This window comes from Sceloporus occidentalis, unplaced genomic scaffold, assembly GCF_023333645.1.
Source record: "Sceloporus occidentalis isolate IW3139 unplaced genomic scaffold, rSceOcc1.0.p SCAF_3, whole genome shotgun sequence".
Lineage (NCBI taxonomy): Eukaryota > Metazoa > Chordata > Lepidosauria > Squamata > Phrynosomatidae > Sceloporus > Sceloporus occidentalis.
Window position 1 is genome coordinate 103,211,918 of NW_028316983.1, and position 72,089 is coordinate 103,284,006.

Below are 72,089 nucleotides of genomic sequence, written 5' to 3' on the forward strand. Positions count from 1 at the left end.
GGTAGTTCCTTGACATGAATGTCTAGTGTAAGGGGTGGTGCTCATCTCCACTACTAAGCCGAAGAGCTACCGTTGTCCATGGACTGCTCTGGTGGGCATGTGGCCAGCATGACTGCACCAAATGCTGTTACCTTCTCACCAAAGTGTTACCTATTTATCTACTTGTATTTGCATGCTTTCAAACTGCTAGTTTGGCAGAAGCTGGGACTAGTGACAGGAGCTCACTCCATCATGCAGCACTCAGGCCTCAAACTGCCAACCTTCCGATCTTGCAATCAACAGAGTCAGTGTCTTAACCACTTGAGCCACCACATCCTAGATATGCAGTACATGTAAGATATTCTCAGCTTTTGTATTTTTTTATTTCATTACTGTCTATATCATGGTCACCAAATGATCCCACTGCAACCCTAGGCTTTGCCTTATAATATTACAGTGCACCCTTGGCGTACGCGGGGGATCCGTTCTGGACCCCTCTCCATGTAACCCAAATACCGTGCATGCTCAAGCCCCATTCAAGTGAATGGGGCTTGTGCATGCAGCGGCACAGCAGCGCACACACGCCACGGGCGCGCGCCCCATTAATCTTAATGGGACGCATTGCCCCACACGCCCCATGTGCTCCCGCACGGCTTTCAGCATATGCTGAAAGCTGCATATGAAGCGGGCACACTGTACTGGATTATTAAGACCATTGTATCATTATCTACTTATACACCAGAGGCCTGACATCTGCCTTGCAACTTTAATTATTGTTTTAAGGCAAGGGATGTTTCTAAACAGTTCCTTCCACTATCAATATAGTATGATAAAGGTACATTTTGTTGTTCTGTTCTGCCATTCTAAACTACTCAAGCAAGTCAACTTATTTAAGCAGTGCATCCAATTCTATTATGTGTCAAAGGATTTTCAAGACAGTTAGCAACTGAGGTTCAAATAATTTAACTTTACTCCCCTTCCCTGCAATACGGAAAATACAGCCATCATGTATCCACTCATCTTTGAAAACAGTTTCTAGGTGGCATGGTAGGCTTTTAAGGGCCAAACTATACATTAACATTAAACATAAAACATGTGGCTATGTTTCATTTTTTAAAAATGACTAAATAGGGGGAGATGATTATTGGGACTACTGTATGTACAGAAGGGATATTAAATCCTAGGATTGTGGCTATTTTTTTCCCTGGGAACATAATTTTGGGGAATTACTCCTATTTATTTTATTTTTTGTATTATACTTTTTAACTTGCAGTTATTTCTCCAAATATTTGAGGTAATGACATCAGAATGAGTCAACAGAAAAGTTCACAATCATGGAGATCAAATCATGTCAACAGCTACATATAGACTTATTATCACACTGCAGTCATCCATGACCTATATTATTAACAGTTAATTTCCTGAACTTCACATTACAAAATTCATTTGATTCAAAATACATGTTTCAAAGAGGAAGACAGCATTACAGAAGAAACTACTTATGCAGTACAAATGCTTCCAAAAAGTGGTCTTCATTGTTTTAGGAACTCAACTCCTTCATGAGTTACCAATTGTATAAAAAGACCTTACATTTAAATAAAGAAACGCTTTTATTTACAAATTAAATAAACAAATAAATAAAACCAAGCAGGCTACAGACGTGTGTATCTTACACTTTCTGGTTAATACGATATAATAATACATTCTACAACCTTCCAAAATAAAGTTATTTTAAACTCTTAAAATATGCAAAAAAAGACAAACTACATATATAAAGTGCAATCCTATGCATACCTACTCAGATGTAAACCTCATTGAGTTCAACAATTCTTATGCACAGGTGCATAACAACCTTAATGGAGTAGAAAATATGCATGAGCACACTGTGGACATTTACTATTACCTGTCGATTTAATACCCATGATTGCAATAGCTTCAATAATAAGATCATCCCTTTTGTCTCAGGCAAATGAAAGGATGAGAGAAGGAAGGGAGACACAAATTGCTTAGATGAATCTCAATATTAGAGAGAATCTAAATCTCTTGTGAATGAAATCCATGTAGCCCATATTATTTTGAAAGCTCGAAGAGGTCAGAGAACAAAAACTATGAGAGGACTTTCTAAGGAACTTCTTCAGAAGCCAGTCCCCTCCACTATAGAGGGGGGACTTGTGGCTGCTGAAGAAACTTGGTTTATAACCAGAATGTACATAAAAATAGCTTGATTTGTAAGGTATTATTGCAAAAGACACTGCTAACATATTCTGAAGGGTACTTCCCCTCCCACCCAGAAAAAAACAACAACACTTAGTTAAAAGTGACCCACCAAACAAGTTTGGATAGTGATTAGGTTACCTAGATGCCAACTGCTAAGGTATAGATCCTTCATGTTTTAGTGTAGCTTGCTACTTCCCTATGAAATACACAAGTACTTTAGCTTGTAACCTGGCCATTCTTTCTTAAAAAGTAACTAAAGGTACCCAAATTTTAGCTTCCTCTGTGGAAAAGGGAAAAAAATTACATTTAACTTTTTAATAAGTAACTCCCCAAATTCTGATGTTGCTCCTTAAAGTGATCTCAGGGCAAACACATATTGAATCAGTGCTGCAAGAGATGCAAGAACAGTTTTCAGAGGGATGTCTATTATTTTGCATTGGTAACAGCAGCTTTAACATTAGATCACTATGCTAGGATCATAAAAAAATGTTCAGTTCTATCTCTATGATGAAATAAGAAGTTAATGGATAACAAATGTATCAGAAGTTGAAACAAGGCACTTTGCAATCAAAAGGGACAAATCAAATTAAAGAGGACTAAACAGCACCTAAGCCTAGACTATAAAATTATTGTTTGTTAGGCAATTTCCCCATTTCCAGCTTTTAAAAAATGCAGTTTAGTTGTAATTTGTATTTCTAGGCTTTTCTATACACACAAAGTCCCAAAAAGAAAGAAAAATGACTTATCACTAAACAAACAAACCTCAAAACAAAACTATGGTTTGGTTCACACATGTACATATATCACTTGATCTCTCATCATTTAAAGACTCATAGCTAAGTGTATGAAGGACCATCACTGGCAAACACTTTATCTAAAGTGATAAGAAACCCATTATCTGTGATGTTTAAAATATGATGATCCTCCATACATTCTAGACAATACATAATATGCTACAGTCATCAAGTGATGCACATGCATCTATGAACATAGTCAATGCTACTGTAATAATATACAAGACACAAGAATACTAATGTATGGGAAACTGAATTGTCATGACAATATATGTAGTTTTAATGAACTGATAGCAGCCACTCTAGTCTGTTGAATTTGATATTATTCAGCAAGCTATAATGATATACAAATACTGTGAGAAAGGGGGAAATGTTCAGTTCACAGTAACTTCTTTAAACCCCTATTATCTAGAAGCCATAGACATGTGTCCTAGAAAAAGAAACGCTAAATGGGAACAGTAAGGAAAATTACAGAACAGAAGCATGACATTATTTCTAGGATGAACAAAGAAAACCAGCCTGTTCTCTACAATGTTACTGCCTATTTTCACAGAAATGTGAAAATTAACATATTAGCAGCAAGTTATGAAACAGGGTATTTAAAACATTAAGACAAATGGCACATTAGGTAAATATCTGATTCAAGACAAGATTCAAGAATAGAATATACTATAAAATAAGCTGGAGACCATAAATGTAGAGAACATGTATAAAATTAGTGTAAACAAATAGGACTTCAGTAGTCTGTTTTCCTTATAAATATTCTTTTCACTTAGGATTGTATTCAATGGTGTTGCTATTAGCACAAACCTCTGTCCCTTCCTAAAACCTCATTTTCATCCTTCTTCAAGTGTTAGAGCCAATGCTTTGGATCTGCCAGGTACAAGATGTTAGGGCATCAGGCCAAGTTATTGTTTGTACTACTTGTGTTAACAGAACAATGCAGCCTCTTGTACTTTTCCTATTAGCATAAGATTGGATACAAAACGTCCATCAAAAAAAAAGGAAAAAATGATTTTATAGGTATCTGTCAAGAGCTGAATGCCTTTAATGTTTTTCTCTAATGATCAAAACCATCATCAGTGTATCAGTTTTGCAAAGTCGCTCTAGTCTGAAATTAATAAAATAAAATGCATCTATTGCACTTATGATTTTATTAAGGATTTTTCAATTTGATGTGGCAATCTGTTATTTCCCCCCAACTTGCTTTATACGAGGGAGAGAGAGGAGAATGGCAATGGAAATAAACATTTCTTAAATTTAGTGGCCTTTGTGACAACCCACATATTCCAAACAGATGAATGTCCTCTCTCCTTCAGCAATTTACACTCCACAAAACACATAAGGTCCCAATAACCACGACAGGGAAAAAACACTGATACAAGAAACTGCTAATTTCTATACTGTTTGTTTACTATGCCAACATATGGTAGAATTCAGATACTAGGGGGCACAGGGAGCTGAAAACAACTCCAGTTATCCTTTATGTATAGCAAGAGTCAGTAGAAGTAACTGGTTTTAAAAAAAGAAAAGAAATCCCAAAGGCTACATATTAATGTAAAATGTACATGTTTATGTAAATCCTAATAGGCCATGTGCATGCACATAAGGCAGCAGAAAATGCAGTAAAAGATTATAGATTAAAAGCAAAATACTTGCAAAAATGTAAAAAAGGTGACAAAAGATGACGCCTCAGTTATGAATACCAAACATTAATAAAGCGGAGGAACATGCCAGGAAAGTTGCTGTATTAGCAGAACGTAAACCAAAGATCCTGACATTCACAGGCTTTAAAAACACGCCAGTCTAAGAAACCTGAGTGAAAATCCCTAGGAACAGTTTGTGAGAAGAGTTTGTTCCTTCACAGGTTCATTTGTCTATTAAGTGCTTAGAATACACTGTTGAGATCAGTGTATGCAGCATGTTATTCTTTCCCATTCCACATAATGCAAGTCTTCAAATGAAGTGGCCCTAGATGCCCAGGCAGTGGGGTCAAGGGGAAGGCTAAATTCAAAAGAGGTAATACCTTATGTCCTTAAGAGGAGGTTTTCATGGCAAAAATGCCCATTGTTCTCTCAATGAATCCAAAGGTGCTGTGATATATAAATAGATACAGATAATGAAGCCTTCTAGTCAGATCTGCCATTCTTTAGAGCTTTGGCGTCTCTTTGTCCAATAAGACGCAGAACTTTGCAACAGCCCTTGGTAATTTTGACCATCCACATTAAGTTCATGGCATCCAAGACAATGCAGGAGGAAAACCAGGCGCATTGAGCTGCTAATCCCAATTTGTGGAAAGCTTCTGTTCCCAACTCAGCAAAAACATTGGCATAATAAATTGGCATGACTATAATTCTCGCCAGGAAGAACGCGATTGTCATTAGCAGTCCATTGATGATGTTGGCTTTCGAATCCTTGGCGTAGCCCAGAACTTCAAGGAACCACCTACCAAACAGGAAAGATTAACAGGAATCAAATCAATTAAAAAAAAAGTTTCATCTATAAATCATATATATATATATATATATATATATATATATATATATATATATGGGGGTGGGGGTGGGGAATCACCTGCTCCACAGCAATCTTATTTCCGAATCCCTGCAGTTTCCTATAGATTATTTTGAAGCACATTCAGACAGCTAAAAAGCTTCAAAGATTATTTCTATTAACACATTCAGACCTGCACATTTGAATCATTTTCTTTATAATGAATTGTAATTAGATCTACAGCGAGTGAGCAGTCTTATTTCCCCCGACAGTAGTACATTTTGTAAATTTATTCTCAACAACTGCGTCAAATAAGTGCGGCTTTTTTATTACTGCAATGTGATCTCAATCTTAATAGGTCCAAACTAAGGGAACCTGAGTAATGAGGAGTTGTCTTTGAATGAAATCTCTAGAAGAGAGATGAGGAAAGTGTGGCTTTCCATTAGTTCTAGCCACTGTAGCCAATGGTGATATATGATGGGAGTTGCAGTCTGTGATCATCTGGAAGGGCCACAACTTTCCCATCCTAAGCAAATCAAGAGTACAAACAGTAGCGTGCAAGAGCAGGTAGGGCTTAGAAAAAGAGAATGACCCATCCTAATAAATCCTATACAATATGGTAGCTCCTTCATGAGTCCATCCCATGCAGTTATGTTGAAAAGGAGAAACAATGAAAGAGTGTAGCATAACATTGGGAATGTCATGTTGGAGTTAAAAACTGAAATGAGATGAAGTGATGGAAAGGAATATATTCCTACTTTACCAAACTGTAGTGGAATAATTGGGTGGGGGGATAAGACAAACTCCCATAATATAAAAACCTGCAATACAGAATTTGTTTTCCCAGCTTGCGTGTGGGAAGACGACAGAAGTCCAGTTTTTCACACCAACATGACATTCTCCATGGTACGCTATACTCTCACAGCTTCTCCTAACTAGAGTTGCATGGGATGGGACCACAGGATGAGCTGCAGCAACCATGCTACTCCACAGTGTACTCTACATTGGCCCTGAGGTAAAGCAGGGTAGTAGCAAAATTTTCAGAAGGACTACGGGGTCTCTGGATTAAATATGCATATCTCATTTACATACAGGCAAGGCTCCCTAGGAAAGAGCAAGTAACGCACAGTAAAAATCTCTTGCTCTTCATATAAGCATGCCATCTGTTTAAACATTCATCCTAAGCACCAAAATTCCTATGAAATGATCCTCCTGTTAAAATTACCCAACATTCACGAAGGAAGGAAGGAAGCTTACATTGGGGTTAGGCTTACATGTCATGCTTTTTATAATTTCTGTTGACAATTTGAGAAGGATACTTGGGTTGTTTACAGAGGTCACTGAGTTAAGAAGTTAAAAATACAACTGAACAGGATAGATTGAGCGTTTTCCTTTTGTTAATGATACAAACAGGCACATAAATGTAAGCTAGTGTTATCAACAATTTACATTAGTGGTAATCTGGTTCTTCTCAAATTTAATGAATTTATACATTCAACTGATGGGACATCAAATCCTTCAGTCTAATAACGTGACCATATTCTGCATGCATTTGTCAAATAAAGGAGCAAGCCACTTATTTTTGTAACATTTTGATTCAAAAAAGAAACCTGTCCTTTTCCTTCTTATGGCAATCTAAAATACCTTGATCTGAAAAGTAATTTGCATTCAATAGAACCTGCATAAGATCAGAGCTGAACCTCTCTTTCAAGATCTTTCTGCACATGAGGATGTGGATTTGCTGACTATTCATGTATGTCGGTGTAGCCCTGGGGGTTCTTTTATCATGATAAAATTATAAAATGCGGCTCCTATTTCAAAGAAGCCATTGTCCACAGGATATAGGCTTTATCTACTGAGCTGTTTCATTAATTTATGTCTACTGCTACTGTACGACCTTCTTCTGACATTAAATTCATAGCATGAGGGCTTTTCCTTGTAATTTCTTCCCACACTGTGTCAGAGAACACCACTACCGCCTCATGAGAAGATCCAGCTGCATGGCTGCTTTCCTCTAGTATTGTTCCAACTTCAGGAAGATGTGATAGTGCAAAACTAATCCAGAATAGTTTAGGCATTATGATGTTACCTTTGTAATACTATCACATGAAAATGCCATACAGGTTGAGGCTCCCTTTATATGAAATGCTGGGGACCAGAAGAGTTTTTGATTTTGGATGGGGGGGGGGGGGGTTGGAATACCTGTATTTGCATATATGTACATAATGAGGTATCTTGGAAACAGGACCCAAATCTAAACACAAAATTCATTTACATTTCATATATACCTTATACACATAGCCTGAATGTAATTTTATGCAATATTTTAAAAAAAATAATTGTGTACATAAAACAAATTTGTGTACACAGAATCATCCAAAAGAAAAGTATCAGCCTTCCATGAAAAAAGTTTTGGTTTTTAGAACATTTCAGATAAGGGCGACTTTACTTGAATTACATTTGTAACATGGGAATCACTGCCACATGGAATCCATTTCAATGCTTTCCAAGGGTCAGTTGCAGTGGCAATGGTTTCCATGTGGCAATGTAACAAATAATAGGCCACAATGTCAGCAGAAACAGTTAAATTGTCTGTGTTATTATCATTCACTTGTACCAAAGCAAGGAAACACAAATAGTACAAACTGAATGTAGCAGGGGACAAAGCTCTTTTGTCCTTCACTCAAAGACAATAAAAAATTTGTTTTATCTTTCAGTGCCTACACCACAGAAGATGACTACATCAGGAATGCTAAAAGAATTAGCTTCTTAAAGCTTAAAAAGAAATATAAAAGCTGCTGCATCTAAAAATATCTACAGTTAAAAGAGACTGAAGTCATAAATTATTCACAGTAATTAAAAGAAAGATGATGAGTTAGCACCTTCATATTCTAAGTAGCAGGAGCAAAGCTTAACATAAAAAATCTAACTGTCCATTTAAGTTCTAAAATATCATCTATTACTATTTATAGTTACTATGTATAGTAAATTAATTAAGAGTCAAGCTACAGAGTATGGTCATAAGCATACTCTTTCTTTTATGGAACACACAGAAACTAAAATCTGGCTAAATTCTGGTAACCTAACATTTTAAGAAAGTTTTTAGGCTTTACTGATATGAAGAAAAGCAGCCATGCCCAAACTTTATTTGGCCGTTATTTGGACATATTTTACTTGAAAGCTTTGATGCATTTCAGAGGTTATTGTAGCGATAGAGTGTTTAGAACAAAACACCCCTTGGGAAGGAATCAGAGATTAGGATATATGCAAAAAAATTAGGATAGAAATATGCAATTCTTGAAAATAAATGGCAAAGATGCAGAATGTCATCAAGTGAAAGACAGATTTTAAGTATCACACGACAAGGAAATTTCAACTTTGTATTTAAGTAAAAAGCCTTGTCTGTATTTTCAACATTTCTGATGTGGACTTAGGGAGGAAGAATATTTGTCTTTATCTTATTATTTTACTTTGTCTTTATCTTATACTATACTTTCTGTCTTTCCCAATCTTTTCTCAAATTACAGAAAGCCCAACTTTCTCCCAGGAGAATGGAAATGTACAGTATATCACACAATATCCCCAAATGTTGAAGTCTGATCTCTGAAGAAGTGTAGGATTTTGCCACAGACAGTGTGACAGGTAAGTGAAGACACCACAGCACAGATTTCACTGGAAGTTTACGGGAAGAGCAGATCCCCTGAGATCAGTTAGAACTAAGTTAGTCATGACTAACCTAAGTCTTATTAACATAATGAGCTAAATATAACTCAATCTGACTCATCATCTTAAATCCTACATTGGGAGAAAGGTGGGATCTAATAAATAAATATGCTGAGGGAACCACTTCATGACCATTAAAATAACAACGCTGATTGTTAAGTGTTAAAACGCTTTCCCAGATTTTTAAAATGAGTGTCACACTGCAGTGTTGAAATGTGCTATGATTTTACTTATTTTTCAAGATCAGCCTTATTATATAATGCTATAAATATTATATAATGCTATAACAGGTATGCTTATGTTGTGCTTCTTTATTGATATAGCACCATAATTGCTATAACAACATGATGATAATTTTAAAAAATATTTTTAAACCTTTTCTGGCCACTAACATTTAATCAATATGGTTAGCGGCAGAGCCCCCATATTTATTATTATTATTATTATTATTATTATTATTATTATTATTATATTTTAAAAAATGTCCCACAGCATTATGATGTTCTTCTACCGTGACACTCTTTGTTTAAAAACAATATCGAGAACCCTGTTTCAGAATAACTTAAATAATCAGTCTTTAAAAAGTATAGTGTCATAACATTGTCACAAAGGTTGTTGTGAATGCATGCTGAACTTCCTTTCTTCACCCACAACAGCTATGCTGCTCTGACAGAAACGTAGACAACATAGTAAGATGGACATACACAAAAATGCGCTCTACATGGGGCTACCCTTGTGCCTAGTCTGGAAACTCCAATTAGTACAAAACATGGCAGCCAGGTTAGTCAACGGAAAATCTAGGAGTGACCAGATAACACCAATCCTAAAGTCACTCCACTGGCTGCCTATTAGTTTTCAGGTGCAGTACACTACAAGGCTTGGGACCAACCTATTTAAGGCCTTCTATACAATCCATTCTGCACACTCTGATCCTCTGGGAGGAATTTATTGCAGCCTTTAAAGACCAGATTAACTGCAATCTCCCAGAGGGCCTTCTCTGCAATTGCTCCCATACTATGGAACGGTCTACTGGATGAGATCTGTTAAATTACCAACTTAGACAGCTTCAAAAAAATATCTTCCGGCAGACCTTTCCTGGATGAATTCCCTGGCCACAGAATGATTACTCGCTCACACCATGTATTTACTACCACCCCTGCCTATGTCATGTTTATTATTTATTATAAATTGATTTTAAAACTCTTTTAATTGTAATATATTTAATTTTTTTAAGAGGGGGATATTGTAATTTTATGTATTATATTGTATGTGGACGTTTTAGTGTGAGTCACTCTGACTGTCTTGCTACAGAAGAGTGGGATATAAATAAAAGTTTTATTTATTATTTATTTTAAAAAGTACGTTTCCAGTAGAGTGGAACATCATTTGAAATTCGACTTGCCATTTACAACAACAACTGAAGCACTGATTGGGTATGCAAGGAGCTATCTTGCTAGAACCAATCAAAGTCACTTGCAAAGCAAAAGGAAACTTAGGAGCCACTAATGAATATAAGAAAATGTCACTTACCGCTGATTCACAAAAGGGGTAGAAAATTCTGCAAGCAGACGAAAATTGGCAAAATATGCCAACAATCCCCTACTCTAGATAATAAAATAAGCATGGACAAGGATCAGAAAGTTTGATTTTAAATCTCAAGAAAGCAATCAAAATATGAAACAGTTGCCAACATGCCTTAATATGATACAGGATGAAATATTATATTATTTAAAATATGCAATTGAGTATTTTTATCAAATAAAAAATTAAGTGTACAAAAGCATACAGAATATTATTCTGAAACATTTATCAACCCTTTCCCCAAATCTCTCCCATCATCCTACGTTTGTGCATTGAAAAGTAAGTTATACAGTACATCCTTTAAATATATCCAAGATCTCCAAATGCAGTCCCTGCTTTCATACTGATTCAAGTGTTTTTACAGGACTCAACTGCAGCAGTCTGACACCACTTTAGCTGCAATGGATGTACCTATAGAATCCTAGAATTTGTAGTTTGGTGAGATGCTAGAGCTCTCTGGCAAAGAAGCCATTTTGGGTCTCAGGGAAATGGAACTTAAAGTGGTGTCAGAGTGCTATAACTGGGTAGTGTGAAAGATTACTGGATTTAGGGGGATGGTTTACATTATTCATCCCATTAGTACATGTTAATGGGCAAAATGAGAATGACATAAACTGAACATCACTTTAAAAACTTTAATCAGCTGGGAGGCTTTATTAGCCCAGAATATAAAAGCTAGATTGTAACCTACAGTGAGAACACAATGACAACTTTACAGAAACACCACTGGATTCCAGTTGTGTCCAGGAACACATGCACATGTGTTTTTATACCTCTCTCTCTCATATTCGGAGCCATATGACAGGTTTTTGTGATAACCTCCTAATCTCATGATAAACAAATTTTATATCCATTTACAATATAAATTTGAAAAAGTGGTCCTGGGAAATTATTGCTTGACCCAATGGCATTTATGCTACAGGTCATGCAACACTGACTGCGCTACCTGTCCCTTGTTTCAGAATACTCTCTCCCAGGAAATTTTGGCTGTAGTTTAATCGCACATCTTTTCAGTATTTTCATTTTCTCAAGATCTAAAAATCTTGATTGGTTCTATTCCACTACTTTGAGTTTGTTTGTGTTCTTCATGTATGGCTGTTTTATTGTCTATATGTCTAGTACATACAATCCCCATATCCATAGGGGATGCATCTCAGGAATTACCATGGAAGCACAAAGCTGCAAATAGTATCAAACCCTACTGAAATGAATGACTTCCAAGAGAAGCATGCCACAGAAGCACACCGAAAGATCTAGAAATGCCTGGAGACAAAATATTTCTAGGAATCTCTAGATCCCTCGGTATAGCTCTATGGTCAACCTCTGGCAGGAGCATACTACAGTTTTGCACTGCAGGACCTAGAAAATATCTAGAGAGAACATATTTTTCAGACATGGGTAAGTGAACCTATGAGTACCAGTCCTGCAGATATGGGGGTTGTATTGTATTGTGTTTATTCATTATCCACCCTATACCATTAAAACAAACAAAGCACAGGCAAGGCAGTACTAGTAATTGTATGTGGTTCTAAAGTTCCTGGAAGGTGATATATGGTTAGAGATTCTATTTCCAGCTACTGACAACATAATTGCAATATTCAATGGAACTATTCTTGGAAAACAAACCCCTTTATTCTGTTGCTTAAGAACCAAAAATATCCATTTAATAAAATATTTCAGAGCCGTTGTGAGACTGATCAGTTCATTTATCACATCTCGTTCAAAAGTGAAATGCAAGAACTCCACATGAGTTCAGTGTCTAGAAATTGCTATATTTATACTGACTCCTTTGAATGAAGGAAATGTGGTCTGAAAGAAGTTCATAAGACTATGGGTCTCCAAAATGTTGGATCCCCCCCCCCCCCCCCGCAACAACACAAGCAAAGAGAACAGGCATTTGCTTATCAGTAATGAAAGCTGCATAGATGGAATATTTTTTGCCTGTCCAGTACTATCTGAAAACAAGACATGAATTGACTTTCATCCAAGAGCCATAAAAGTTCACTATAATGGGGACATAATGTCAAGAAGTGATGATATGCACTGTTTCAGCTGGAGAAAAACTACATATATAAACAAAATGTAACAGGGACATAATGTCAAGAAGTGATGATGGAGACAAACTACTTTTTATAGAAACAAAATCCCTCTTCAGGCATTCACAACACATTTAACAAGAACACATGAGGGATGAATATTAGTCCCTCTCCTTTCCTCTGTCTCTCTCTTCATGTGGATAGAAACATTGTGAAAAAGTGAACCTCTGGTATTTTTGAAGTCTTTCCATATGATTGGGAACCCTGAAAAATCAAGATAGAGTGGGCCCTTAGGACTAGAGCGTGGCTTTGGCGTGGCTTCTGGACTCTTAGGATGCATGTATCATTTAAACAGCATACCTCCAAAGTGACCCAAAGCAGCTTTATTTTGGCCTGTCTGTATGGGGTAATTGTTAGGAAAATCTGGCATGTAGTCAGGATGATGAGGTGCACCAGCTTCAAAGTGGGGACAGATGGAATTGAGATTCCTGAGACTGGTTAGGATCAACGAACATTCATTTCAATACGGTTTGCTATTATCCATGGCTTTGCGTTTCCACCCTCCACCCCCAAATGATGACTGTGTATCTAAGAATGAGATTATGAGTTCCTAACTTATCCCTTCTGCTTAAGTGAGAATTTTGAGCCTGTTTGAATATGACAATCTTTTTCTTTCGTTCTTAAGTACGCCTATACTCTTTGAACTGATATACGTTGGAGAGTCTGTTTGCTTCTTAACTCTAAACCATTTACAAGTGATGTGCATTATGATGATACACAATTGGGGTTAAAATATAGTTCAGCTACATGAGTTCTGATGGTATAGTTTTGCAGAATAGTACTAATGGGGTTTAATGTGTGTTCTACTGTGGTAAGTATCGGTAACAGCTGTAACAACTCTATTTGTGCAATATTCTTAGTTACCGTATATGCATGAGGAATCAAGGGAGAACAGAAATCTAAAAATAGGTTACACCGTCAGCATGAACACAATAAATCTATTAAAACATATAGCTGTGGCACCGATTATTAGTTATATTTCTGCTTAATGAAAATGTCTCAGTATATTATTTGAACTATATTGCAGGCATGTTGATGTGTTCCCATATTAATATTCCCATAAGAAAACTATTGTCATGAGAGATATTACAATGAAAACATTAAAATGTATCCTTGAGAGAATAAGCCTTTGAATAGTTTACTGTATGTATATGCTACTCTGTGTGTGCCTATGCCTACCTATGGTACATACATTTTCATTTAAAATATTTTAAAGAGAAAAGATCTGTCAACATTTTCACACAAGACTTATACAAATCATTTCACTGTAATGGAATTTCATCTAAGTACAATAGAAGAAGAACAAAGATACCTTCCCCGCTGCTGTTTCCTTAAACATAGTGGTGGAGAGAACTTTTCAAGAAAACCAACCATTTGTCATAAGGGGTATCAATTGCCGACAGATTGGCTCCACAGTATGCAAACATCTTTGTCTCCTCTACCTACCATTTCTTGATAACATCTTTATAATTTGTCCACATGAAAAGCAGTCACTTGACAGGTTTCACCAGGATTTCAACAACTTCCTACTAACAACCTAAGCCTGAAACAATCCACAAAACAAATTTACTTTCTTGACACCACTGTGCAACTGCACATTGGACTTCTTAGCACCACATTCTATCAAACCCCCACTGATTGCTACACATACATTATTTACATGCCTCCAGTTTCCATCCAGAACACAATACCACATCTATTGTTTGCAACCAAGCCGTCTGATACAATCACACCTGCTCAGACCCACAGGACAGAGATTCAAAACTCTTGGATTTACAACTGGAATTTGTCTTAAACTCCAATACTGGAGTACTGGAAGTACTGGAAACAAAACCAGGTAAGACTAATACCAAGAAAACCATCTACTACAGGACAGACCCAAAACACAAAATGAAAGAACACCCCTAGCTGTCACCCAGCAGGCCATTCAAATGCATAATCAATGAGGTAGAACTGATTCTGGATAATAACACAGCCTGCTCACACCCCTTTATTGGCCTACAGACAGCCTCCAAATCATAAACAACTACTCACTTATAAACAGGATATATAACTTGGACAGACATTCAGGGACAAGACCCTGCAATGAACTCAGATGCCAACTCTGTCCCCACATCTATTATTACAGGAGCCAATAACATCATTCATAACATCAAAGGTACATTTACTTGCTCTTACTCCAATGCGATATATGCCATCCTTTGCCAGCAATGCTCCTGTGTACACTCCACACTGGACAAACCTGACAGTCTCTACACAAGAGGATTAATGGACACAAATCTGACATTAAAAATGGCAGTACCCCAAAATCAACTGCAGAACTTTAATGTTCCTGGACACACAGTAAGCGATTTACAAGTTGTGGCCCTTGAAGAAAGAAATTAGAAAGGAAGACTAGAAAGAGAAACTGCTGAATTGAATTATGTTGGCAAAGTCTAATCTATTAGCAGAATTAATATATTAATATATGTAACTGATATATTATGAGTTATATTAATATAACAGTCCTCACTAATGTACATATAACAAAATGAATCTCCTCAGAATGAGTTTGAACCCAGAGAAACTTTCTGTAAGCAGATTTATTGTTTTCACACGTCAACACTAACTGGGCACTAAAAACACATGAAAGACCCATATCGCCTTGCCCTGCCCTTTGAAAATTTCTGGCAAGGAACATGATTTGCATCTTTCTGGATCCTATTACATTTTGTCCCATTTTTACAACTGTATAAATATACCTTGCACCTGAGACCTTAATACCACTCAGCACTGCATCTGAAGAAATGGGATTGTATCCACGAAAGTTCATGCTAAAATAAAAATCATTTAGTCTTAAAAATGCTGCCACACTTAATTTTTTTCTTCCCATCCCTTCCTAGTCTTTAACAGCTTTCTGTTTATACTGTTGATTTAAATCTTTTTGAAAAATCAGAGACAGCTTACAGAGAAACAGATGAGTTATCAAATGAAATTAAAATACAAAGCAAGTAGACTTGCAGCAAAACTGTCATTTTGCCAGTTTACTCTCAGAAAGAGAAACAAAATAGAAAAAAGAAGACATCATCTCTTTTCCTTTGTTAAATAGACTGCAAAAAAGCCATCACTTCTCCTATTCCTTCTTAAGCACCATATATAGGTATGGTGGCATATTCAGCAATAATAATATTCAACATCAATCATTAAGCCTAGTTATTTACCTGCTATTCTATTACAAAATTAACAAGAAACTTACCAATACAAAATAGTAAGCATACAGAGCTACGAAATGGTGAATTATAAAATATATGTCTCCAATTGCCTTCCAGTTGAATATAAGAAGCAACAAATCTAAAAAAGAAAAAAAAGAGAGAAAAGTTCAGTGAATTTCTGCAATCATATTTTACCTCAAAGCTTTTAACAGTCTGGGTGAGGGTGGTGGTGTGCAAAGGTAAATAGAAATTAAATCAGGCAAAGAGTTAAAAGTGACAAAACAACACTTCTCTTTATCTATCATTAAAGCTGTTATTGCTGCAGATGTTAACTGCCCTCAAATTGGCCCTGACTCATGGCAACGCTGTGGACAAGACATCTCCAAGACCGTGTGACCCCAATGCTCTGCTTAAACTACACGCATCAATAACATTTGAGGTGAACATGATATGTTCTTCATTCAAAGAATAAAACTGAAAGCTTCTATGCACAGAGCAACTGGATCTAGGTATAAACTCAAACATGTACATTACATTAATAAAATAAACTTTTATATTTTATAAAGTATACAATATGATAATGATAATATGATAAAAAAGATTTTATAATGATAAAATAACAAATAGTTTACTTTCTAGTTCTTTTAGAGTTCTTTTAATGCAATCAATTCAGCAAACCAAAGTCAAAAACATTTCATTGTGATATGCCCTCCACAGAGAGGACACATCAAACTATTGACAAGAAAGGTAGCAAAAGACTGGTAAGGGGAACTTTAAAAATACCCTCCCTTTTCATGCCATCACAAATAAGACTTCCCAAGTGCCCTCACAAAAACAGTATGTCATTGGGAATGAGAGGCACAGGGCTTGGATTGTGGCACTATTACCATAAAACAGTATGTAGAGAGATTTTGTAGCACCTTTGAGACTAACTAAAGAAAAAATTGGCAGCATGACCGTCTGTAGACTTAAGTCATATAGAATGCATCTGAGGAAGTAGACTTAAGACTACGAAAGCTCACGCTGCTGAATTCTTTCTTTAGTTAGTCTCAAAGGCGCTACAAAATCTCTCTACATACTAACACAGCTGTATCTTTGAAAAATCTCTCAGTTACTGTGCTGGTATGTATTTGCTTGGTTGAAGTTTACCCGTGCTGTGCCACTATGCTGGCTTGGCACTGTGCTTATTTTGTGTAGGGCAGGGGTAGGCAACCTGCGGCCCGGGGGCCAGATGTGGCCCGGCAAGGCCTTGAGAGTGGCCCCAGCCTGGTCCTGCCGCTGACTGCCGCCAGAGCCTTTGGCCTCTTGCGTGAGGGCGTGGGGCCTTTGGCCTATCAGGAGGAGGCGGGCAAGGGGGGGCAAGCGGCGGGCAAGGGGGGCAATTGTCTATAGAAGCCTCCGAAACATGCATTTATATTAACTTTTTTTAAATCAGCAATTTTTTTGCGTGTCCTCCATTTTTAAAAGTGTCCTCCATTTGAAAATTTTGTCCTACATTTGTCCCAGTTTATTTATTTAATTTTTTAAAAAAAAAAAATATTTAATTATTTATTTTTTGGCTTCGGACCCCCAGTTGTCTGAGGGACAGCAACCCAGCCGCCGGCTCAAAAAGGTTGCCTACCCCTGTGTTAGGGTGTTATAATTGTGAAGGTAAAATTTACCTTCACAATGGTAAGAGGTTCAAATAATAATAAAATAATAAATGCTTTATTTATATACCGCCTTTCTTCCAATCAGGGCGGTGTACAACATAATAATAACAAATACAATGTACAAAAGCAATAAAAACACATTAAAATATACATTAAAATCACATACTATCAGCTCATCATTGGCCATCGGCGGGGGGGGGGGATAACTGGGACATATCGGGGAATGCTCGCTTAAACAGGAAGGTTTTTAGGTCCTTCCTGAACTGGGCTAGGGAGGTAGCCGAGCGAAGCTCTATGGGCAGCGTGTTCCAGAGGGATGGGGCCGAGATGGTAAACGTCCTCTTTGCTGTAGAGGCTAATCTAGCCCCAGGTACCCTCAGTAGCTGCTGCCCAGATGTTCTGAGTGTGCGGGGCGGATTGTATGGGGAGAGGCGGTCCTCAAGGTATCCTGGGCCCAAGCCATGTAGGGCTTTATAGGTTATAACCAACACCTTGTATTGCGCCCGGAAGCGAATAGGCAGCCAGTGCAGATCTTTAAGTACAGGTGTAATATGACTGGCCCTGGATGTACCAGTGACCAGTCTGGCTGCCATGTTCTGTACCATTTGTAGCTTCCGGGTGTGGTACAAGGGTTGCCCCATGTAGAGCGCATTGCAGAAATCCAATCGAGAGGTTACCAGAGCATGTACTACTGTTTCAAGGTCCCTCTGGCCCAGGTATGGGCACAGCTGGCGGATAAGCCGAAGCTGATAACAGGTGCTCCTGACCGTCGCGTCCACCTGAGATGTAAGGTGAAGCGACGAGTCAAAGAGCACCCCCAAGCTGCGTACAGAGTCCTTCACAGGAAGCGTGATCCCGTTCAGGACAGGTGGAACCACCGCCATTCCTGGACCAGGGGAACCTATCACGAGCACCTCCGTTTTCTCTGGATTCAGACTGAGTCGGTTTTCCCTCATCCAGCCCATTACTGACTCCAGACAGGCCACGAGAGGAGAGACGCCATCCCCAGTCACTGCATCAGTCGGAGACATAGAGAAGACTATTTGGGTGTCATCAGCGTACTGATAACCCCGCGCCCCATATCTCCGGATGATCTCTCCCAGCGGTTTCATGTAAATGTTAAATAGCATGGGAGACAGAATGGCTCCTTGAGGGACCCCAGATGTAAGGGCCCTCTTATCGGAGCACACGTCTCCCAGCTGCACCATCTGGAACCTCCCAGAGAGGTAGGACCGGAACCGCTGGAGCGCAGTGCCCCCGATTCCCACCTCTGCCAGGCGCTCCAGAAGGATACCATGGTCTATGGTATCGAAAGCCGCTGAGATGTCCAAGAGCACCAACAGGGACACGCTTCCCCTGTCGATGCCCAGACGGAGATCATCGACCAAGGCGACCATGGCCGTCTCAACCCCGTAGCCCGCCCGAAAGCCAGTTTGAAATGGGTCTAGATAATCCGTTTCACCAAGATCGATTGAAGCTGGATTGCAACCGCCTTCTCGATCACCTTCCCCAAAAATGGCAGTAGCGATACTGGCCGGTAATTATTATGCATCAGGGGGTCGAGGGAGGGCTTTTTTAACAGCGGTTTTACAGTGGCCAATTTCAAGCTGGATGGAAATTGCCCGTCCCTCAAAGATGTATTTATAATCCGGTGTAACAACGAGGTTACCACCGGTCCCCCCTGAGCCGCTAGCCATGAGGGACAGGGATCGAGGGAGCAGGTTGTTTTCCGAACACTTCCAAGGATCTTGTCCACATCATCGGTACTAACCAACTCAAACTGATCCAGTTTAATAGAATCCACGGAGACTCTGGACGCCTCTATCCTAGGTTCTGCCCTAATGCCGGCATTAAGACCCTCGCTTATCCGAGAGGTTTTATCCGCGAAGAAGTTGTTAAATTGGTCGCAGCAGGCCTTTGAAGGTTCAAGGATCTGGTTCAGGGTAGGAGGGAGCTGAGTTAGCTCGCTGACCACTCTGAACAACTCTGCTGGACGCGACTCCGCGGACGCGACACGAGCACCATAGAATGAGTTCTTAGCTGCTCGTATCGCCTCTCCATAGTCCTCCAAAAGGCGGTCTAGGAGAGCCTTGTCGGCTAAGCGCAGGTGTTTCCGCCAGCGGTGCTCTAGCCGTCGCAGGACCCGCTTCCTCGCCCGGAGATCTTCCGTATACCAGGGCTTACGTTTGGAAGCGGGCCTGAGAGGACGCTTGGGAGCGATACTGTGTATAGCCCTAGAGAGACCGGTATTCCAGATACCAGTCAGGGCATCAACAGAGTCGCCGTCATTTCCAACCATGAGCCCCTCTAAGGCTTCTTGGAACCTCTCAGGTTCCATCAGCCTTTGAGGGTGGACCATCCTAATAGGTCCACCACCCCCGGGGGGGATCTGGGTAAAAGCCTTGATTTTTGCCTCTACAAGGAAGTGATCCGTCCATGGCAGGGGGGAAATATTAGTTATTTCCGCCCACGGATTTTCTGCATCCGTACAAAAAACCAAATCCAGTGTATTACCCGCAAAATGCGTTGGACCCGTAATCAGCTGGGAGAGGCCCATGGCTGCCATGGTGTCCATGAATTCCCGAGCCGCACCAGATGGAACATAGTTGGCCGCGAAGGGGATGTTGAAGTCGCCCAGGACTAACAGTCTGGGCGTCTCACCAATCAGCTCCGCAACCAGCTGTGTCAGCTCGTTAAGGGAGTCCGTTAGCGCACGGGGTGGCCGATACACCAACAGAATCCCTAGACTGTCCCTAGCCTTCAGGGTCAGGTAAATACACTCGATAAGAGAAGTTTGTCGGATGTGGTTCCTGGTGAGAGACAAGGTGTTCTTATGTACCAAGGCAACACCCCCCCCGCCCACCTAACCTGGGCTGGTCCTTCACCGAAAACCCGGCAGGGAGGGCCTGCGCCCACACAGCATCTCCCTCAGGCCCAAGCCAAGTTTCGGTAATGCAAGCCAGGTCGCAATTACTATCTTCCACTAGATCGTGGATAATGTGGATCTTGGAAAACCGACTCAGTCTGAATCCAGAGAAAACGGAGGTACTTGTGATAGGTTCCCCTGGTCCAGGAATGGCGGTGGTTCCACCTGTCCTGAACGGGATCACGCTTCCTGTGAAGGACTCCGTGCGCAGTCTGGGGGTGCTTCTTGACTCGTCGCTCCACCTTACAGCTCAGGTGGACGCGACGGTCAGGAGCACCTGTTATCAGCTTCGGCTTATTCGCCAGCTGCGCCCATACCTGGCCCAGAGAGACCTTGAAACGGTAGTACATGCTCTGGTAACCTCTCGATTGGATTTCTGCAACGCGCTCTACATGGGGCAACCCTTGTACCAAACCCGGAAGCTACAGATGGTACAGAATATGGCAGCCAGACTGGTCACTGGTACCTCCAGGACCAGACATATTACACCTGTACTTAAAGATCTACATTGGCTGCCCATCCGCTTCCGGGCACAATACAAGGTGTTGGTGATAACCTATAAAGCCGTACATGGCTTGGGCCCAGGATACCTGGAGGACCGCCTCTCCCCATACAATCCGCCCTGCACCCTCAGAACATCTGGGCAGCAACTTTTGAGAGTCCCAGGGGCTAGACTGGCCTCCACAACAAGGAGGTCATATACTATCGTCACCCCGACCCTCTGGAATACGCTGCCCTTAGAGCTCCGCTCAGCCACCTCCCTGGCCCAGTTCAGGAGGGAGCTAAAAACCTTCCTGTTCAGGTTGGCGTTCCCTGAAATAAATCCCAGCTAGTCTCCCCCTACCCTTCGACAGCGATGGCAGCTGGCTGTTGGGGTTTTAAAGTTGATGATTTATTTTAATATTGTTATTGATATATGTATTAGTATTTTATTGTATTAGCTGTTGTACACCGCCCTGATCGTTGGAAGGGCGGTATATAAATAAAACTTTATTATTATTATTATTATTATTATTATTATTATTATTATTATTGATCGACTTGGCATTGCACAGGAGCAGCGACAGGGTTTGTGGCATGGTTGGAGTGACCCTCAGGTCCTTTTGGTTAGGAAGGGGACCAGAAGGGGAGATAGATATAACGCATCGATCTCGCCTTCCTCTGTAACGCAAGTCCACCTTCCTACCGCCATACCTCCCCCTGCCCCACACCACCTCAATAGGAGCTCCGCTCACACAGATGTTACCCTCTTCCTCCCCAGCCGAAGCACTCCCCACGTCCATGCCCTCTCCCTTCCCCTTGCAGACCACAGGAAGAGCAGAGGTGTGACACAACAGTCATCCTCTGTTCTAAAGCTGACTTGGGCACAGCCCTCTCGCCCCTTGTGCCGCTATAAAAATGCGCAACTGCGCAGTTGCGGAGCTGCGGAGTCCTAGCAAAGCAGTCCGTGGGCGGCCTCCCCGGGCCGGTGCGCAGCTGCGCACCTCTGACAACCCGAGGAGAGCCACCCGGCAGCAAAAGCAGCTCCTGGAGCGGTCTGGTGGCAAAAGGAGGCGTGGCGGAGGAGGAGACCGGACAAGCCGGCTTTAAGCGTGCCGCTGCCCCGACACGCCCCTCTCCCCGCCTTCCCCCCAGATGTTCCAAATTTGGCTCCCAGAGCCGCCGCTGGGATGCTGGAGTGGCAAGGAGTCCTAGCAAAGCAGTCCGTGGGCGGCCTCCCCGGGCCAGTGCGCAGCTGCGCACCTCCGACAACCCAAGGAGAGCCACCCGGCAGCAAAAGCAGCTCCTGGCACAGTCCGGTGGCAAAAGGAGGCTTTTATCAAGATTAACATCAGCAAACCAATAACGTCAGTTAAAGCTGAATGATGTTTTGTCATTTGCTTTTCTTCATCAGCCTAAATAGCATCTCACCAGAATGGCCAACAATATTTCTGAAGCTATTTTTACTTTTTTATTTGTTCAGACATAAAAGAAGAGATGCACATTCACAAATTCACAAACATTGATATACACCTATAAAACAATGTGAGGAGAGGTTCAGTTCTCCGAAGAATTGATACTCAATAGACATCAAGATGCTTGTTATCTAATTTGGTCAGTTTCACTTCTCCAGTGAACCAAGAACAGTGGATGCATTTAGAAAAACCAAGCACACCTTCTTGAACTAAAGACCTTTATTTTCCTTCTCCTTCATTACAAGCCTTGTTCTCAAATAACAGATGCTAGATCAAGGTTACTGCCATGGAAGCAGAAGGGAAGTTAGTAATAACTGTTGCTTCAGTCTGAGAATACTTCAGCTGGCAACTGAGTGTTGGAAACTAAATCTAATTGCAAAGTCCCCCTCCATAAAAAAACCCAACAAAAAGCTTATATACTTATAGTGTAATAATGTCAATAATCAAATAATCCTTTTCTCCTTAAGCACCATCCCTCTTTACTCATTATGCAAAATGCAAGTGAAATAGCAGTGACGTTTCTCCTTTCCAGAGCCTAAATTTCCCAAAGGCTAATACGTTTTGTAATTACATGTTGTGTAACATGTTAGTTTGTACACATGCGAGCTGCAACCAATTTTACACATACAGTTCTATGCATTACCTGAAATGAGGTAGCCTGTAGTAATAGAAAGGTTTAGTTGCACTATAGAAGCATCACCCCTATAAAAAAGATAAAAGAAAGGTGTAACATTTACTTAACACCATACATAGATACCAGACATACCAGAATATTTTCTTATCTTCTGTCCCTCACTGTGATCCCATTACCCTCAAATCTATGACAGTGCTGTTGTACCTGGGACCTGAATATAGCACTCCATCATTGTATCTGAGGGTGTGACTGAAATCCACAAAAGCTTATGCTGTAAGAAATGAATTAGTCTTAAAAGAGCTGCAACACAAGATTGCCCTCTCTGTCATACTATCATTTCCCTTATTATTTCAGACTTTGCTGCCATTTGCCCATATTTATTTATTAAAAATGTATTTTTTGCTGCTGTTGTGTGCCTTCAAGTTGTTTCTGACCTATGATGACCCTAAGGAGAATCTATTACGGGGTTTTCTTGGCATGTTTTTTTGGAGGTCTGCCATTGCCAGTCTGAGGCTGAAAGTGTACCTTTCCTTAATGATCCCATAGCCCTCAAATGGTGGTTTAGACCCGATTTCTTGCTTCTTTGGAGCAGCAGACTACAAGGCTTCAGCTGCATCCAATAGAATACAAAGCTGTAAAAAAGACTGACCAGAGCCTCCATAATGATAATGATAAATATATAAAAAACCTTCAATGTATTTTACAGACTCAACAACCATGTTGTCACAGTGGTGTGTGCCTTTGCCCCCATAAAATGTATGAAGAGTGTGTGGTATTCTTAATACCTGCTTTTATTATGGCATAAACCAAGGATGGGAGTCATATGACCCTCCAGGTGTTGTTGGATTGAAACTCCCATCATTGCTCACCACTGGATATGCTGGCCAAGGCTGCTGGGATTTGCAGTCCAACAACATCTGGAGACCCATATGATTCCTCAACTTTTGCAGGCCAGAGTTAAAGTACAACACAATCAAAGGTGACATCTGAGCAACTATTGATCACAGGTACATTAAAATAAAGCAGCAAGTTAACATCAAGTTGTGGTGATACTGTTTATATAGCTGTTTGCAAAGAAACCAAGTAATGTTTGAAGTGTTACTCAGCTACAGGTTGAGTCTCCCTTATCTGGAATTCCAAAATACTCCAAAATCTAAAATTGCCCACATGGGTGGCTGAGTTAGTGACACCTTTGCTTTCTGATGGTTTAGTGTGCACAAACCTGTTTCAAAAATTATTTAAAATATTGTGTAAAAAATTAGTTTCAAAATACATTATCAGGCGCATATGAAGCATAAATGAAACCAATTATATATATATGGGACACTCCTTCTGTGTCTACAAAAATATGAAGCTTCATAATGAAAGTGAAGTCTTCTAATTAAACATTATCTTCAGCCACTAGAGCCGAATCTTACATTTTATTTGCTAATCTTGCCATTAGAAACCTCATTGGAAAGACAAAGATACAGCTATATTTTTACTCCATTAGACATCTTGCTGGAAATGCAATTTCTTATGGTCTTTAAACCTTCTCTTTATTCCATTAGAAACTTGCTGAATCACAGCTAACCACAGGTTAAAGCTATTTCAGAACCCACAGAAACAAGCCCTTCCATTCTAGCAATCGAAGGTAGCTTTACCTTTCAAGTTTTCTATTATATCAGCATTCAGTAAGCTTATTTCTCAGCTTTAACAAGTTGATTAGCCTTTTCTTCCCTGCTCACAGAAATATTTTTACCGTATGACTGAACAGAAAATCACTGAGCTGCTTCAAATAGTTAGTAGCCACATTTTTTTTATGTTGCCTTCAGTAAAAATCAATAATACGTTTAATAGCAACATTCATTTTCCGAGACAGACCTCCCCTCTGTTCAAAGATTTCATGTCACCTTTATAGAATTTAAGGGGGAATCAGATGGCCTTAGGTCGTTTCAACCACAGATTCTGAAAAGGGGACTAAAATGTAAAATAACTCATGGATCTTATATAAGCTTCCTGCACCAATAACTTTTCTGGGGAGAAAGAATATATACTGTACTATTGGTTTTGATAAACTTTCAGTGCTTCAAATAGAGGTTTTCTTTGCACGTACTTTTATTTGTGGGACTACTTGTTGTTAACTGCTTTTGAGCCAACCTTGACTCATGGCGACCTGTGGATGAGACATCTCCAAGACTCCCTGTCTTCCACTGCTTTCATAGCATCATTGTCTTTTCCAATGATTCTTACCTTCTCATATGGCTAAAATATGGCAGCCCCAATTTCCTGGCTCTCACAGAGAGTTCGGCCTTGATCTGTTCTAGAACCCATTTGTCTGTCTGTAGGACTACACAACTAAAACATTTCTTTAGATTGGCGTTGCTGGTGCTGAAGCTGTTTAATGATATTTAGAGTTGTGAAGTAATTTTAAAACACTGTGCTAGAAATCCATGACCTCAAAATATTCTTCCCAGTTGCAATCAAAACAAAGATGAAAGCCTCTAAAACACTGCTTCATAAATGTCAGGGATTTTTGTACAATAAGTAGCCATAAATTTTTAATTATGCCTGAAGAGATCATTTCTCCAGCAGAACAAATAACAATGTGATGGGGCAAGGAAAGGAGATGGAGAAGAGGGATTTATGAGCAAGAAGATGCCTTACCAAACATGGTCAGCATTAACAGCTTCATCGAATAATAAAATATACATGCAAAATGCTCCAACCACCAAGGCATGGAATGAAGAAACTGTCCTAAAAAGAGACAAAAATAATCTTCATTAGGAATGTACTGTTCTACAACTCTAGAAAGAAAGATAAAGAACTTTCTGGTGTTATAGAGAAAGAGTGCAACAGATACCAGAAGTTTTGGAAATTCTTAAGGAGATAATATTTTTAGCCACAGTTGACAAAACCATTAACATAGGCCACAAAGTTTTTAATAAATAAATATATACATAGCAGGGATGGACAAATGTGCCGGCTGAAGTATCCCTAAAAACCTAACCAAATAAATAAATAATCTGGAGATGGTTTTAGGGCAGAATAGAAAAATGTACTGGGGAAAAGGAACATCTAATTCCTGGTTCTACTCGTTTCTATTGTTCTGCCAGCATTCACCTTCAGATTCTCTCTATGGTGTTTAGATTTTATCTTAACAGAAACAGATTACACTGAAGAAGTGGGCTTGAGGGCAGGGGGTTGCCTTGGTCTCTAAGGTTCACACACACCTAAAAACTAATGCTCCAGAAAGAATCTGTGCTTCTTCATTCAGTTCAGCAATGGTAGTGACAGTAGCTCTGTGGGGATCCCAAAAAAACTACTCCCATAACCAAAGTGAACGAAAAACTACCTGTGTATACAGGAGCTGTATGCATTCATCAGAGAGGCTTGGGATTTCTGTGGAGCCAGTGGTTATGGTGCAAAAACCATAGCCAGTGGATATGGTGCCTGAAGACTAACATCCAACATTTATTTTTTGGGATTTATGGCATTTTAAAATAGTTCTGCTTGTTCAGTGTTTTGTTTTCTAACTTTCTGATTTCAGTTAAGAAATGCTTTTAAACTTTACATTTTGTATTGCTGTCCTTGTTATGCTTTAATTTGGCATCACTCCAAGAAAAAAGAAAGACAGAGACCATTTAGTATAACCTCTTAGAAATGTGGATCAATAGTTCTCTTTGAACCACCAATAAGTCCAATAACTAAATGAAATAGTTTCAGAAAGGAAGCTAAACAGCATTTTAATACCATCTTTCCACTAAAAAAAAAATACCGATCAGGATAGCTAATTAAAAGTGCTGAGAATAAATAACATTATACCGTTAAATTAATTTCCATTATCAATGAATAACAAATAGCTTGGGTCTACGTATCTACATAAGCCTGGCCAAGTTTTAAGGTCTTGGGAAAAGGGCTTTTTCTTGTCTAACCATCATCTCAGGTACACTTGGTGAGGACATAGGTAAGGAATTCTCTTCCATAGGAAGTTTGGTTAGCCCTCTCTTTGCTCTCTTTTCACTATCTCTTTAGTTAGACAGGCTAATAACTTTTAATCAGCTGTACAAATGTGTGTGTGTGTTTAAATGGGGTATGTTATTGTTATTTTCCTTATGTTTTAAATCTTTTAAAATTATTTTTATAAGATAATTTAAATTGGTTTTGTTTTTAAGTATGCATTATATTTTGTTGTATTTTGTTTTAAGCTATCCTATAAATTACCTTGGATCCCATATTAGGAGAAAGACTGGAAATATAAGTAAATTAAACAAAGAGAAAAAAGTTTAAAAAGGCCAAATTGAATATATGGATTTGTTCATGTTTAAGAATAACACGCTGGACCTTAGTAGTCTATTAACAGCAGACAAGAAGAGACAAGGTACAATGTAATGTTTTTGCAGAAGTCTTTCAAAATACCTTCTTATGGGGTGTGGAACTTTTGATCCTCAGATGTTTTGACTTAACATCTTCCATCAGCCTCATCCGGCATGGCAAACGACAAGAAACTGTGGAAGTTGTAGTCTAAAACATCTGGATGTTTTGCTACAAAATATACTTCTTTGAAATAAGGTAGACAATGATTCATCAATTGGTTTTCAACAGAAAACACTGCTTCGTCTTTATCCTGTTCTTGTGTTTTGTAATGTTTGGCGAACTAAGCTTTCTAGTCAGAAGCTGATGTTCTGGAGAAAAACTTTGGCTGAAAAGTTTACATGTACCAAGCTGCTATCAAAAAAGAGGGCACCCTTAGTTAATTGGATACGCCTCTCCACAAATGGAAACATATACACATTACATACACAGTGTTTTAAGATAAAATATTTAAAAAGGTAACGATGGTTCAACTATTATTCAACTCCACATAAACTAATCTAAAATGTATTTCAATGCTTATTTTACTTATTTACTGTCTGGTTAAAAATAATAATAAATGTAAGCCGCCCTGATAGCCATTAGGGCTGAAGGGCAGGATATAAATACCTAAATAAATAAAAAAAATATTTAAATACACTTCCATCTTTATATATATGCAACCAAGGTGATTTCGCTATGAAAAAATGATTCATTTAACAAAATTCCTAAACACATTTTCTTGGAAGCAAGAATTCCCATTTTAGAATTTACAATTTTGGCAAGTGCACTTGGAATCACATTTTAATTATTGTGAAGTTGTCCGATTTTATTTTGGTGTGTGTGTGGTTTTTTTAAATACGGTTATTTAGAAACATTTACCTTGAATTCCATTCAATCTTCTTCTTTTGGTCAAGATTGTTAAAACCAGAGGTTAGACGTGCAGAAATCCAAGAACTTAGCGAGTGGAAGCCAAATTGAAATATAGCAAAACTGCTAATGATAACAGCCAGATTAAGTTTACTGAAGGTAGCCATCATTTTTCAGCCTGTTGAAAAACACAAAGTGCCTTAGTTCAGACATGTATTGAAACTTTAGTATGTGTAAAGGAACGACAGTGCTAGTTTTAAAATGAAAAATTGCATTAATACAGATACTGCAGTTCTCAACAGCTATATTGTGAATTGTGGTAAAGCACCCATGCAATTGCAAGTGTCCTGTGCCTGTATAAATATTTGTCCCCTATAGTTTTCTTGAGTTCAAAAGAATGTTTTGTACCCATTATTCTCATCAAAGTTTTCCAAACAGTGTACGTTATCACTCTAAATAAACCTGCTGCATCATCCTGTCCTCAAATTATGTCAGTTGGACAAGAAAAAGATTTCCACAAAATTCAATGTACAGTCTACCCTTGCGATATACAGACTTCCCTTATGCAGCTTTGAACGTAGGAGTATGGGAAATGGCAAGGCTGAGCACCCTTTGCGTTTGGCTGGTCAACCAATTGCAAATCCACCTAATAGTTGCATTGTATATCATCATCATCATCATCATCATCATCATCATCATCAAGATTCAGCCCCAAACTGTTCAGAGCACTGTGTATTTGTCATGTCACACACTAGTAACAGCACCAGGAAGCACAAATACAGTTCCCAGTGAACATATGTAATCCAAGGACATAGCACAGAAGAGAAATGAGAGGCACAATACCACTATATCTCTATACTGACTCCATTGGTGAATTTTGTCACACTAAGAAATGTTATATAGCTGCTGTGAACCAACAGACACTGGGAAACAACCAATGGGATCTAGCCTCATTGAACAGACAGACACTGCCATAATTGGTGGGGGGGGGGGGGGGCGGGCTGCACATGCCTTTAAGTCACTAGTTGACTCATGAAGACCTCATGAATTTCAAAGGGTCTTCTTAGGCAACCAATACTCAAGTGGTTTTGGCACTTCCTTCTCCAAAATATAGCCTACAGCACCTGGTATTCCTTTGCAATCTTCCATCCAAATACTGACCAGGGTTGACTCTTAGCTTTGAAGATCAGACAGGATCTGATGCCTTTAGGGTATTTAGGCCCACTGCTGTATAACTGCTGTTTCTCAAATATTCACTCCTTTGCTTCTAATAAGAACATATGCACAGGGTCTGTTGGAGCTGCTATTCATTCTCAGCACAATTTTCATGTCTTCCACCTCCCCAGAGACCTTTACTCATCTCTAGTGTCATGCAACCTGTTAGTGACCCCCTACCTCAACAGGAAAGATCATGGAAGAGCCAACTGATCCTCAGTGGTACGGGCATCATTTTTGCTCTAGTAGGGAACCAGAGCCTTTCCAGAATGTTTGAGACAGCAATGCCAGAGACTCACTCATATGCAGCATGGAGAAGCATTAACAGGAAAATGATCTTCTTTGGCTTTAGTCTGTCACATGGTTTTCTCAGGCACAGGGGCTCTAAAGGGAAATACAGGCTGGCAGACGTCTTCCTCTGCACTAAGGGCAGAACTCCCTCTATCACCATTCAATAAATCTGTGATTCTGTCAGCTGCCTGTGATAATGATGGTTGAAACAGATGGCCTCTCCCACACTTGTTACTCACCCCAAGTGCCTTCACCATGAGCTCACAATAAGAGGGGGCACAGCACAATCCATGCCAAGGCTACATAGGACTATTTTACCCACACAGCTTCATCACTAGAGTGCCAGAAAGAAGTCTTTAGGGCAAGGTCAAGCTATTTAAATTCTTTCCAGCATTACTACTGAGTGAACCCAAGCACTGCTCATGCCATGAAACAAATATGCGAGGAAGGTGACAAACCAAGTTTGTTGGGAAGGCAGAGATGCCTTCTGGAAATGCTTTCAGATTTGGGATGGTAGGGATATGGACAGCCAGCATGGTATAGTAGTCTGAGTGTTGGACTATGGAGATGAGGCTTTGATTCCCTGCTTGAGCATAAAAACCCACCAGGTGATCCTGGGCAGCCACAATCTCTCAGCCTTAGAAGATGGCAATGGCAAACCCCCTCTGAAGAAACTTGCCTATCAAACCCTATGATAGGTTTGCCTATAGGGTTACCATAAGTCAAAAATGATTTGGAAGCACACAACAACAAGGGATATGGGCAGATTTGGTAATATCATACTGTCTCCATGATTAAAAATAATAATAATAATTTATTTATTTATATTCCACTGAATTGTGCAGGAAAGGTTATCCTATAGGAGAGAAAGGGCAGGGATGGTGATTTCGGTACCAATGTCAATATCAATGTTAGGAGCAGTAGAAATAACAGCAACAGTAATAGTAGTAGCAGGGGGAGGCAGGTCAAGGAGGCTGATCTGGGAAGGCCTGCCGGAAGAGATCTGTCTTGATTGCCTTTTTAAAGGCTTCCAAGGTGGTAAGATGACAGATCTAGTCTGCAGGTCAATCCAGAGTCTGGGAGCAGCAAATGAAAAAGTCCTCTGGGTCACCGCAGACAACCTAGTTTTCCTAGGTTGTGAGGAGACTGATACCATTGACGCCTGAGTAATATAGCAGTGGTAGGGAACATGTGGGTCCCCAGATGTTGCTTAACTGAGCCATCATAGCCAACAGTAAGGGATGGTAGGAGAAGCAGTCAACCACCTCTAGAGAGACAGCCACAGATTCTCCACCACTGAGAACACTGCATGTGACAGACCAAAATCATGTCTCCCTTCTCCTGGCTTTAGTTTATCACAGCCCTTGGGATGTTGTGATATGGGTTGTGGGTGGAAAGAAGGGGAAGGAATTGCAAAACAGTTTGACAATTGAACAGGTATTTAATTTGAGTTCTATCCAGCTAGAACAAGGAAAGTAAGAGGGGAGTGAAGCAGAGTTCAGGGGAAGGTCAGGAAGGATATAACTCAGCCTAGGGAGATAGCTTTGTATTGTTCATGTTTAACCAGAAATCTTGAAAATAAAACTTTTAATGTTTAGTATATAAGCACTGCCTCCAGAGCACAAAAGAGACACACACTTGTCTCTTTTAAGAATTATTTTAATTCTCTTATGAGTGGATCATGGAGAAGTGGTAAGCTGGGCAACAGGGGAAGAAAAGGTTGTGTGGGAAATGAGATCTGTCTCAGAGTTGGTCACCATCGTCTACCTACGATGGATGTATTCAGTTCACAACAAAGAAAAACTATTCTGTGCTCACCAATCCTGTTGGTTACACACCCTCCAAACCTCCCCAAATTTCTATGCACTGAGTGGAACTTTAGCAAATATGTACTAAGCTTGGAAACGTTATTTTTTGGACTACAACTCTCATGGTGTAATGGTTTGAGCATTAGACTACAACTCTGCAGAACAGGGCTCAAATCCCTGCTCAGCTATGGAAACCCACTGGTTGACTTTGGGCTAGTCACACTCTCTCAGCCTAAGAGGAAGGAAAAGGCAAACCTCCTTTGAACAAATCTTGCCAAGAAAAAGACCTAATTGGTTCAGCTTAAGATCACCATAAGTCGGAAATGACTTGAAGGGACGCAACAACAACAATATTATAAATGGTAAGGGCACATTTACCACATTTATTCTATGGAATGACTGTCACTGCTACTGTCTAATGCCCCATTTCCTACTATCCCTCTTGGACATTTCATTTTGCTGCTGACAATCACAATTAATTATCCCAGGATTAAAAATTCTTGCAAAGCTGTAGCCATTTTACCTGGATCATGGGATTACTCTGCCCATTTCACTGACTTAGGCAGGACTTGCATGTTGTTATATTCATATAACTGATATAATTACATTTCAAAATTGCTTACAATCAAAAAGGAAATGTTTTAAAAATTCTACAGACAGCCTTAACAAAACAAGAGAACTAAATGTAATAAAAGCAACAGATAAAACAATAGCAGCAGCAGGAGAGTATACAATAAAAGTCTGAGCAAACAAAGCAGGCCCAGCCTGGCGCCTAAAGCTCGCTAAACTGGATGATAAACTGGACTTGAGTCAGGGCCCCTTTTAAAATAATTATAAAAGAGGACCTTTATCTGGTTGTCACTTTCCTAAATACTATCCCAACAGGCACTTGAAAAGGGGCCTCTGATGACATTCCTAACAAGTGCATTACTTAAAGGCAAATTACACAGAACTCAAGATAGTATCTCTAATGTTTTAAGAAGTGATTTGAGCAGAGTGTCACCTGTTAGACCAGCGCGCCATAGCCAACAAATACCTGCATTAAAAAAATGTATTGGATAGCCAGGAGCATTTCAGACTCTAGTGCTGGTCTGCAGGTTACAACCATCTTTATTCCCCAGAATACATCTGAGCAGCATCTGTACCCAGAGGCATTCTTTAGTAGTAAAGATGGTGACTGGCTAAAGAATAGGCACTTTCCCTCGAAGCAACTCTGCGTGCCTGGAGAAAACAAAAAGAAGAAATCAAAGATATAGCTGTGTTAGTCTGTAGAATCAGTACGTAGAGAGATCTTGTAATACCTTTGAGACTAACTGAAAGAAAGAAGTTGGTAGCATGAGCTTTCATAGACTTAAGATTACTTCCTTAGATGCAAGTAAAATAATGACCAAATGCATCTGAGGAAGGAGACAAGTCTAGGAAAGCTCGTGCTGCCTTCTTTCTTTCAGTTAATCTCAAAGGTACTACAAGATATCTCTACAAAAAGACAAAAGTAACTCAAATACCACCAGTACTGCCTTGTAAAAGGCAAGGGTTGGGAATATCAAAGAAGAAATTGGGGATGTCAAAGAGGAAACTCTCTCTACAAAGAGAGAGGAGGAAGGAGACAGGAGAAGAGGAGAAGAGGATGCTCAATGAAGAGAGAAAATGAAGAATCAAACTAACAAGATTTGGAAAGCAAGAGGTGGTGGTGGGAAAGGTCTATGGTGTGACTCAGTAGTAGAGTAGGAGCTGTAGGGAGTGTGTACATCAGAGAGAAGAAGAGAGACATGCCACACCTGACTTATGTTCAGGTCCCTTGACAACTTAATTGTCTTTTAAGTTTTACCATCCACTCTGTGAGATATGTGTTTTCTGAATTTTATTTATTTATTTGATATTTCATCTTTCCCCCAATATGGGGGAAATGACCACCCCACCATGACAACCATTTTGTGACTGCATCCTCTCAAAATTTTGAAAGTGTCCAAGCAGCTCCAGAACATGAGTGACTCCTAATTTAGGACCATGATTTATACACAGCCTTTTCGTGTATTAATCCAAACTTCTGTGTTGAAAGATTAAGATCCCTTATGCTTCCTCGGTTACTGCAATAAAAAGCAAAGCTGTGATTCGACTATGGAATAAATAAATGATACTTAGATTAGATAAAATGAAGAGGTAGTCTTAAAATAGAGAGGAAAGCCATTTCTGGTGCATAGCATTCAACTGGCTACATACCAGTTAGGGAAGCTAAATTTTGCAGACGCTTTTAAAACAAGATTTGTCTAATCTGAACTGCAACTCAATTGTCATGCCATACTTCAGCTTCGCCAAACAATAAGGTTTTGACAACCTTGAAATATTTCACACAAAAGTGATCATAGTAATAGATGTAAAGAAAAGTTATTTGGATACCAGATAAAGGAAATGGATACTTTTACAAAAAAGAAATATGGAGCCAGTTAACATATTGTTGCCATGCTTTGAAGACTGTGTGGCAAAAGACAAACTCCATCACTATGCCTGTGAATATCCGTGTGTGCCTTCACGTTGAACATCAACCTATGATGACCCAATGAATTTCATAAAGTTTTCTTAAGTAAGGAATACTCAGAGGTAGTTTTGCCAGTTCTTTCCTCTGAAATATGACCCAGTATCTGGTGTTTGTTGGCAGTCTCCCATCCAAGTAGTAACCAGAGCTGACCCTTCTCAGTTTCCAAGATCAGATGGGATCTGGTGGCTTTAGGTTATTTAAAACATTATATTACCATGACTAGGAAGGAACATTTGAATCATTGGTATGCCCTCATTACATACCCATAACTCCTGCCATTACACAGCAACCTGCCTTGTTTAAAAAAAAGAAAAGAAAAAAAAAAGGTGGGAGCAATGATAACTTCAAAAAATAAGCACACCATAGTATATGTATACATTATTTAACATACTCCTTCCTACACATACTGGCAGAACAGAAATGTCCTTGCTGGTGAATGGGGGAGCCAGCACTGAAGAAGCTATCAGTTTGGAAATAGTCTAAAGAAGCAGCATGGAAACATTTGCTTATTTATGCACAATGATCAAGTAAGCAGCAGCAGAAAACTGGGGAAGGGAAGTCTGCTTGAGTTTTTATAAAGGAGACACATTTCACTGGCCTGAAATCTGGCTAGAAGTGGAGACACAGAACATGATTATATTACAAACCTCTCTGATGACACACATACAAAAGTTTGGAAACAAAATGGACCCACTGCAAAATATCTATACATACTGCCTTAGCTATTTGTTTTAGATCCTACCTTTCACCCAGCAGAGGATCCAAGGTGGCTTATAATTTTAATTAAAACAAAATACAGCTAAAAAAAAATTCAATTAGTAATAATGAAGAACAAATAAAAACAATTTAGTAAAACAATGCACAAAATTAAAACAGGTTTTAAAAAAAAAAGACAAAAAAGAGGGGGAAGTAAAATACCCTCATGAAAACACCCTTTTATCGTAGCTAGTTAATGGCCCAACATGTTTCTAAATAAAAAGGTCTCTGCTGGTCAAAGGAATTAAAAAGGGGTCAAGTCTGGCTTGTCATAGAAGAATTTTTCATGGCAAGGCATCTCTTTATCATGCCTTCACTGTTTGGGTAGGGAGGCTGAAAGAAAGCCTTTCCTCAAAGTTTTTAAAAATCAGACAGCCTCATATAGGGCCTGAACAAACAGGCTAAAATAAAGCTGCTTCGGGTCACTTTGGAAGTATGCTGTTTAAATGATGCATGTGTCCTAAGAAGTTGGAAGCTGCGCCAAAGCCATGCTCCAGTCCTAAGGACTGCAGCATAGCTTTGGTGCAGCTTCTGGCCTCTTAAATGCACATGTCATTTAAACAGCATACCTACAAAGTGACCCAAAGCAGCTTTATTTTGGCCGGTCTGTTTGGGCCCATAGTCTTTCAAACAGTCTGGATCTGAGCCTAACCAGCTGTGTGACCAGTGATCACACACAGGACTTAATCAGATGGGGAAAAGCAGGGGTTTAAACAGACATTATCCCGTGAAAATTATGTGATCATGTGAAGATTTTCACATGACATCACAATTAGAGAGAACTTGTCCCAGCAATAACCAGGTAATAACCAGCAACAAATCATTCACAGGGAAATCTCATGGGAATATCCTGGAAGCTGACAGATCCTTTTTGGATCTATTGTGGGGAGGCAAAAAAAACCAACAACACTCAACTGATCTGCTCAAATCGCTAGTGGCTTTATCATGAGGAGTGAAGATTTTGGGGGAGAGGGTTCTAAGTTTAAAAAACTCTCATCCCTGTATCATAAAAGTGAGCTTGTCTGCCACAATTCAGCACAGCAGCAGAAAGCTTGGAGGTCTTTCCTCCACTTTCTCCTTACTTGGATGCTTGTTGATGTCCTTCAGAAGGCTCCTGGAAAATTAAAAGGCTCCTATTGTAGGTTGTGTGACATCCTAAAGAGGAACTGGAATTGACTGCAATATTGTCCCGCAAGCCCCATTTGTACATTTAATTAATAAACTCATGTTTTCAGCAGCTGCTTCTTTTGACTCTTTGCCTGGACTCCTCTCTACAGCTCAGCTGCCATCACTATTCCCTAAATTCACAGATTTTTGTCAGGCTGTCTGTGGTTCTTACAAGTACATATGTGTTTTCATTTACACATTTCTGCCTACCAGGGACTTTCATGAACCAAGTATAATTCCCATAGTTTTAGTTGTTCATTGCCCTCAAATCAACCCCAACTCATGGTGACCCTGTGGACATCCATAAGACCCCCTTGACCTCCACTGCTCTGCTCAGATCCTGTAAATTGAGGCCAGTGACCTCCCTGATTGAGTCTCTCCATCTGGCATGTCATCTTCCTCTCTTTCTTCTGCTTTCTACTTTCCCTAGATTATTCTCTTTTCTAGTGAGTTATGGATTTTCATGATGTGGCAACAGTTTCATCATCTTGGCTTCAATGGAGAGTTCAGGCTACAATCTATTCTAAGACCCGTTTGTTTTGTCTTTTTGACCATCCATGGTATCCTCAGCAATCTTCTCCAGCACCACATCTCAAATAAGTTGGGGAGTTTTCTATTTCCTTTTTTCATTCTCTAGTTCTCACATCCACACATGGTAATATGGAATCACTTGGAAGATTCTAACTTTTAGTACCCAGTTGTATATCTTTACACTTTAGGATCTTGTCTAGTTATTTCATGGCTGCCCTTCCCATTCTTTTTATTTCCTGACTACACTCTCCATTCTGATTATTGATTGATCCAATGTATGGAAAATCTTTTAACTATTTTGATTTCCTCAGTGTCTAGGTAGATCTTCCATGGTTACTATTTTTGTTTTCTTTATGTTCAGCAGTAAGCCTACCTTTGCACTTTCTTCTTTTACCTTCCTTAGTAATTATTCCAAGTCGGTGATGCCTTTAGGTGGCCCATTTAATTGCTAAACTAATAGTAATACCATGTACATTTCTATACCACTTATCAGTGCACTCAGCACTCCCTAAGCGGTTTACAATGTGTAAGCCAATTGCCCCCAACAAGCTGGGCACTCATTTTACCAACCTACAAAAGGATGGAAGTCTGAGTAGACCCTGGAGCCTTGCAGGATCAAACTCACAACCTTGTGATTGTAGTACTGGCATTTAATCCCTGCGCCACCAGGTCTCCTTTATAGTAAACTAATTACTAAACAGAAACTAAGGCGGGTTACAGACTGGCCATTTGGGGCAAGCTGTACCCGCCCCTTCCCCCGGTGTATTGGGGCCTCAGTGGCCAGAACGGCAGCTGCTGAGGCCCCGATCCGCCGCTTTTCACGCTGCAGGAAAACACCGCTTCCCCACAGCCTGTAAAGGGGTGTCCCTGGGGCTTCAAGCCCCAAGGACACCCCGCGGCGGCGGGGAGGAGGAGAAAGGGGCCACTTGGCCCCTGTCTCCTTTGGTCCGCTGGGCACAGCCGTCTGAAGGCTGCGCCCAGCGGACCAAACCAGGAAGGAGCTCCGAAACGGAGCTCCTTCCTGCTCCGCGCAAAGGGCGCACTAGATATTGCCTGATCATGTTTCCTAGATTTCATCCATGAAATGCTGGAGTGCCTGCATTTATCTACCAGAACTAGCAAGGCCAGAGTACATGTGCATACCACGCAACATTTCATACATGCACCAAGACATCAGAGCTTAAAATTTGGGAAGCCTGAATGACTACAATTAATGAGGGAAAGAGAGAAAATGAAAATTAAAGGTAAATAATTAATATCACACAGATGAAATAATGAAAGCCCCAATGTCAACCCAATCTCTAGCTAAATAGGAGCTAAATGATAAATTCTAAATAAACAAAAGGGCGAGGCTCAAGTCAGTCTTAGCAGAGCTTAGGAAAGAAGGGGTCAATATTCCGTCATTCCATTACGGAAATTCCAGTAAGTTCTTTTATATATATTTATTTTCACAGTAAACTGATCTAAGTAGCAAAAACTTAATTTAGTTAGGATCACTAATAGGTCAGAAAAATAGGCCTCACCTTGTGGAAGCAAGTGCCTGAAAAAGGTTTGTTGGCTTCCCTATAAGCCATTAAATTCTCAGTCAATTAAAATAGCACTGTTTACTAGCTCTGACTGTGAATTTAAATCCCATTTGGTTTGGATTAGAGGAACTCCTATGCACAGAAACTTCTACGTGGGTTTAAGAAGGTAAAGTTGATTTGTCCAAAGTGCAGACTATGCCTCTTGGGTCTAACTGCTGTCCTGCTTAAACCAGAAGTGCATCGTAGAATAATGTGTACTCTCCTGTTGTTATGTATTGCAAGAGAAGATTAGTAGTGATGGGAAAGCTGTCATCTGAACTAGGAAGCTACTGCTCCATTACTGCTCTTTTCCTTGAAGCTTGGTAGACTTCCAAGAAAATGGAGGGACCCACAGAACAACTATTTTAAAATCCCAAGTGTGGATTAAAAGTACTTATTTAAGAATTAAAGCTAGATGTATAAGAAGAGATTCCATATAACAGTATTAATACTTAGGCTTCACATTAAATAGGCTCAGCAATGGAGCTTCCTATGTCTCTGGAAAATAGCATCTTGTTAATTAGCCTCCAGGGGCAAGATTACAACACTTGAATATACCAGCTATAATTTCAACAGAAAATCAATTGAGAGTTTACTCTTCCACAGGGTGCAATGTTCAGCTCTTAATAGTAGGAAATTATTAAGAAATAATTTTCAGAGTGTGTTGAGAAAAATATTTTTTCAAAATGCATTGATTTCATTTGTTCAGCAAAGAACAACATATTTGATTAAATTTAGCTTTTAGTACACTTTTCAAAATAATACAGTATTTCAAAATTCAGGATGAGGGTAAGAATGATCTCTTCACCAACTCTGTACTGTTAGTACCAGTTTTAACATCTGTTTCTATCACTTGTCATTTCCTTGTGAAAGTCTAGTGGTGAGATTTAACTAAAATTGAATTACAACTAAAATTATCTACATATTGCATGAATCAACACATATTCTTAGTTCTAAAGAAGGGTTGATTTAAGAAAAAACAAAATCCATTTCAGCTGTAGCAAGTGGCAAAGTTCTTACAACAATAAATCATGATTGCTTGTTTAACACATTTGTTTTTCAATGTAAAGGACTGCTGATCTACACCCGATCAATTCAGCTGGAACAATAAATACGCAGAAGCAAGCTTCTGTGCCCAATTTTCAAGTCTCCCATATGCAAAATGATATTGCATAAATAGTTCTTGTTGGGCTCCTGATTAACATACACATTTATTGTTTTAATTTGGATAAATGGTACCTATCCTTTTATGTTTCATTGTATCTAGCAACATGATCCAACATCAATAGAGCTGTAGACAAACTATGTAATGCCCTTAGATAACTTTGTGGGCCAGGATCTTTAATGAACATAAGTTCTGGCCAGCTATAAAAGCTGGCTAAAACTGTGCATCCCTGAACTGCAAGACCCACAGTCCTATAAACGGAGAGTAAATCCCAATAAACTCCCCTGGGCTTCTAAGAAAACATTACAGAACTGCATTGTCCCAAAAACACCCCAGCGAACATCAGCGGGATTTGTTTCCAAGTAACTAGGGGTAAGATTAGATGGTTAAAACAGTAGTGCAATCTGGATCTCAGTGTGGTCATGGGGCAGAATGCGCTGCAGTCAGCCTGATGGAGAACCTTACGAGGAAAGAAACAGGAGTGAGACTGTAGTCTTACTGTTTATGGAAATGGTATATTCTCAGACCAACTCTGTGGACTGGGGGTTAAGGCACTATATTACATTTGTTCCATTCCTGTCTACAAAGTACAGTAGGTTGCATTGGGGACCTGTATGTCAGTCCATGGGAGTCTTGCTGTGACATGCTACAAAGTACCATCTTGTGCAGGGTGACCAGATGTCATAACCACAAAGGAGGACAAGGCATCGCAAAATGTAGAACACTCACGAAAAATGTAGAACAAGACAAAATAAAAGCTGCAAACATGCTCCTTAGTCATGCTCAAAATGGAGGCTATTTTGAAAATCCTCCTGGATAGAAGGTTGAAATATGGGACATGTCTTAGCAAAGGAGGATGTCTGGTCATCCTGCATCTTGTGTCCTAGGCTTCTTAATACCTACATGAAGCAGCTGGGTTTGAGCATTAGGGGATCTGGAACAAGACTGATAACATTTACAATATGTGGACAACATTTACTCTATTTCTGTTATATCCAAATCAGGAAAGATGTCAATACTTGACTGCAGAGGTGGACTGGATGAGAGCCAAAGAGCTGAAGCTCAATCCTGATAAGGCTCTGACTGTGGATGAGTTTCCCAAGTAAAGGAATTAGGCAGGTTACCAAGTCTGGCTAGTTTTTCATTCCCCCTGAAAAACAGATTTGCAGTTTATAGGTGCTCCCAGATACACGACTATCAATGCAATCCCAAGTGACTTTTATGGCTAGGATTGCACACTAAGAGCTTAGGCTAGTATCTCAACTGTGTCCACACCTGGACAAGGGATAGCCTGGTGACCTTGGACCACATATTGGTAAATCAGAGATTGAATAACTGTGATATGGTCTACATGAGGCTAGTTTGGGAGCTGCAGCTTATACAGAATGCAATGGCTCGGTTACAGATCTGAGGTGCCTTACCTCATACATACCCTTGTGTTTAAGGATCCATCCTGTCTACCAGTCTGATACTGAGCTAGGATTAAAGTTGATATTAATATACAAAGCCATACACAACTTGGGTCCAGGTTATCTCAAAATGTGTCTTCCATAGTACCAGTTTCCAAGCCCACTGCAGTATTCAGGGGAAGGCTCGGTTGTCCATGCCAGGAGTCTATAGCCTATGAATTTCTATCTAGTGGAGTCATGGAGATGGGGCTTCTCTGTGATGATACCTCTCAGGCCTCAATGCTGCCATATTTTACATGTTGCTTTAAAAAACAAGTATATCTTTTTTCCCCACGGAGCCAATAGTTCACTTGAAATATTTCCTACATTACATTACTGTGTTTTTAATGCACTGTGTCTCATTGCTTTGTTTGCTAGAGACTTATGAATATAAGAGCAAGTACACAATATCCCTAATAAATATTTAACACTGTAATGTTAAACATGAAGTTGGCGCTCTAATTTGAAACAATTACTTTTTGAGCTAATTTTACATAGCCAATTTGCAAAGGACTAACTAAGCGTCACATGGCATTTTTAAAAAATAACCGTATTGAACATTTGTTAACATATACCAGTATTACAATACACTAAGATGGGCTAGTAACAAAGAATTACATCATACATCTGCAAATCAGAAATGGTTCAACACAAAAACACAGTTGTTGTGAAGTCGAAGGATTTCATGACCGGCATCCATAGTTTTTGTGGGTTTTTTTGGGCTATGAGGCCATGTTCTAGAAGAGTTTATTCCTGACATTTCGCCAGCATGACGATGCCAACCACAGATGCTGGTGAAACAGGAATAAACTCTTCTAGAACATGGCCTCATAGCCCAAAAAACCCACAAAAAACTAATGCTGTTATTGTTATGTCCCTTCAAGTAATTGCCAACTTATGGAGATTCTAAAGTGAATCTATTATGGGATTTTCTAGGGAAAATTTGTTCAGAAGGGGTTTGCCATTGTCTTCCACTAAAGCTTAAAGTATGGCTTACCCATGGTCAGGAAGTGGGTTTCTATGGCCAAACAGGGATTTGAACTCTACCTTCCTATTGCCCTAGTCCAGTGATGCCCAAACTCTGGCCTTCCAGTTGTTTTGGACTTCAGCTCCTAGAATCCCAGACAACTGGCCACGATGGCTGAGGCTGCTGGCAGCTTACATCCAAAACATCTTGAGGACCAGAGTCTGGGAATCACTGTCCTAGTCCAATGTTCAAACCATAACACCATGCAGGTGTCTACAGTGATGCTACAGTTCTGTTTTAGTATCAAATGCATTTCCCTGTTAACCAAACAGGGTCTCAGAAGAGTAATCAGGAGTGGATGGGTGAAGACTATCATACCCAGTTTTTGGTGGGTAAATCACCCACATCCATTCTTTTCTACTGTAGTTCTAGAATAGCACTATGCAGTTGTGGTCTGTGGACCAATTCTGGCTGCCATTCCTTGGCAAGTTTCCAGAGGAGAAAGAAATAGCTGTAGCAATGGGTACAAATATGGTGCTAGGCCTTGGTACACTGGGGGGGGGGGCTCTTAGTATTCAACAACAGCTTAAGAAGCACTAGACAACTCAAGATTCATCTCCTGTGGGACAACTAAACTCACATAAACAGTATGAAACTGTCCCCAAAGTCAAACTCAATTGCATTAAAATACCCCTTAAAGTTTTGCGACTATAGTTTCTGTACATAAAAAGCACAGTTTTAGCAGAGTACTACATGTCACCCAGTTGTTCATTAGCCGCCTTGAGTCTCTATATCGGGAGAAAGGCAGGATATAAATAAATAAAACTATTATTCTTATTATCCAAACTAAAGCTGTGGCAATCACTAATTATACTATTAATGAATGCTGTAAGCTGTAAGCCTGTAAGAATATTGCAAGCTGCAAAAGCTGTGCATTTTTATCATACGTTACTGGAAGTTCAACTAAATTTATCTGTAATACAAAATATCCTTGTAATTGGAAAACTGGAACTTGGATTGTACATCCTACTTAGTTTTCAAGTTGGCTGAGTCAAGACTGCCAAGGATCTCTGTGGCACCAAAGAAAATGGTTAAAGAGTCCCTCCAAAGCAAATTCGCCAGGGCACCAAGAGAAGCAGAGCAAGTGACTTCTAGTGAAGATACAGTTACAAAAGTGAAAAGGTCAAAAGGGAAGGAAGAAAATCCAGGATTCTTTGCCCAATATAATCAAATGACTAATTTGTAAACCCAAATTATGAATCAGATTATCCAGATTATCTTTTGGACCAGCCTCTCCTCTCCAGACAATTCTCCAAACATCCCAATAGCTCCAATCCAAAATTGTCCATATTCAGAAAGCTTTCTGTGCCCTGCAGTCATAAATACCCAAATTCATTTCTTTATTGCCAATATTTCAGATTCTCAAGATACCTTTTATTATTATGAGAAATTTTATATGTTTATGTTGGCATGCAACACACAACGCTTACTCCCCACAGATTTTACATGTCTTTTCAATCCTAAAGTAGAAATACAGTGGGCCCTTGGTATCCGCTGAGACCCCCGTGGATAAGAAAATCTGTGGATGTTCTTGTCCCACTAAATACAATGGAACAATGAAATGGCATCCTTTATATAAAATGGCAAAAGGAAGGTTTCCTTTTTGGAATTTATATCTTTTTTGGAATATTTTTCACAGATGGTTGAATCCATCTGTGGAAACGGAAATCCAACTATGTAAGGAACATATGTACCATAAATCTATGTACAGTTACTTAGGAGTAAACCTCATTGAACCTATCAAGACTTGTTTGTGAGTAAACACATATACGACTGTGTTGTCAGATATAAATAGCTGCACTGAATTTTTAAATGAGGATGAAACAAAAACTACAAACAATGTTAATTCATAACCAGAAGTGCTTGCCTCCCTTGATTCATAAAATGAAATGAGGATGGACAGCAAGTAAAATACCCAATCCGCTGAGCAATGATCAAGCCTTTTCTCATCAAAGAAGACACTACAGCAGAAGCATCATGCAGAAAGCTAAACGGGTTACACAAGTAAAATTGGAGCAGCATTGGTCATAATGAGTAGACACCAGATCTTACACTGTTCTCTATTTCATACTGGTCTAAAATACACTACAGAAATAGTCCAGTTTGAGACTGCATTAACTGTGCTGGCTGAATGCTAGGGAAACCAGGGAAATTGTAGTTCATTGTGGCAGCTGGGCTGTCTGACAGAGAAGGCCAAATGTCTCACAAAACTACACATCCCTGGATTCCCCATCATTGAACCAGGACAGCTAAAGCGGTCTCAAACTAGATTATTTCTGCAGTGCGTTTTGGACCACTCTTTTGGTTTCTTACTGTTAAAAACAAATTTACATAGGCGGGTTCCACATCGCCAAAAAGTACGTGCTCGGCACATACTAGGGTTAAGAAGGGGTGTCCTTTCCAGATGCCCCTAACCCTAGTATGTGCCGAGCACGTACAAAATGGCGGCACCCATTCTACATGGGAGCCACCATTTTGATGTAGCGGACGCTTAGCGTCCGCATGTCTCGGCGCCATTATGACGCCGCAAGTGCGCCAATGGCGCTTTGCGGCGTCATAATGGAGCCGCAAAAAGAAGCTGCTTTTTGCGGCTTCTTTTTGCTGCGCGGAAGAGCCGCGCGGTTTGTCCGCTGTGGCTCCTTCATGCAGCAAACACCAGCGCCGGCAGACCGCCCTTTTGAGCGGTCTGTAAAGCGCCATAGGGAACTTTAAAAGTCTCCAGGTCTCTAAAGCACCTTGCAAAAATCCTCAGTGCATCTTTCCAAAGATGCTGGACCACTTTCTCGACAGTATTAAAGGAGCAGCACAGCGCTCAAATCCCTTCTGACCCAGCAAACATATCCAGGTTGGCCATCTAGCCAAGTTGGCCCAATGAAGGCATCCCTCTTTTGTGGATATGGGATGCTATTCTACCTGGGCAATAAAGTGATGCGGCAGCTAGCCCCACTCCCTGAACCCAGGGCCCTCTCCTCCTCCTCCTTCTCTGTGCTTTACTCCACCAGACTGCTGTGCCTTCCTGACACCCACTCTTTCTGCTTCCTCCTCTACCACTACTCCTTCTGTTACTAGGGGTTACACAGCAGCCCAGATCCAGAGCAATACCTCCACCTCCTCCTTTGCTATTACTATGGTTGCATTGCAGCCCAGACCACAAGCGACACCACCTCCACCTGCTCTTCCTCCTGTCACTACGAGTTCCATTGCAGCCCAGATCCAGAGCAATACCCCCTCCTCTACTACGCCTCTTACATTGCAGCTCAGATCCAAAGCAATACCACCTGCCCCTCCCCTTCTACTGCTACTCCTCCTGTTACTAGGGGGTGTGTTGCAGTCCAGGCCCCAGGCAATACCATGTCCACCTTCTCCTCCTCTGCTGCTACTCCAGCTGTTACTAGGGGTTACATTGCAGGACAGACCCAGACCCAGACCCCCTCCATCTGTTCCTCTTCCTCTGCTGCTGCTCGTTCTGTTACTAAGGGTTGCACTGCAGCTCCTATCCTGTGCAATACCTCCTCCTCCTCTGCTATTACTAGGGATTGCATTGAAGCCCTGACTCAGAGCAATACCACATCCACCTGCTCCTCTTTTTCTACTGCTCCTCCTCCTGTTACTAGGGGTTGCACTGCCGCTCATATCCTGAGCAATACCTCCACTTATCCCTCTTCTACTGTTACTATGGGTTGCATTGAAGGTCAGACCCAGACCACCGCCACCTCTGCTGCTCCTCCTCCTGTTACTAGGGGTTGCACTGCAGCCCACATCCTGAGCAATACCTCCTCCTCCTGCTGCTTTGCTGTGACATTGCAACCCAGACCAATACCGCCTCCCACCTGCTCCTCTTCTTCTGCTGCTCCTCCTCCTGTTAGCATGGGTTGCATCGCAGCCCATGCCAATAGCACCTCCACCTCTTCCTCTGCTGCTACTATGGGTTGCATTGCTGGACTCGGACCAATAGCACCTCTTTTGCTATTACTAGGGGTTGCATTGCATCCCAGAAACAGACCAGTGCCACCTCCACCGCTCCTCCTCCTGTTACTAGGGGTTTGCACTCACTACAGCCCCTACCCCAAGCAATACCACCTCCTCCTCCTCCTCCTCTGCTGTGAGACTGCAGCCCAGACCCAGAGCAGTGCCCCTCCACCTGCTCCTCTGCCTCCTTGCCAGGCAGCCCAGGGCCAGAGCAAGCAAGCCTCCTCCTCCTCCTGCTGCTGTCCCTGCCTTGGCTCACCGGAGAGGAGCTTGGGCCGCGTCCTCCTCAGGCGCCGGAGGGTCCCGGGGGGCTCCTGGCTGGCTCCATCCTCCTCCTCACGCCCTCCGCCAGGCCCACCCTCCTCCTCCTCCTCCTCCTCCTCCTGCTGCTGCTGCAAGGCGAGGCCAGGCTCCCTCTCCGACTGACTGCAGGATCGCCTTACGCCTGCTGCTGCCTCTGCCTTAAAGGGGCCGGACTTTCGCTGCTGAAGGGAAGCCTCCCAGCCACTGGCAGCAGCAGCAGCAGCAGCAGCAGCAGGTCACTCAGACATTGTCATACAGTTACACTCTCTCTCTCTCTCTCTCTCTCTATATCACAAAATATTATATATATATATATATATATATAGAGAGAGAGAGAGAGAGAGAGAGTTGTATATATGCATATATAATTTAATACATATATAAATTTAATATAATTTATAATATATATTATATGTATTATAAACTATATATAAATATAAATTACTTATATATATATATATAAATTATAAATATATTATATATAGTTTTCTCTTTTTAAAATGTGTTTTATTCTTTTAATAACTATCTGTTTTAAATTTTAATAATTTAATTCCTTTTTAATGCACAATTTTTTTACAATTTTTTTACAAAATATATAATATACATATATATATAATTATACATATATACACACACACATACATATAATACTATATATATATATATATATATAAAACATATATATAATTATCTGTCTTAATATTGTAATAAATTAATTCCTTTTAATGCACATTTTTACAAAAATTAATTTTACAAATTATATAATATACATACATATATATATATATATTCATATAATTATATATATATATATAACTATCTGTTTTAATATTGTAATAATTTAATTCCTCTTTAATGTACTTCTTTCTATGTTTTTCATTGTACTGTTGTTTTTTTAATGTTGTGAAAAACTGAAAGTCCCAGTTCGGGGAAAAGAGCAGGATACAAATAAATATAATAATAATAATAATAGTAATCATCATCATCCTAATAATTTTTTTTGGTTTTTTGGGGCTAGGTGGCTGCGTTCTAGAAGAGTTTATTCTTGACATTTTGCCAGTGTCTGTGGCTGGCATCTTCAGAGAATGCTGGTATGGAAGAGAGTTGCGTGTGTGTGTGTGTACACACACACACACACACACACACACACACTATATGAACCTGGTTTGGGGAAACTGTTTTGAATCATAGAATTATAGAATCATAGAGTTGGAAGAGATCACACAGAATGTGTGTGTGTGTGTGTGTATATATATATATATATACCACTCTCTTCCATGCCAGCATTCTCTGAAGATGCCAGCCACAGATGCTGGAGAAACATCAAGAATAAACTCTTCTAGAACATGGCCACATAGCCCGAAAAACCCACAAAAAACTAGGGATGCTGGCCATGAAAGCCTTTGACTTCACAATAATAATAATAATAATAATAATAATTTCCATCTAGCACAAAGTGTCATGCTGCCAATCGTTGGGACATAAGCAACTAGCAAAATTGCAAATTGCAACATCACATGCACAACCTAAATGCAGAGTGAAGATTTGGTTAAAGTGAGATGGTGTTTTTTTTTAATTTAAAAAAAAAATAAAAAATCAATTTAAAAAATTCCAAAAAATTAAAAATTGGAAATTGGAAATATTTAATTTTTTTAAAAAAATTGTGCACCCTCTCCTTTCTCCTCCCACTGAGCTTCACCCCACTCTTAAAGCATTTTAAAGGGAAGTGAATGCCACAGCCCATTTCTGCCAAAAGATAGGTGTTTGAAGTGCAGTGGTGTCACCTGGTGTGGCCCACTGCTCCCAGCCATGGATAATAAACCATACTGAGAATGATCATGGCTTATAAGTGTTGGACGACGGTTCTCAAGACCAGGGTTCAATTCCCCCCTTGGCCATGGAACCCAGCGGGTGACCTTAGCCAAGTCACACTTTCTCAGCCTTATGATGTGCACATGCACACACACACCCCTCTGAAGAAATCTTGCCAAGAATAACCCCATGAAGCTATAAAACATTTAGGGGTAGCTATGTTGGCCATATAGCAAATCCAATAGCATCCAAACAATGATACCTTTATTGGGCCAACCAAAATGCACAATTACATTTTGCAAGCTTTCGAAGTGACACTGGCTTCTTCATCAGGCAAAAGGGAGAAAAAAATGAAGATGTTAGTCGTAGGCCTACATTTTCTGTTTCTGGTCTTAGTTCAAATGGTAGGGAGGGCTATCTGCAGGCTGGCACCTTCCCTTTTTGCCCATGGGGTCTCTGGTAGCCAAGGAAATTTAATGTCCATTTGCAGTTCAAAGAAGGTATTTCCTTGGAATCCAGCATGTTTCCTTCCCTTGTGAAGCCACAGGCTCCTAAGTAGGGAGAGGACACTGGATTTCTCAAGAAGTCTTCATGTTTTGCATCAGGAAAACTATATTCTATTCTATTCATGGGGGTGGGGTGTGTGTATGTATGTATATGTATATATATATATATATATATATATATATATATATAGTTTTAAAGTTTGTATTTTTAACATATTCTGTGTTAACTCCTAATTGTTTAAACTTTTAAAATAGTATAAATTTTATATTAATACATTTTAATGTGTTGTTGTTTTTAAATTGTACTGCTTTAGATTGGTTGTTCACCGCCTTGAGTCCCTTGATGTGGGGCACAGAAAAGGTTGGGACCACTGCCCTAAAGGCACCAAATCTTGGCTGCTCTTGGAGGCTAAGCAGAGTCAGCCCTGGTTAGTCCTTGGATGTAGGCTCAGTTTCAAAGGAAGGAATGGGCAAAATCACCACTGAGGGGTATTTCTTGCCTAAGAAAACCGTATGAAATTCATTAGTCAGTAGATTACTTGAAGGCACATACGCACACACCATCAATTGGAAAGAACTTGTAGGCAGAAAACAACAATGTCCTAATCATACTCTCCTTCCAGGATCTTTAAAGCTTCAAGGTTAGACAGGTGTCTTGAAGGCATACACACAATGACTATATATTGATATCTTACTGACTTTCTGCCAAGATTATATCTTTGATCGTAAAAAGATTTAATGTGAAGAGTTAATATTTGTAACATATGGACTACGACTCTGGAGACCCCTGTCGGCCATGGACCTTGGATGAGTCACATACTCTCAGCTCCCAAAACTCAATCAAGCAATCAATAAAAATGATAGGTTCCAGAGGAGGCAATAGGAAGAGAAAAGAGAAGAAGCCAAATAAACAAGGCCATCCTCATAAAGTGAGGAAAGGGGGAAGAAAATGTGCCCGCACTAGAAGATGGGGCATAAGGCCTCATCTGTGGGAAATTAGAGTTGTCACCAGAAGAGCCTCCCTTTGCTTTCCAGCACATATTAGAGGTTACAACCACTTCAGAAATAATGCTGCTTGTGATGTCTTTTCACCACATACCACCTACCACTTGTTTCTTTTTAATTTGCAGTCCTCTGTAAGGGATGAGGCAGAACTCTGCTCCTCTTTTGCAAACTTTACAATAATATTATAATAGTGTACACCAGTGCTTTGTTAGACACTTGATGTGAGGGACCAGCAATTATATATATAATATATATATATATTCCCAACCTGACCATTGGGTACAATGCTTTCTTTCTTTCCTGGAAACTTGCCAGGGTTGACCAGGCAATGACTCACAGATCGGCACCAATTCAGGGGCCAGCGCTTCGAGTAGCACTTGCGTATACTATTAATAGACTATATAAACATCAGCTGATGCTATAATAAACCTATACTTCATTATTATATTCATTCTGTAATTATAGTTGTTATTGCAATTACAGTATTGCCATCTTTCTTCTAAAGAGGTCAAGAAATGCATGGGGTTGTCTTCCTCCATTTGTTTTATTTTTCACATCGAGCCTGTAAAGTAGGTTAGGCCAAGAGAGAGAATGAGCGACCAGGCTAAAACCCAAATGAGCTTTATACCCAAGTAGAGATATAAAAGCTTGAGTGTATTTAATCTGTCAAACTAGCTATTGCACAAAACTGGAACTTTCTGTTGGTCCTTCAAAGTTACTATAAGTTGGAACAACAACAAGCATGATAGTTGACATTTACACAAAATACCTCATCCTCATGTACATTCATCATGATAGTTCTTGCAAGTAAATGAACACCCACATACTCTTAGGACACAAGGAGGGAACACTTTCTAGAGAAAGGGGAAAGGATCCCCAAAACTCTCATCTATCCAAGGCAGGAGTGTACCAAATGTGGCCCTCCAGATGTCATAGGACTGTAAACCCCAGGATTCCTCATCACTTCCTATGCTGATAGGAGTTGCAATCAACAAACATCTGGAGATACACATTTTGCCCATCTTGGATTTATGGCATTGGTCTTCCACTGGCAGAACAATTTAACACAATATGTATTGCTTGCAACACTCTGGCTTTAAGTTTCTCTGAATAACATCACAGCTTTCTGTGATTAGAATAGTTATTCTATGAATTACTAGGAATGAGTATTAAATGCATTAAATTTTAAATCCAGGAATGGGGATTTGGAGAACACACATTTTTGGTCATCCAGATGTCTTAGACTTCAACTCCCATCAGCTTCAAGACCAATGACAAGCAAAGGCTATGGAGCTGACATCCAAAATATCTGGGGGGGAAATATTTGAAAGGCCAAAGGTTCTCTTACTTTAATTATTCTATTTACAAAGTGCTTAAAACAACTGTGAATTGACTAATTTTTAGGAGGTTCCTTGAGCATGCCATCCTGGGGGCAGCTGCAAGGATGAATTAAAGGAATATACTTTACATGTAATAGAGAAATCCTGGGTTGAAAAGCATTTGGGACAGAATGGTTCTGTATGTAGTAAAACAAGATTCTAATGATCTGGTAGTGGATGATGACATGCTTGGATCCAGGGTAATCTGAGCTTTTTCCTCTGTCCTCTGTTTTTCTTTTCATTGCTATTTTTCTCCTCCTCCAGCAGAAGTAATGCACCATGCAAATTTATTCTTAGCTCTTTGAGACAAGGGGATCTGATTGCCTCAAATATTCTGATCTCGTCATGTGTCAATATAGTTAATACGTTTTAATTGCTTTGTAAACGCATGCTCACAGAGAGACCAAAAAGCAGAGAAGAAATATCGTCAATAGCATATTAGATAGACTTCTACAGTGAAAACTGTATGATGTTTGTTCCCTGATGATACCGTATCATGCTTAACTGGAAGGGACATTCTTTTACAGATAGTGTAGGCAAAACTTCACTGAAATTATGTACAGTATGATCAAGTCAAATCCCTGTATCCTTACGATTTAAATAAGTGTATTTTACCTTCTTCTGTATAGGTTTTTGGCTACCAGGTCAAGGTGGCCCTCTCCTGGATAGCTTTTGGGTTGCCCCATTAGCTCCTTTTCATGTTTCTGATCAGGACAGTAATGCTCTTATAAATTCATATTTATAGGTGTTTAAGAATAGATATATTGTATGTACAGTTCTTGCAAGATGCCTTGCCAGCTGCCTTGAAGACGTTGCCAAAACATCTGTTAGAAACATTTTAAATAAATGAAAATACAGAAAAGGTAGTATGAACTCAAAGCTGTACTATTTGCACTCAAACTCTCAAACTCAGCTAAAAGGCGTTTGTATTGTCACACTCCTTAAGTAGACAATCATGGAAATCACAATTATATCACTTAAAAGTATGTATCCGTTCACACTGGTAAGGACAGGACTCTCTAAAAAGGCAACTTAAGTCAGCATGTAACTTTTATTTAAAAGTTCAAACTACCTTTCATCCAAAACAGTACCACCAAAGAAGCCAAAACAAAGTATCTGAATGCTGAGATGTTCATAATGATAAAAGAAATTGAGAAAATAAACTCTATGGAGGAATAAATCCCACAAACCACAGCAGGACTAGGCATATAGGTGGTCGGTCACACAGAGGAAAGGGGAAAGGAAGAACAGATACTGTCTCTGCAGGGTTGGTCTGCCAAGCTACACCATTCAAGCATGATACACATTCAGATTGTAGAGTGAGAGAAATGGTATTGATTTAAAGAGGAAGAAAGCAGAAAACAAATTATGAAATGCATAAGGAGGGGAAACAAGGAAGGAGAGAAGATACGGGGGATGTGAAAGGGGTGTGTGAGGCACAAAACATATTCTAAAGCTTACCCCAGCTAGCATGGGAACTGACCATACTGACCAGGCATACTCCAACAAAACCATCACCTGTAATGGAGGTTTTAAAAATATAATCAAAGACAGTCTTAAGAATGTCATACCAGATATTTTCTGAATATGTTAGTATAGTTGATATACTCATATGTACCAATATATTAACAACTTGGCATCATTTGTCAGAAAATAAGTTGGTTTTCTTTATCATAATCTTGGGGGGTGTTCTCACTTAAGATTTGAAACGATTTAAAATACAACTTTTTTAATAAAACCGATTCAAAATAACCCTGGTCTTATCCCGCGTTCTGAATCGCTTTTATTCTTCGTTCCTATCTGGTTTTTTAAATCAAAGTTTTTACCTACAAGCGTTCCCACTTGGCATGAAATCGGTGTTTAAATAAAGCGATTCTTCTCCTCCATACCTTATTTGGAGCTGTCAATCAATAGTACGTCAGAATGACGTAACGTTAATCCGGAATATTTGGAAGCGATTTATCTTTTGGCATCGTTTCCATTTCATTGACCGTTTGTGAATCGATGTATTTTTGGCGGGTTTTTTTCCCAAATGGACCAATGAAGGCGCTTAATCGCTCAAACGTCCTCTTCTGCGTCTCCCCATATTAACTGCCATAACTCAGTGCTAGGGAATCCTGGGAATGGTAGTTTATTATGGCACCAGCACTCTCTGGCAGAGGAGGATAAATGTCTCACAAACACAACAGTTCCCATAATTCCTTAGTACTGAGCCAGGGCAGGTTAAGGGGTCTCAAACTGTATTATTTCTACAGTGGGTTTGGAACTACAGATGAGGGTTTTTTCATAAATTAAAAAAGTTGTTACTTTATAATTACCTTATATATATATATATATACACACACACACACACACACACACACTCATATGCATATATATATATACATGTGTGCAAACACACACACAAATATATATGTGTATATATACCTATATGTTTGTGTGTGTATGCATTTATATATATATATATATATGCATGTGTGTGTGTGAGTATTCATATATAATTGTGTGTGTGTGTGTGTGTGTCTGTCTGTCTGTCTGTCTGTAGTGTGTGTGTGTGTGTGTGTGTGTGTGTGTGTGTGTGTGTGTTTGCCAAATCGGATCAAGGAGGAGAAGGCAGTGGGTTGCAGTGGGAAGAGACTCTGCATCCAAAGCCCAGGGTTGGAAAATGGGATCAAGGAGGAGAAGGCAGTCAGTTTAAGTGGGATAGAGACACAACGATCCCAGCGGCAAGAGGCTGCAGACCTAAGAGAGAGGAGAGAGTGAAAGCCAAATAAAGCAAGAGCAAGTGACATCCCAAGGCAGCCAGGGAGAATCCCTTCAGAGAGCCCAGAGATCAATGGGAGAGGCTTCTGGCAAAACAAATTAGGGGAGCCCAAGCTGTTTCCAGAGAAACTATGGGATGGGTTTTGCAGGACAGCATCCTCTCTTGATGTCTCCCAAGACAGCCAGGGAGAATCCCTTCAGAGAGCCCAGAGATCAATGAAGGAGGCTGCTGGAAAAGCAGGGAGGGAGCACTCTTCCCAAAGATTCTCTTTCCAGGGTTGGAGGAGAAGGCAGATTCCATTTGAGAAAGGGAGGGAGAAAGGCTCTATCCCAACCCCAATGATCAGAGCCCTTCCCTGCCTGGGCGAGATCAGATGCCTCCTCGCGAGGAGCCTTCCCTTCCCTGCCTGGGCGAGAGCAGATGCCTCCTCGCGAGGAGCCTTCCCTTCCCTGCCTGGGCGAGATCAGAGCCCAAGCGGGCAGGGAATGCCTCTTTGAGAGGAGGCTTCCCTTCCTGCCTCTCCTCCGTTAGAAATGGGCTCTCCCCACACAGAGGGGAGGTTGCAATCCACCGGGGGAAGCCTTGTAGTCCTTTGGCAGATGCAGGCGCTTGAGCAGCCGGGACTTCAGGCGCTTAAAGCGCTTGAAGAGATTAAGCGCCTGTAAACCATTAAAAAAAAATTAAAAAAATCCTTATCTCTTATTGAAAGACCACAGCGGACAAAGGGGTGAGGGAAGCAAAAATGGCGACAGCCACGACGGATGGGGACAGAAAGGGCAACTCCCCCAAGGCCAGCCCCATCGCACTCCGCTCCTCCCATCCAGCTAACCCGATTTCAAAGACTGTCGTTCCTATTTAAATGCTCCGGTTCCTAACTCGAATCAAGGGAAAAACGTAGGTCTGACCCTACTACTTTTTTAACACGCGTTAAATGACGAAAACACGATTCAAAATTTTAAACCACTCCACGATTCGATTTGTAGTGGGGACGATTGTGGGTTGCTCTAGAACAGTTCTAGATTTAAATCGGTTCCTAGTAGGAACGCCTCTCCTAGGATTCGATTCAGAACGCGGGGTTTCGCTTAGTGAGAACACCCCCTTGGAAACATTGATGAAAACCCTAGAGGGCAGGAGAGTTGTCAGCTTTCCATATGATGTTGAATTGCAACTTCTTTCATCTTTAGCCAGGATAGCTAATGGTGAGGAACTATGGGAGTTACAGGGCAACAACATCGTGGTGCAAAATGCCCCAGCCCACCACGGCCAGTTACAGGGAGCATGTAGCTTCAATGGCCACTGTTTTTGTTTCCAGGCACAATTCAAAGTGTTGGTCATGACCTATAAAGCCCTACATGGCTTAGATCCAGATTATTTGAGAGACCGTATCTCCCCATACAAACCTGCTAGAGCCCTAAGATCTTCCAGGGAAGGCATTCTCTTGGTCCCAGCACCACCACAGCCTTGGCTGGTGAGGACACAAGAGAGAGCTTTCTTGGTGGCAGCTACTGCCCTCTATTGAGAAGCATGGCTGGCCCCATCCCTGCTTGCCTTTTGTCGGCAAGCAAAAACGGCTTTATTCAGGCAGGCTTTTGATGTATAATCATGGGGTGGTTTGGGTGTTTGTTATATAGGGTGGGTATCATGGTTTTAGTGTGGTTTTAATGTCTGTGATTTTATATTGTTTTTAGATGATATTTTAAATTGTTTTATTGTAATATGTTTTTAGAATTGTTATTTGTGAGTTGCCTTGGATCCCTTTCGGGGAGAAAGGTGGGATCAAAATCAAAATAAATAAATAAATAACCAGCTACCAGCTACTGCTGTAAAGAGTGGAAGCCTATAGTGATGTCTATAGCAAGTGGAGAAGAAATCAATAGACTTGGGGGCAAAACAGACCGGCAGTAAGCGCCGACATGGGGGTGGCGTGGGGATGTGGCGGTTAGTCGCCACATTGCCTGACACTGCCCCATGTTACTGGGAAGCTGCATGGCTAACCACAAAGGCGGCAGCTTCACGGCATTTCGGCTGCACTGCAGAAACACCAAAAAGCCATGGCAATGGCAATAAGGAAGGCTTTTTACCACTTCAAAAAGGAGCGGCATTATGCTGCTTCTTTGGGGGGCAGAAAAACACCAGATCGGGGCCACAACTTGCGTTTGCTGTGGCCCCGATCTGGCGCTCAAAGAGGCGACATGATAACACCCTTTTAGGGCCGTCTGTTTCGGCCCACAGCTTTTAGACAAGCCTGAACTACCAGTTGAGTCTCCCTTATCAGGAATTCCAAAATCCAAAATACTCCAGATTTCCAAATTGTCCACATGGGTGGCTGAGATAGTGACACTTTTGCTTTCTTGAGTGTTCAGTGTATACAAACATTACTTCATGCACAAAATTAGTTTTAAAATATTATGCATAAAATTACCTTCAGGCTATGTATAGAAAATGTATAAGAAACATAAATGAGTTTCATGTTTAGAATTGGGTCCTATTTCCAAGATATCTAATAATATATATGCAACTATTCCACTATCCAAACAAAATCCAAAATCTCTAACACTTCACTAGCTAAATGAAGAAAACCTCTACATTACTCACAGGCTGAACTGTAATATTTCTATTTCCTCTAGAACTGCACATTCTGTGGTTTGCCATTGCCTTCCTCTGAGGTTGAGAGCATGTGTCCTGATCAAGGTCACCCAATGGGTTTTCATGTCCAAATTGGGAATCAAACCCTGGTCTCCAGAGTCATAGTCCAACACTCAAACCACTATGCCACACTGGCTCACAGCTCAATATTACACAGCCTCTAAAAGACAAAGGTTGAGGGGACGACCCCATCCAGAGCTCCAGGAAGAAAAACAAACTGAAATCCACATGGCCTTTTATAGCTACACAAAGATCACACATTCATATAGCCTAGTAAGCTAAGTATGGCCCACAGCCTAGAGAAGGTCTGCAAACCTTCTTTCTCCAAACTTCAGAATTTTTATTTTTATTTAAACTGACATTACAGTCTGCTGTCAAAATTTAGTGGCAAATGTTTAAAGTCACTATAGACAATGGGGAAACTGAATGCACTATCATTAGTTGGAGACTCAATATCACGGTCAGTACAATAGGCTCTTCTTGTTCATGGGCTTCCGCAGACAGCAGACCCCTTTGTTTTGAATAAAGGCATACGCATGTCACGCCACTGTAGGAAACAACAGGGCTTGAGGTCCTGCATGGGTTTTTTTCATTCATGGTGGGGTGCCCAGAACAGTTCCTCCATGGATACGAAGGGACAATTTTACTAAAGGTGGATAACTGGGGCAAGGAGTTGCAGGGGGCTATACCATCACATTTGTGGGCCAAAAAAAGTGGCTGAAAGTAGCTCCCAGAATTGACTGGGGGCCCTCCTCTGTGCCCCACTAGTGAAGTCAATACATTCTGTGGAGATGTGGGAGAAGGCCTTCCCGGGGAGGGTACCCCGCAGTTGTGAAATGTTTTCTCTTTGGTAGACCAATTGGCACCAACACTGATTTCTTTTAGGACCCAAGTAAAAACGTGGCTATCCATCAAAGGCTTTGGGGCCTCACTGATTTCTCTTAAATACTATTGAGTGTAGTTTTAAACTCTTTTAATCTTTTCATTCTGTTTTAAATCATTAATTATGTTTTATAAGCTTTTACTTTATTTAAATTATTTTTATTGCTTTAAGCTGTTTTAACTTTACTTGTAAACTGCACTGAGATCTTTTGATATAGCGTTTTGATGATGATGATGACAATGAAGATGATGATGACGGTTTTGTTTTTTAACTTCCAGGATCTTTTGCCAGTTTTCAGTGCATTTTCCAGGTGGGGAGGCTCCTTAGAGAGAAGCCGCCACTCCAATCACACTACTTTAAGCTGTTTATGGCTCCCCTATTAAAAAAGCTGGGGGGGGGATCAGGAAGGAGGGGGTCTAAAATGCATTTTCAGGCAGCTCACATGCTACACTTTCCACACTCCCTGTCAATATCATAGCCAATTAAGTTCCTTTTAGTTAAACATCAGCAATCAGTTTAATACTAATTGAAGTCACTTGCCAGCAGGCTTTTGAAAACCAAAGGCTTTTAAGGAAAGGGATTTTAAGAGTATCCTTCCTGAGCTCTTTCAAAATCACAAACTCAGACGCGACTACAAGAGCAGACTGGTCCAGCCTTTTGCCATGCAGGAATATACAGCTAAAGCGCTCCTAAAACATGCCTATCCAACTTCTGTTTTAATTGTATTGGGTTTTTAACCTGTTTTTACAAACATGTTAAACAATATGTTTTAAATTATTTTTAGTGTTGGTGATCATTTAATTCTAGTTTAATGTTAATTTTTCTGTATTTTGAAACTATATTGAACTTGTTTTAATTTGTAAGTCACCTTGAGTCACAGTTTTGGGGGAAAGGAGGGGCATGAATAAAGAAGATAATGACGATGATGACTAAGTCCTGGACTAATCTTCATAGCAATCACTTCCCACAGGAAAATCACTAGGAAGTTCCTTCTCTTAGAGAGTGGGTGTTGTATCAATCATAGCTCTGGATTCATGTTTCAGCTAAAGATGATAAACCGAGCAGGTTAATTTCTCACAGCATTAATAATGGGCAGAATATTGGCTACACACTTTATCTCATAGCTCAGGTTCTACAAGGGACAGATAACATGCTTTTCAAATTAATTTAGACTCATTTGCTCCCTTGGGGTATGCAAATGAATGAAATATTAATATAAATGTGCCTCAAATTTAAATGAATATAACCCCCTCATATAAATCCTGCAGCAAGAACCTTAACAGTCCAAAGTCAGAGCAACAACCTGGTACCATCCAGACATTGTGAATTACAATTCTTACCCACTAGATGTTCCAGATGAAGGTATAGGAACTATAGTCCAAAGCATCTGGAGAGCGCCAAGGTGCCAACTCCTCATCCAGAAATTCTCCAGTAAAGTGTAGGCTGCATGTGCCCCCTAAAAATCTCCAGTATTATTCAGCCATGCATCCATGCCACCAATGCTCCCATTTAAAAGGGCTCCCAGACCTCTAGGAGATGCACATTCCTAAACAATAGTAGGTTGTTTGCTAATATCATCTTTCTGGACAAGGTGCTTGAATAGTAACTCTTGCATGATGATGATTTTCTAGGGACCTTATCGCACTCATTTCCCCCCCATTCTGTTCCTGTTCACAAAGCAGACAGGTCGTGAAACAAGATGAGAGCTGATGCTACCGCACTCACTGTACCACTCAATATGTAAACATACTGGAAACGATTGCTATTGCACAGCGGTACTGGAGAAGATGGCATGTTATCATTTTTGGACCTGTCTGTGAACAGATATCACCGCATAGCCAGTTCTCTTCCCAAACGTGAACTGTTCTTCCCCATTTTTCTGTGCATGTATACTTGTAAAAGGATTGGGCGCTATGTTCAAAGGGAGGGCAGTCTACATTCTCCCATAGCCTTGTCCTGTGATCTTTGTTGTTATGTCTCTCTCTGTGTATAGGCATATAATGGATTCGTGTATTCTGGGTATCCTTCTCCATATCATGACAAGTTTCTTGAGGATGGAGCAGGAACGTACAAGGAGAAGAAGATTTCTCTCTTTTTTTAAAATGTTGTAAAGATAAATGCCCTTTAAAAAACCTATTTTCAGATTATTAATTGCAAAAAACAAAATTAAACAGATATATATATATGTACATTTTTAAGGAGTGGTCCATCTTCTCACATTATCATTATGTCATCATATGAATCCTGCTTTCTTGGTAATAAAAAAAGAAACAGTGTGGCAATAGAGGAAGCATTTCCACTCTGGATACAGCAAAAGTCTTGGCAAGAACAGTAGCAAGATCATGGAGATGATAAGTCAGGGGGGACGGGGTTTAATGCCATGCCATAACAATGTTCGAACGGGGATGCAATCAGGACACCATAGATATTGCACACAGTGGGAGTAACAGCCTCATAACGTTTTCTGGGAAGAGAGGATGAAATTCCATCGTTGGAGCAAGATGACACTAATAGAACGGAAAGAGCCCCAGAGAAGAACGTTATGTAAATGAGGCTTTGTGATAAAATCTCTTCCATTCCATCCTCGTTCAACCCACAAAATATTACACAATAGGTGTACAATAAAGTCTTAGATTATTTTCTGTTGGGTTTCAGAGCTGAATAAAAGCTTTGTCATTAAAAAACAAAACAAAAAAAACTTGGTTACCCTGGAGGATTGTCTTTACCAAAAGGCACAAGGGAGCACAAATGTGTTGACACTTTCCTACTTCTCAGAAGCTTTTGATACTGTTAACTCACTCTGCATACTGTATTTGAGATCTCTATATTTCATATCCCATATTTGGAATCAGCATGTTCTTGAGAGGTCCTGATGACCTTTAGGAAATTAGGTCAGGTTCCCAGAAGAAAAGGCGCAAGACCTGAGGCATGTGCACATCCAGGTAAGAATCAATCAAATCTAAATGGGTGTGCTAAGCGCTCCTTCCTTCCCCCAAGTCATGTGCATTTCCTCGTATATCTTGAGACAAAGGATCTCCTTGCACCCAAAGCAGGAAGTCGGCCTCTCTGCCTAGCCCTTGTTGTGTTCCCAACCAAACTTTCCTGTCCATCCATCCTGGGGATATCTTGATCCAGCTGCTGTTTTTGTCACACTAAAAGTCATTAACCAGTTCAGAATCCCATTGTTGATTCCTAGGAAACATCATCCAGCCTTTGTTACATGAGAAGATAGCCCACTGCTTGGGACTAGATTTTAGGTATAACTTTGGCCCAGTACAAACTGGCACTATGCGCCGGCCTGGGACCAATTTTAGGGCTTGAGAAAGCGGAGCATCCGCATGATCCCAAGCCCTACTACGCTGTCTGGGTGCCATTATGGCTCGCCCCCGTCCACATGCATGGCGCAGCATCCAAATGGTGCCGCACTGTAATTGGTACGTGTAAGGGCTCCAGTGGCACCCCCAGGCACCCTAAAATAAACCCGCTGGGAGCAGGTTCTTTTTATGCTTTGCAGTGGCCGCGCCATTTGGTTGCTGCGGCCTCTGTCAGGGGCAGAAAGGGGTGGCGTCTCGCCACCCCTTTCTCCCCATCTGTCAAGCCCCTATGGGTCCCAAGAACCTAGTCTGTGCATGCTCACTCAGTACACATACAGTCATCCCAGGCTGCGCTCCACGTATAAAACTGTGCCACACTCAGAGCCCCCAATCTGAGCCATTCCAGCTTTCTGTGGTCTATTCATGAGACAGGTAATTATCACCCCCTGCAAAACCCCTCAAACTCTGCTGTTCCATTTTCATGTTTCCATTTTAATTAGCTCTGAATGCTGTGTCTGTGTGAATTGCTATTGTGTGTGTAAGATTGCACTCTGCATTTTTAAAAAATAAAACCATATTTATATCCTGCCCTTTCCCCAAAACTGGGGCTCAGAGCAGCTCACAACATTAAAAAAAACAGTACAGTTAAAAGCATACAAAAATAGTAAATTAAAACAGAATTAAATTATTACAATATTAAGACAAGTTACATGTTAAAATAATAAAATACAATTAAAAATACAAAAATGTTAAAAAAAACCCTTTAAAACAATACCACCCCATCCCATCCCATGCTTTAAAAACTTTCTGTTTTAAAAAGTCTGTCTAAACAGGTAAGTCTTAGCCTGCCGGCAGAAGGATGACAAAGAAGGAGTTCCATAGTCACAGAAAAGTCCCTCTCTTGTGTCACCACAAGCCATGGTTGTGATAGTGGTGGGACAAAGAGAAGATTGCAGAGCCTGGGCAGTTCATACAGGAGATATCTGTTATTACTAGTAGATACAGGTGCAAACAGTCCTAAAGTTCACCCAGCCTCTTGCAGAAGCTAATTTCCCCTAAATTTAAAATAATGCTTTCATATTTGGTGGGGACTCCCCAGTCCCCCACCTTTCTTTGAGTAACAATAGCAACAACCACAGAATTTATCCGAATAGGCTGTCTGAGTACAGTGTGTGGAGGTATTGTTTTGCAGTGATTCAGGACAGCCAATTCTAGAAAATATTACTGGAGGACAACTGCTCGTTCTCTTTACAATGATATGTTGGGGTTCTATCCCCCATGCTATTTAATGTCAACATTAATCTGCTGGAAAAAGTCAACAGGAAATCTGGATGAAGGTGTCACCAGCATGTGGAATGCACACAGTTCAATTTCTTTGCTCACCAAATTCAGGTAAATTAGTGTCTGGGCATAGGAATAGCTCAGATGATTCAAATGACAGGAAGACAGTTCAGACAATCAATTAGTATTTTGGGACCATTAGGAAACCAGCACATGTGGTGATTTTAGTGTTTGACTGGGGCTGCGTTTACGCTGCAGAATTAAAGCAGTTTGGCACCGCTTGAACTGCCATGTCTCAACACTATGGAAGTCTGGGGTTTTATGAGATATTTATCCTTCTCTGTCAGAAAGCTCTGGTGCCACAGCAAACTACATATCTCAGGATTTAATAGGATGGAGCCATGCCAGTTAAAGGGGTATCAAACTCCGTTAATTCTACAGTGTGGGCTTGGGTTCCTGCTCTGCCATAAAAAGCCACTGGGTGACACTGGGCACACTCTCTCAGCCAAAGAGGGTGGCAATTACAAACTTCCTTTGAATAAATCTTGTCAAGAAAACCCTGTGACAGAGTTGTCATAATCAATAAAATTCAACTTAAAGACATAGAACAACAACAACAACAACAAAACTATTAATGGAACAAATTAGGAATATTGTATTAATCTTCCAAGCTGTTTTTATTCCTATTGTATAATTTCGAAAGTTTTTTTTTTTTACCTTGCAATTCAACTTTTTCACAATTGATTGTTCAGGTGTGATATTTTTGATGAGAGATGCTTTTCTTCTACCATTTCTTTTGTTGTTCACTTGTTTTCCTTTCTTGTTACCACTTTTCTATGGATTCTATGGATTCTCTTTCCTTTATTTAACCTTTGTCTACAATGATCCTCTCTGGAGTAGTATAACTAAGAATGGTGCCAGTTACTGCAGAGATAGTTAAAACTTCTGAATTTCATCCTGCAAAATAGCACATTTTAAAATACAGTGTTATATGTTGATGTTATGAAGCCTTTAGTAGATTTCTTTCTCTTTCAACTGATACCACTCAACAAAAGATGACAAACAGAGCATTTATTCCAAACATGAAATCCATTCCATTCATTTTCTTGTAACCTTTTCCTATCTTCTTTCCATAATTCAGCGGCTCTTTAACCATATTCTTCTGCAAAAGAACATTCCCAGTCCCTTCTCTTCTTCTGAAAAATCCCAGTTCCACCATTCACAAATTAATTGACCTAGAGGCTTGTCTACACTGATGAAAAGGATCAGCCTCACCTTACAGCAGCCACAAGCCAGGCACACAACATTTTTGACCATTTTCAGGGAGGTCACTGTAAATTCACAGGGAATGCACATCAAAGGGCTTTAATCCAATATCTTAAAAATAACTTTTTAGCTTTTTTAAAAAATCCAGATTTATATGTGTGTGGCTGGTGCTCAGAGGCAGCTTCAATGTGCAGTTGGGCTAGGAGTGTTTGGTTGATGGGATTGGTTGGGCCCAGCAAGTTTGGTATGTGTCACTATGTTTTCTTATTTCACTGGATATTCAGCCATAAAATCAGTGGTGAGGAGTTAGACTGGGATGCAACCTCACTCTTCCTCACTCCACTTGAGTGCCGCATTTGTTCTTACTCTTTGTACTCCTTCCACTCCAATCCTTTCTCCCCGATCAGCATTGTGTAATCTTTGTTTTTAATTCTGAATGGAGCCCACACATTGCCTGTTCCCCTCAATCATTCTCTCACTCACTTGTAAGGAGATCACATGCACTCCCACCCTCCCAACCCCCACATTATTGCTCACTCTTGCAGAGACCTGATATGTACTGTATGTATGGGAGGAGAGGAAGCGTGTGAGATCTCCGCATAAGTGAGTGAGTGAGTGAATGATCATGGGGAGAGGGAATGCATGTGCTCCATGCAATGAAGTAAAAGCAAAGATGACACAATGTTGATTGGGAGAAGATCAGAGGTGGCAGTGTAAAAAGAGGAAAAATAAATGCAATTCTTGGGTGGAAAGGAGGAAGAAGGAGAAGATAGCCCTATCTAGCCCCTCACTGTAGAACACATGACTGGGCATTTATCTAAATAAAAGATTAATAAAATACAGTTTTGGTTTTACTTTCTCCATCATGTATATATATGTGTGTGTGTGCGCGCGCGCGTGCGCATAAATGTAAGATTCCCTCACTTATTCACTGGGGCAGCAAAGGGGGGAAAGGCATTGATGGGGAAGCATGCAATCAGAGTGCAAGGTAGTCTAGATTGATAGGCAAACAATGACAGGTGTTGCTTGATAGGCTGAATCATGCTGGAAAGGAAAAAAGTGGAGCGAAAATGTGTGGCTGGTTAGGCCGATGTCACCTTGCAGCGTTGTTCATGTGTGGACTTAATGCGGTTGCTGTGAGGTCATCATGGACCAGGAAAGTGCAAGGTGAGGCTGATTGTTTTGGTCAGTGTAGACAACTCCAGTGAGTCACTCACATATCAACCAGATCTCTCCAAAACTCTTAATCTGACTTTGAAGCTATATGGGGAGCTCCCCCCCCCCCCAATTGCTCCTGACTATCTTTATTGGAAAAGATGATACTGATATAAGAAATTATGAAAGAATAAAGAGAATAGAAGATCTCTGTTCCTCCAATATTATCTTTTCTCTCTTAGGAGATTATCACACCGGCAAAAAAGATGGGGACATAGCTGTATGCTCCCACCAATATTGTGTGATAATACGATATTCCAGCAGGCCTTTCTTGAAAATACCTGGCCACCAAAAGAAAGTCCAACCTGTTATTGTTTGTCTGTTATTATTTTAAGTGACGTTTTAAATTATTAACTGTTTAATTGTATTTTAAGGAGGGTGAGATTGTGGGATATGGAATGTATATTTTAATGTTGTCAACCACCCTAGTTACGTTGCGCAGAGAGGTGGGATAAAAATAAATTTTATTATTTAATGATTTATTATTAATGCTATGATTATCACATAACGTCGCACAACATTGCAATTATCCCACGAATAAAGAAATCCTAGCACTCCTTATACACAGAAAATCCCTGTGAATAAAAAGTGGTGCTAGAATTCTTCTTTATTTATGGGATAGTCATGGGATGACTGTGATGTCGGGCAACATTGTGTGATAATCATAACATTATTGCATTATTGACGGAAGCATACCGCTATGCTTTCATGTTTTTGCGGGTGTGATAATGTCCTTAGGCACTCTACTATCTTGAGAACTTAAAAAGAGCTGAGATCAGACCAGAGGCCTATCTATTCCAGCATTTTGTTCACACATGGCCTAGTTACCTATAAGAAACAAATAAGCAGGACATGTGTAGAACAACATCTGCACTATCCAGCAAACAATATTCAAAGGCATACCTCCTCCAATAGTGGAGACAATTATAAAGTCAGTATGACTAGTATCCATTGAAAGTTTTACCACCTATGAATTACTTTAATCCACTTTCAAAGCCATCTAAGATAGTGGCCATCACTACATCTTCAGGTAGATAATTCTATCTGCTGTGTAAAGACTTACCTTCTTTTATATCACTTCAGTCTCCCTTGATTGCCTTTTCTTTATTTGTTTCTCTCCTCATTCAATACTCTAGTTGACTACTTTGGGTTTATGATCATCATTCTCCAGCATGTTCAGAGAATTGGGAAAAGGTACTTCTACATCAAGCTCCGCATTATAAATCCAACACAGAGAGACACTTTCCCTCTTAACTTTCTCAGCTCTAGAGTTTAATCTAACCTTAGGTCAGAAATGCAGAATTGCAAATACAAAGAAATATAAATAGATAAATTCTAAGGATGACTTCTCTTTAACATATACATTCCTCTGTGGCTTCTGCAATAGCTAGGTCACATAGTAACGGGAAGAGGGGCTCTACAGAATGGAATAAAAAGAAAGCACAGCATCCTGTGACATCACAATGGCAGGAGCCAATAGGTTATTGCTTTGAAAGGAAAGAAGAATGTTGCCTAAAGCAAAAGAAAAGTAGTATCACCATTTTTATAGTAAGATTGGGAAAAATCTTTGGGCAGTCCTTCAACGCTGGCTGATGGGAGCCGCAGTCTAACAACATTTATAGAGTCACATGTTCCCTACCTATTTTATATCATACAAGATATCAGAGCTGGGAAGTACCTAGTTACAAATAAATAGCTCCTTGTACTTTATTCCTTTCACTGTTAATACACATATAATTTACATTTGTAACTTAAGGGATGATATCAATCCTTTTGGGCTGTAACTGCAACTTTTTAGTTATAGGTTGAATTCCCTTATCTGAAATGCTTGGGACCAGAAGTGTTTGGGATGTTGGATTCCCCCCCCCCCCCCCACACACACACACACATAGATTTTGGAATATTTGCATATACATAATGGGATATCTTGGAGATGGGACCAAGTCTAAACATGAAATTCATTTATGTTTCATATACACCTTATACACATAGCCTGAAGGTAATTTTATACATAATATTTTAGATAATTTTGTTCATGAAACAAAGTTTGTCTACAGTAAACCATCAGAAAGCAAAGGTGTCACTATCTCAGCCACATTCTGGATTCTGGAGTATTTTGTATTTCTGAATTCCAGATAAGGGAGAACAGTATGGACTCACTAAATGGTTGAGGAGGAATATCACCAATTTCAAGTGATGGCTCATGCTGTGCCTTATGCTGCTACTTCCGCAGATAAAATACTGTATTTTTGCACAGTTTTTAATAAAATGTATGGTATGCCTAACAGACAGACAGTGTCATTTGCAGCACACAATTGCTACAAATTAGACTATTAGATTTTGAAATAAAGCCCAGTAAGTACCAAGATTTTGTACAGAGTCTTATTATTGTCATTCCCATCTGGAGAGCCTTTCAATCTTACTGGAAACTGGTTGACGTTTAATGATTTTACATTAGCACATGCCCAAACAGCTGGTAGCATTTCAATTGAATTTTTCAGGATGCTAATTAGAACATGACTAAGAAATAATGGCTTGTTAAAACATTTAAAGATATGTTCCCATGAAATCCAGCCAATTAAAAATGGTTAAGTAGTTTGTACCAATATATGGGGCTCTCCTGGCAGTTTCAAAGGATTTATCCCTCCACTGTCCCTTAGTCACACTATTGCGGGGGGGGGGGGGGGCGGGCGGGATAATCCTCAGATATGAGGACAGAACAATTTTTTTTAAAGTTGTAAAACATTAGCTACACATGTTGCAGGAAACAGGAAAATCACACTGGGCCTAAGGATATCTGCACCTTCCAGGTAAGGAAATGGGAGTTTTTCACTAACATCCTGAATGTGAGTGGATCATCTTAGTCTATTGTTATGATTTGGGATACCTCATTTTCTACAAGCAAATCCCTCACTCCATAGATACTGCAATTTAACAAAAAGGGCAGTCCTCCCATCCCAATAGCATTTGGCCATTTGTGGAAGTGGCAGACCAAATTAATTATTTTTAAATGAATTGCGTTTATTGTGTTAGCTTTGTGTGTGTGTGTGTGTGTGTGTGTGTGTCACACACACACACACGTTACTGAACGGACAGAACAGTAGGATCAGGATTGCAGCTACGGTTGTCAAGTGTCCCTTATTATAAGAAATGTCTCCCATTTGAGGGTTGGAAACCTGTTCCTTTTATATAGACTAACCAGTTCTGGAGTGTGAGCCTTCCCTAAAGATAGAAATATGTCCATCATGCAATTTATGAATGTGGACAACATGATAATTTTAGAGAGAAATGAATTACAACTTTAACTGAATGCAATCTTTTCATCAGGGTATCTAGGTGGGACACAGACTTGTTAATAGCTACTTCCAGATTGTCAACCTTGCATGTCATGAATTTCAGTTGTCTCTTACTCCTCCTTTGAAAACCTGGCAACAAGAATAGTAGCAGGTGTTGGTTTTCACCCCTTTCCTCTCCCCTGAAATAATTATAGATTTTTTTTTACCTCAGACACTTGTTCTTTTTTTGCTTTGGCAGAAAACCTCTTGTCCATGCCAACCTGAGCTTTCATCCCAATGCAAACAGTGGCATGGGGACAGGGTAGTTTTAAATGGGTTTATGGTAACCCGAATGGGTCATTCTGGTCCACCTTGGTCTCAGTTCTGCTTTTACTGCTTATGGTGGTTGTTTACTTCTTCTTTTTTAAAAGGCATGTTAAAAGGAACCCTCCACAAAGTCCTATTGTGCCATCTCTTCCATGGAGATGACGCCGTTCTTGAAGTCTGAGCTAGTGGAGTATACGCTTTTGTAGATTCAACAAAGCTGACAAGGCTTTGAGTCCATCCCGATAAGTACACTGAGCATCCGCTGTCCAAGGACCAGACCATCTAAGTACAAGCTGTAGCAGAGGTTGGCCAACTGTAGACAAACTGGCTACAAAGACGCACACAATTACTGCATTAAATAGTTGTGTCCTGCATCACTAGAAGACTCCCTGCAACAATAAAATCATGGGTCTTAATCTGACAGAAGATTAGTAGCTACAGACTATGGCAAAATAACATTTTTGGACTACAGAATCATCCAGCTGGCATGGCTGAAGAGGTGCTAAGAAAGTCCAACTAAGTAACTTTTATAGGCTCTGATGCTGCCAAATTTTACAATTCTGCTAAGACACCTTGCCTACATATTTGTATGCAAACATTCCAGACTTGACTGTTGGTTACAGTGAGGTGAGCAAGAATCAGGAGTCATGGGACAAAACCAGTTTAGATGAAGAATAAATAATAAATGAGTGCTAAATGGCAAAGCAGGAGCCTAGGTCTAGAAGCTTGGCTAGCCTGCCTTCTGTTCAGGGTGACCAGAAGTCCTCCTTTTCCACGACACATCCTACATTTAACTCAACCTTATTTCCAGAGGTCAGGAAAGAATTGCAAAACATCCTCTATTCTGAGCCACAAAGCTTATCCTTGTGTCATCTGGTGTCTCTAGTTCAATGGATTTATTACTGCCCTGGCTAATGCAAAGGGCCACAGAGAAGACTGTTGCTGATCATGTGGTTGTTTTGGATTTTTTTTCTGATGGAGGTGTGGAAAGGAAAGGAGGATCTGGGTTGTTGAAGCAGATCAACAGCACCAGGAAAGCGGGTAGCTAAAGTGTGCAGTTTGGATTGAGGAAGAAGCAAGTGATATGAGAAAGCAAATCGATTCCCTCTGGAGTTTGTTGCCAGTAAAGTACAATTTTAAGAATTTGCTTAGCTCAGAGTTCTATAAATAAGCCAACGTGGCATTTTAAGCAAGATACATTCATCGGAAAAATATGGTTGAGTAGATAATAAAATATAGTATATGTAATATAGCTGTAAATAAACCATATTAAATGAATTTATATTCATTTATAAAGTCTTTCGCTTTTATTTGGTAATGGCCAACATTTTTCTTGAATGTCCTATATTTTGCCATGTCTTGTCCTTCCCAGACACATCCCAAGGAAAGCTTTACTACTGTACTAGCTTCTGCTGATTTCATAAAACACACTTAAGTGATGTCATGCTGATTCCTCATGAGTCAGAATATCTTGTCAGTATGGCAGATAAAACAATCTTTGCCAAAGCATTTCATGTACATAATATTTGTGCCCTCGAGTATGCAGGGCATGTCTTGCTAGATGAACTTAAGAGCCGTGATTATCCACAGTACCTGATTCAATAATGGCTTTATTTTGCAGTCTACCAAGTATCCCCAAGGCTTCCTTATGAATACAGTATATGGTTGGTCTGTTCTACTTAGATGCTAAAAGAGCTACTTCCGCCTGCTTCGTATAGCCAGGCTTGCTTTAGGCAAGACAGAACATGCCTTGAACTAGCTACCCGGCAATTACAGCATATTATAATATATAGTAAGAAAACAATTGGCACAAACTCTTGCACATGGCATATATTTTGTTCTGCTGTCACACCAAGCCTGTTTTCCTTCTTTCTCAGAGTTATACAAAGCATCATGAGTTTAACATCACAAGCTGTATGCTAGTCACAATGAAAAAATGCCACAACACTGAAACTCAGCACATATACACAGACATTACACATTCATATAGACACACAATATGCCAAATGTCCTGCATCTGATACTTTAGCTAGTAGCTGACATGGATAAACAAATGGAATTTTATGTGCATACTGTACCCATCCATGGTTTCAATTACTGAGCTAATGCCAATTATTAGTCTCAATTAAATTGGAGTCAGTGAATCAATGAAACTCATGTGTTGATTTAACAATTCCCATAGATTAAACAGGCCTTCTCTAGTTGGGATTAACAATTGTATTCAACTCACTCTATTCAGTAGGACTTAACTTCCAAACATGTTTCTCCAGGATGGCAATCTAAAGTATGCAAATATGCACCTGCTTTTTAAACTTTATTTGATATGGTTTAAATATACAATATATGACCGATAGTATTTGGTCAGATTTTTAAAATATACAATGTATGACTGATAGTATTTGATATCAAAATTATGTCTCTTCCTGGAACATATCCGAATTATGTTTCCTAGAACAGTAGGGCACAGATTATCAACATCTGTAGAGATGGCATTATGGTTCCACTCCTTCCACCGAAACCAGATTTTATGAGCAAGACATGGAGACACAAGGGAAACAATGTTATCTTTCAGAAGTCCTATAGAAAGCGAATGAATGAATAGTGGCAATTGTATAGCAAACACTTAGTATGGAAACTATGGTTCACCATTATGTCTGAATTAGTCAGTATGGCTATGTTACCCACTAAACTATAGGACAAAATTTCCCATTATTTTATTTTGAGCTTTTAAGTCTGAGCAAGTCTAAGACTGATTTATCTAAAGGGTATTTTAAAAGCTGGGTTTTAAAATTACACTTGCTAGATGTAGTGAGGGAATAGTATCTGAAAAAGATGCTTCTTTATTCAAATGGATATGTGCAGAACCTTTTTTTCTCTGCAGTTTTAAAAACATTTTAAAATTTTTATAGTGTAATATCTCACAAACTGCACAGATTTTTTTATTGTTTATTTTCTCAATTGGGTAAACTATTAAAAAGTAATAAATAATTGAAAACATTGTAGATTTTAGAGCTCACTAGCAAAAAAAATTTTTCACGAACAAATGTTTTCAGTTAGTACAAGTGCAGCATATTCTTCTTATACAGTAAAGATGACAGGGACTTGAAACCTTTTCAGTATATTTTATTTCTGTTCTCAGTTCTAGATAGAGAGCTCTGGTTCCACGACAAACTACAAATCCCAGAATTCCATAGCATGGAACTATGGCAGTTAAAGTAGTGTCAAACTGGATTATTTCTGCAATGCGGATGCAGCCAATGTAAAATTCCAGAAAGAGTTCTTTGTATGTACAAACACATACGCTTCTTTTCTCTTCCCCCTAAATGCATTGCTTCAGATTTTAAAAATCTGATCCAGAGCTTGGCAGGCTGCAGGGATTTTTATTAGAACATCAAGATGTACGAACCACAGTGCAAAATCATATGTTTAGAATTAAAGAATTTGAAGCCCAGGAATTTGTTTTGAGTATCCTGAGTTCCAAAGGGGAGAGAGAAAGGATGTTCATTATATAAATGAATAGTGACTGGAACTGAATGGAATCACAGTCATTGCACACAAATATCTACTCTCAGTTACCCAAACTGTCATTTTGTTGCTGCTGCTGTTAAGCAGCTGGGGCTCAGAAATTATTTGCCAGTCTGCTTCAAAATCAGTCAGAGACCCAGCTTGTTATCCTTCATTTATTCTTCATTTTATCCATTGAAGGTAATTTTCCATCCCGTCCAGATGCTGTAATTAAAATGAAATTGATCTTTTTCTTTCTTTCTCCTTCTTTCTTTCTTTAAGAAAGTTCTTCAAGTTAAATGTCACTTTATTTCTCCATTAAGGAGCTTTTCAAAGCCAACTTCCTGCAGCTGTTCCAATAGCACAGATGTTTGTCAGATTTGACAGGAGCATCTCAGATTCAAATCTGCACTCAACCGTGTAGCTGAATAGCTGGCCTTAAGCCAGTTCCAGTCTATCAACCTCACCTACCTTACAGGCCTCTTTATCAAGCTTGAAAAATGGAATTAGAGCAGGATAATAGTATCTGTGGCTATATCTTATCACACAGTGCTGTGTTTTTCCAGTAGCTGGCCTGTAGACCATCCATTGCCACAGAGCTCCTTCTCATTGACAGGCAAAACCTGTCAATGCCTCCCAATCATGCTGCTTTTCTTCTGCAGATGCATGTGTGATAAGTGGCTCCCGA

The 72,089-nt window shown here is 40.0% G+C and overlaps 1 protein-coding gene across 1 annotated transcript; it reads right to left on the reverse strand.

Moving 5' to 3' along the window:
* Positions 1-608: 608 nt before the first annotated feature.
* Positions 609-46,269, reverse strand: LOC149316500 (TLC domain-containing protein 4-B-like). Its single transcript, XM_089515669.1, has 7 exons — positions 46,181-46,269; positions 28,456-28,621; positions 25,888-25,977; positions 23,251-23,309; positions 16,119-16,213; positions 10,737-10,810; positions 609-5,435 (listed from the first exon to the last, which is right to left on the reverse strand). The coding sequence occupies exons 2-7, from the start codon at positions 28,611-28,613 to the stop codon at positions 5,120-5,122; spliced, it is 792 nt and encodes a 263-aa protein (XP_089371795.1). The 5' UTR covers positions 28,614-28,621; positions 46,181-46,269; the 3' UTR covers positions 609-5,119.
* Positions 46,270-72,089: the final 25,820 nt, after the last annotated feature.

Bases quoted from the DNA above. Each gene is read 5' to 3' on its own strand.
- LOC149316500 (XM_089515669.1), bottom strand. From the start codon at position 28,613: ATGATGGCTACCTTCAGTAAACTTAATCTGGCTGTTATCATTAGCAGT. The intron at 16,214-23,250 runs GTAATGCATAGA...TTTCTTTTTTAG, and splicing joins TACAGGCTACCTCATTTCAG to ATTTGTTGCTTCTTATATTC. The intron at 5,436-10,736 runs GTAAGTGACATT...CCTGTTTGGTAG, and splicing joins ACCCCTTTTGTGAATCAGCG to GTGGTTCCTTGAAGTTCTGG.